Source organism: Chionomys nivalis, chromosome 5 (assembly GCF_950005125.1).
Source record: "Chionomys nivalis chromosome 5, mChiNiv1.1, whole genome shotgun sequence".
In the NCBI taxonomy this organism is placed as follows: Eukaryota; Metazoa; Chordata; class Mammalia; order Rodentia; family Cricetidae; genus Chionomys; species Chionomys nivalis.
The window spans coordinates 10,448,246-10,519,395 of NC_080090.1; the positions used below are offsets into that span (position 1 = coordinate 10,448,246).

The window sequence follows — 71,150 nt, forward strand, 5'->3', positions numbered from 1 at the left end:
AGGACGGAGGGAGATGACTGGAGCGAGAATGCTCATGTGGGAGGGGGGTGTGGCCCAAGAATGAGGATGGCCACATGTAGCGCAGACTCTATTTGCTAAGTTCATCAGGACAGTGGTGGTGGCAGGACGGAGAGCGTGCTTGCTCTAAGTCAAATAATTCTTCTGGAAGACTCATGAGGCGTCTACAAAGATTCCTTTCCAGGACGTGAGTGCATTCTAAAAGAAACAATGTGTCCTCTTGACCCTTCTGTGAACTTTGCCTGCCAGCTGCAACCCTGCTCTCAGCCCAGTTTTGCTCGTGAATTACCGAGGACCTCTGAATTTCCCAACCACTGTTTTACATTCTGTTATCAGTTGCTTTGCTCATCGTGGCAAACACCTGACCAGGGAGGCACTTCCCTCCCCAGTTAAAGCGTGCTGGAAACGCTGTCTTAGACACGGCCAGAGGTGAGTTTACTAGGCAATTTCAAATCCAGTGAGGCTGACGAAGAAGGTTAATCATAGCCCGTTCTTTTCGTTTCCCACCTTACTTTTGTGTGTGTCAGCATCTCGGTATGTAGCTCAGGCTGGTGATCTGCCTGACACCAGTTACTTTTTCTTAAAACAAGAGTCTTGCTGCCTAATGCGTGTTGTATGGAAACCTTTAGAGATTTCTGGAATAGGCAAAGAGTAAATAAATAAGCTTGTCCTTCAAGTTTGTGTTTACTTTTCTGGGTGCTTTCAGAACCAAAAATATGTGTGCTCCCTCCCCCAGAGGAATCCCTGCCCTGCTCATCTCTTTGTACATCTTTTCCCAGCCCCGGCTCTGAGCTGTTTGTAAACCACTGGTCCGCTCCATGGAAACCATGCTGCAATGCCTGATGTTGTTTAAATGCAAATTAAGGAAGTGAGATGGCTTCTTGTGGCCTTTGGACAGATAACTTATTGTTGGCAAACATGAACTCCCCAGGAAAGAATATTAGATAATCACTGATGGGGCAGAACAATAAACACACTCCTGCTAACCCGGTGATGCAAGGTACTCAAGTGTTTGCATGATCAGGGTGGTGGTTGTGCACACCTTTAATCCCAGCACCAGGGAGGCAGAGGCAGGCAGATCTCTGAGTTCGAGGCCAGCCTGGTCTACAGAGTGAGTTCCAGGACAGCCAGGGATACACAAGAGAAACCCTGTCTTGAAAACCGACCAAAGAGTTTACATGACTTCAGCTGACAGTGGTGGAATGAAACAGGTGCTAGATGTGAGTCTTCAGCGTGAAATATAAAAAAATAAACCTTATGATAGGGTTTTGTTGTTTGCACAGGGGCTTATTTAATTTTGGCTGGCCTGAAACATTCTGTGTAGGACGAGCTGGCTTCAAACTCAGATCCACCTGCCTCTGCCTAGGTGCCGTGATTAGGTGTATGCCACCACACCCGGACTAAAGGTAATTTTGAAATTGGTTCCACCCTCTCCCCACCAAGCTGTGAATTTGTTTAATCCTCTTGCCTCAAATCCTGGTGGATAACATGTCAGGGGAGATGGCTCAGTTGGGAAGGTGTCTCCTGAACAAGTCACCTTTTCTTTAAAAAAAAAAAAAGCCAGGTGCACCAGTGCCGCTAACACTCGATAGACAGAGGCAGGATCCCTGAGCCTGCGGTCAGTTAGTCTAGCAGAATAGCTGAGCTCAGAGTTCAGTGAGAGACCTTATCTCAAAAGAATAACAGCCATAAGATAGTGACTGAGAGACACCCAGCATCCACCTCTGGCCTCCACACACACACTAATGAACACACATGCACACAGGTGAAAATACACACACATACACACATGCATTCACAAACACAAGCATGCACATCCCCCAAAGTGGGAAACAAAGGACAAATTCTTAGTTTCTTCCGCTCTGACCCAACAATACTGTGTAGTGCCTCCACTACGGGAAGGTACGCCAGCCAGGAACTAGGCTGGAGACTTAAAAACATGCACACAGACACGGAAACTCTGGTCATCCTTGATACAATTGTGCTCAGGGAAGCTTATATAGGGATCCTTAACTGCTAGCCACGCCCCAGCTCTCGGGATCTTTCAGCTGCAGACTCAGCAGAACCCCCCTCCCCTGCCATCAGGATCTTGTGCTCAGAGCAGCTGCAGGCACAGGTAAGCAAGCTGTTTTGCTCAGTTCACTCCAGCAGGCAAAGGGTCTGAGTCAGGCAAAGAAAGTCAAGGGGCCAGGGGTCTGCTACCCCCAACAACTCTGGTCTTTCCGTCTGCTTTTGGTAAAACCAGACTTTCTATTTCGAGAGGAAAACACAAGGAGAAATGAAGGCAAACCAAGAATTCTCCCAAGACACCCACAGACCTCTTGCCAAACCTCATCTTGATGAGTTCACAGTAAATGAGTCAGAGTGCTCATGGCTTCAGCGCCCCTCTCCAGGTGCCTGGAAGGAAGCAGAAAGACTAAGGACTTGGAAATTGTTGGCTTAGCCATCAAGAGGCCAGGGCTCCTACTGCCTTTCTGCCCTTCCCCGCGGACTCCCCAGGGAGCAGAGTTATCTAGGGACCTTTCTAAAAGGCAGACAGAAGCCAGGTTTCTCCAGACCCCAGTGGATGACCCCTTGACCTCTGCCATTCATCCTGGCTGCTGGCAGGTAGGGTTCTAAGAAAGATGTATGGGGGTGACACTTGCTCTCTGTGGACACTTCCAGGAACTGAGCTTATTTCCTGAGAGATGTCACACTCTGGAATGTTCCCGGCGGCTGTCAGGGGAACTCTGGGATGACTCAAGTGGAGACCTGAACCAGTAAAGGGTGGACTATGGCCTGAAACCACACTCTCCCCTGACTTCATCGAAAGACAGGGCTTCAGTGAAGGCTTGAGCCGCTCACCCGACCACCAGGAAGTGTTACTAGACAAATCAGCCAACGGTACTTTCTATCCTAAGGGGGCCTCACCCCTCCAGCACTGCATTTGCATATGTGGTTAGCTTTTTAATGAGAGTAGCTTCAGTGTGGCCCTCTGACAGAATCCAGAATGATAGACAGCAGCTTCATTTATGAACTGATTGAGAGCTGGGCATGGTGGCGCATGCCTTTGAACCTAGCACTCCGGAGGCAGAAGCAGGAGGACCTCTGGGAGTTTGAGGCCAGCCTGATCTACAAAGAGAGTTCCAGGACAACCAAATAGAAACCCTGTCTCAAAAAAACAGAAAAGCAACCCCCCCTAACAAAACAAGAACTGATTGAGGTTCAACTCAATAAGGCCTGAAAGCCAGTGTGTCAGCTGACCCGCCAACACATACAGCATGATTGTACGCTGCAAGCCATCTGGCTGTCCTGCTGGGCATGGGGCAGTGCAAGCCGCAGGGTTGTTGAGGAAAGACTTGATCTCAAGGTGGAAAAGGCGCTGGTGCTGTGGTGAGATTGTAATTCTAGTTCAGTGGGCGTGGAGGCAGGTGGGGCCCAGAGCTATCTGGCCAGGCAAGTCAGTCAGACCCTGTCTTAAAAATTGAATGGGATCTCAGAAATGACAACTGAGGTTGATCTCTGATCTCCACACACATCCACACCCATGTGCATCTGTGTTCACATAGCACACACAAGCACCTGCTACACACACAAAGAGAAAAAACGGGAGGCAAAAATAAAATCCCGGGGCTGGAGAGATGGCTCAGAGGTTAAGAGCATTACCTGCTCTTCCAAAGGTCCTGAGTTCAATTCCCAGCAACCACATGGTGGCTCACAACCATCTGTAATGGGGGTCTGTTGCCCTCTTCTGGCCTGCAGGCATACACACAGATAGAATATTGTATACATAATAAATAAATAAATATTAAAATAAATAAATAAATAAAATCCCTAGAACATTCCAGATGGCGACCCCTGCATGTTGACTTGTTTCCCTGTGGGGTCCTGCACAGCCACCGCCAGAGTTCCACACTACTAGGTAAGGTGGGTTCCACTCCAACTCTGAGCCAACTGCTTTTACAGGGGCGCAGTCTCTCCTGTGCTGAGTGGAAACCGAACCGGATGCTTTAGTCTCCTCCCCGCTTAGTCCATGTCCTCCTCCCCGGGCACAGGGGCCCAGAGGAACAAAATATTGCAGCATCTATTCAGAACTGCGGTCAGCAGGGAAACAGGGAGGGTGGCACCAAGCCCTTGCTCTCATTGGTTTATGCAAGATGAAACGGAATTGCTGAAGAGGTTTTTGGGCAGCCACTCTGGCCCACTCTAAGGACCAAACTCCAGGAAGGGAAACCACTATTGGAGACAAGACAGCAGGCTCAAAACTTTACTCCTATTTGCTTGTTTGTTTTGGGGGTACAGGAGTGGAAACCCAGGGCTCCTTGCATGCTAGTGCCCTAGCCTCTGCCTGTTCGCTACTAACTTATCCTATCTGAACGTGGACAGCTGAGTTTCCAATAGGAACGGGCAGAGTTTCTTCTTCCGTGTAGTTGTGCAACGTTTAAAGCCCGCAGAGATGCGAGCGAGCTCACACGCGGAGACTGCGGTTGGGAAAGAGGAAGGAGGTCCACCAGGGGCTCAGTCCACCAGGCGTCTGCGAAGCCTGCCAGGGCCGCTGCTTGATTTGTGGCTGAAGTCTGCACCGATCCAGGCCAAGGGAGTGGGGCCGCAGGGAATGGGACAGCGGCCCCCACCGCTCGTCAAGCCCCTGCTCGGTCCACCTGGAGCTGCGGAGTCCTCGAGGTCCGAGGCTCCAAGGCTTAGGTCCCCGAGAGAGGCGTGAACTGCCCCCGGGAGTCTCCGGCATCGCAGCTCCACCTGGTGGCCATCGGCGGGCACACCGGGCCCACCCAGGGGCCCAGAGGCTGTGTGGCTTCGGTGCCGGCCTCCAACCCCAGGCTATGTGGGTTGTCTTTGAGAATTCCGCTTCCCCACGCCCTCCAGCCTCGCACAGGTATTGAGCTGCGAGCCAGAATCCAGACCGGTGTGTGAGTCACGGCCTCTGACCTACCTAGGTCTCAGGGTGCTCATCCATGAAGAGTAAGATCCTGTGGCAGGTTTACTGCAAAGCCCAGTCTAGAAAAAAATGCCTCAGGCCTTAGGAAGGCTATGTCATTTGTGACGTCATCTGCCAGTAATTACCTCAGGTCCCAAGCTGCTGGAACTCGTGCTCCCAGCAGGTGACAGAGACCTCAAGACTTCTGCAAAGAAGCAAAGAGGCCTTCTTAGTTTCTAGTTTAACAGTGAGGCGGTGGCAGAACTAAATATTTGCCATGTCTAAATAGCTGGTTGTTTCTGGGTGTTGTGTAATCTCAACACTCCAGGGACTGAGGCAGGGGGATCATACCAGGTTCCAGGCCTGCCCAGCTACATAGAGAGACCCTATCTCTAAACACAAACCAGGGACTGGTTAAGAGCACTGGTCTCTGGAGGACCTGGGTTCAATTCTCAGCACTCACACTGTGGCTCACAACCATCTCTGGGAATCCAAAGCTGCCTTCTGGCCTCTGCAGGCACCAGGCACACATGGGCACACAGACACACATTTTGGCAAACACTCAGACACATAAAATAATAAATCTCTAAAAATCCATAAAACCCGGTACAGGAGGCACGGGGGGGGGGGGGGATAAAAGGACGAAGAGGCTGGCCTGGTGCACACGTTAACCCCAGCACAGGGCGGTGCAGACAGGTGGATCTCTGAGTTCCAGATCAGCGTGGTCTACGTGGTGGGTCTCAGGCCAGTGAGAGCTACATAACGCTCTCTGCCTCAAAAGGGGAGGGTAATGAAGGAGTAAGTATGGTCAAAATATATTACATACATGTATGAACATGCCAAAGAATAATTTCCAGTTTAGATTTATTTTATGTGCACAAGTGCTCTGCCTACACACATGTCTGTGTACCATGTGCATACCTAGTTCCTGAGAATGTCAGAATGAAGCTTGCATCCTCTGAAAGAAAATTATGGATGGTTGTAGGCTGCCATGTGGGTCCTGGGAATCAAACTTGGGTCCTCTGCAAGAGCAACGAGTGCTCTTAACCACTGAGTCATTTCCCCTGCCCCCAAATAAAATATTTAAAACAATAACAAAGTAATGAAAACGAAACAAACAAAATGCTGGCTTTCATATCCATTGACCCAGGAGAAAACCAGGGCCTCACAGTGACCCTTGCTGACCCATTTCTGCCTATCCAGATGTTCCTCATTTTGGTAGGCATTGCAGGGGTGAGGGGTGAGGGCAGTGAGGGGTGAGGGCAGTGAGGGGTGAGGGCAGTGAGGGGAGGGGTGAGGGCAGTGAGGGTTGAGGGGGCAGTGAGAGGTGAGGGCAGTGAGGGGTGAGGGCAGTGAGGGGAGGGGTGAGGGCAATGAGGGTTGAGGGGGCAGTGAGGGGTGAGGGCAGTGAGGGGTGAGGACAGTGAGGGGAGGGGTGAGGGCAGTGAGGGTTGAGGGGGCAGTGAGGGGTGAGGGCAGTGAGGGGTGAGAGCAATGAGGGGAGGGGTGAGGGCAACGAGGGTTGAGGGGGCAGTGAGGGGTGAGGGCAGTGAGGGGTGAGGGCCGCGGGCCGCAGTGATGGGTTGCACGGACCCCAGGGTTCCTTCCCAGACCAGTCTCTGACTTCTCCACACCACGTGTTTTCATCTGTAATTTGGGACACTATTTCCCACCTGCTTAGGCCTTCATGGAATTTGTGTGACTTCTTCCCCTCTGTTTTTGTTTTAACATTTTATTTATTTTTATTGTGCACACACACGCACACGCTCATCCATGACATGATGGACATATGGACGTCAGAGGACAACTAGCAAGGGTCCATCTCCTCCTCCTACCAAGGAAGCCCTGGTGTCAGACTTTCTTCATTTGGCTTGGTAGCAGGGGCCTTTACCAGCTGAGCCATCTCACCAGTCCAAGCTCATGAGATTTCTTAGGTGAAGTCCTTATCACAGAGGTTTGACTGTGTGTCGCTGATTAAATCCCCTGGGCTCCTCCTCAGTCAGGATGTCTGTAGTGGAGCTGAGGTCATGACTAATCTGTACCTCGGGAGATTTGGAAGCGATCTGCTCAGGGACCAAACTTTGGAAAGAAAGAACCCAGCACATGCTCCATCTTCCAACAGTGTTCATTGTCACCCGCAACCAAATCCAAGTCTCCAAAGGGGACAGGAGGAGAGGGAGGGGGCTGCTCACCCAATCCGGTCAAGTGAAGACAGAACACTTTACCTGAGGCCCCACATGCCCTCATTCTGTTTGTCCAGGTGCTGTGCTGAGCTGCCTTGACCATGGGAGTCAGGGCTGGAAACGCTCCTGAAATATACACACAGGTCCCTAGGCCTTCAGAGAAGTGAGTGGTTCTCTAGGGGCACAGGGCACAGTCTTGGCTGGAGTTAGTTTGAAGTAGCATCAAAAGACAGGGGAGTTACGGGGCCATGGGTAGGATGAGTCCCTGACCCCAGAGCCTGGCTGAAGCCTCTGGTTGGTTGAGAAACCAGATCGCAGGCATGGTCAGCTAAGAGCGTTTGCTCTGATGGTTGCCGCCGACACACAGATAATATCCTTCCACGTGTAGATATTTTATGTTAAAATATTGCTGAGCAAGTTTTAAGACCTGAATGTATATGAACTTAGGTAAGGCTTCATCTTTCTCCTAGACATTTTCTTTCTTTTTAAAAATAATGTATTTGTATTTTATGTACATTGGTGTTTTGTCTGCACATATGTCTTGTGTGAGGGTGTCGGATCCCCTGGAACAGGAGTTATAGACAGCTGTGAGCTGCCATGTGGCTGCCAGGAATTGAACCCAGGTCCTCTGGAAGAGCAGTCAGTGCTCTGAACCCCCGAGCCATCTCTCCAGCCCCAGACATTGAGTCTCCAGTGGTTCATTGACTTTGTTTAGGGGGAAATACGCTACTGTGTGGCTTCCCTCTGATTTAGCCTTTTACTTTATCCACTGCAAACCTGTCTGCTGCCCTCAGGATCCACCCTGTGGTCTCCTGTACACTTTTTAACAACTCTGGAGAGAACAGCTTCAAACCCCGCCAGAAGGGTGTAGGTGGCTGTGAAGACCGTGAGTTGGGACCACTTCATGCTCTTGGTTGTGTCTTACCCTCTTCCCGGCACCTTCTTGCTCTTAACTGTCCTGCTTGACATCTGTGGTAAAGTGTCCCTTAATTGCAGCTGTGCTCCACACTGACTGGCCCTGAAATTCTTCCCTGTGTCCAAGCCAAGAATCCTGAGTTTCCCTTGTGTGGCTGTAGCTGCAGGCGATGTATGGTGTGAGTGAGGGGCCTCGCAGGAAAGGGCTGAAGGCCCACGTCCCACTCCCACTCCCACGCTAGTCCTGCCTGTGTGTCCCCCCTACCCCACCGTCTCCTTGCCAGGCTCCATCTTCAGGGGCATGGGAAGTTGAAGCTCTTGTGTGAGCTTTCTGCCTCCTTGGGTGGTGTGAGAGGCTGGCAAGGGAAGTGCTGGAACCTGGCTGTGCTCAGGAGCTCCTGAGGGGTGTAGATGGAGGAGGTGCCGCCAGCCTGGGATATCAGAGGGGACCAGTCAGAACTCACCTGGAGAGGCAAGACACCACACCCTGCTGGAGTTTCTTTTTATATCTGTGTGTGTCTATGTGTGTGTGTACAAAAATACATTTAAAAAAGTGTAAAGAGGGGCCACATGTGGTACAAGAGAGTTCAAGGCCATCTCCTCTACAAAGAAATCCAATGCCAACTAAAGCTGCCCTGCCTCATTCTTTTTTTACATCTAAGGAGGAGGCTGAGGACTCAGAGTGCTTACCTAGCATGCATGGAGCCCTGGGTTTATGATTTACATAAAGTGATCGTGGCGGCTCATAACTGCAATCTCAGCTCATAGGAGGTGGAGGCAGAAGGATCAGAAGTTCAAGATTACCCCTGGGCTGGGATGGGAGCCAGGTGGCAGGGCATGTGTGTACAAGCACGTACATGGTTAGAACACCAGCGGCTCTGACAGAAGGTACTGGGGACACGCCTTGCCTGTCTTCTGCTCTTGGTAGCTCAGTCATTTCTGGCCACAGCCCTGACCAAGCCTGGCTGAGGCTTCTGTGCCCCCTTTCGTTCTTTGGTCCTCAGTCTGAGAAGCCAGGATCCAGGCTCTACCCATAGTGTCCCTTTTCTGCTGCCCCCACTATGAGGCGAGCCTGGCTGGGAAACACTCAGGAGGCCCAGGGCCTCTCTGCTTCTGCCCCAGTCTCTGAGATCCTCCAGGTCTCTTGCAAAACCCACAAGGTGGGTTAATTTGTGAAAACCCTGCAGTTTGGGGATCAGTTTATCAGGGTGTTTCAACTGCAAATGACAAAATAGTGGGGCATGATGAAGATGTTGAGGGGTGATTTGCACAGGAACCGCAGGTCAGAGGGAGGGGGTCTGGGATGGGTGTGGTGTTCTGAGGGCCCAGGTTTGTCCACTGCTTTTCTGGACTTCCTCTAAAGCTGTGCTGCTTTCCTTTTGGAAACAATATGCCTGCTGTGGCACCAAGCTCCCCCTGAAGCAAGAAGAAAGGGGACAGGGCCCAATCTGTGAAGAAAGCCTTACCAGAAGCTTCGAACAGTCTCCCCACCAATATCTGTAACCACAGCTAGGTCACAACACCAACACTGGAGTAATTATGAGGCGGGGATGGGACTCACCAGTCAGTATGCACAGGGAAAGTGTGTGAATGAATGAAACATTAGGGATCTGTTAGCAAGAGAAGAAAAGGGGGCCACTGGCAGGTGGGTCACCCACAGTCCCACTCGGCCACAAATGCCTTCAGAACAAGAAAGCCAGTGTGCATGGCAATAGCCAGGGAGGGAGTGTCCTGAAAGGAAAGAACAGGGTGAGACTGGAAGAAACGGCAGGAAAGAAACAGGAAGTTCAATAAACACCTTGTAGCCAGGCTTAGCTTCCTCCTCCGGAAGAACGCTCGTGCCTCTGGACACCGCTCAGTACTTCCACAACCAAAGTCTGGCACGAACACCGTCCTTGCTCAGTCTAGGGCTTGGAACTGGGTCAGGCTGAAGGAGGACCTGGCCTTGCTGACCTGCAATGAGCCATCCATTAACATCTCACATAATGGGAGTGGCCTGGTTAACCTGCAATGGGCCTCCCACTAATGTCTCACAGAACGGGAGCTTCCCCTCCAACAGGAAGCAGTGGTGGGTTGCTGTAGACAGATAAGCCAAGCAGCTGGGCTCATCTGCAGGACTTGGGAAGCCTGAGCTGATTCAGGACCTGACGATGTGAGCCTGTCCTCACAGCCTCCAGAGGCTAAGGCAGGAGGATCACAAGTCCAGCACCAAGACGTGTGCAAGATCCGGATAACTCAGTGAAACCGTGGCTCTAAAAGGTCGGAGACCATAGGTCCACCACGGCAGGCAGCGGATCCGGCACAGGCAAAGCACTACATTCAATTCCCGGTACTGCCAACAGTAAAAGGGGCCTGAGAAATGGCCCAGAGATCAAGGTGCTTTAGTCCTGATGATCCATGTGGTGAGAAGAGAGAAACTCCTGAAGTTGATCTCTGACATCCAAAGGCACCCCCTCACCCTGTCCCCTGCTAAATAAATAATAAATCTAGTATTTTTTAGGGCTGGAGAGATGACTCAGAGGTTAAGAGCACTGGCTGCTCTTCCCAGCACCAACATGGCAGCTCACAACTGTATCTACAGCTCCAGGGGATCTGACACTCTCACGTGGACAATCAAGCAGACAAAACATCAATGCACATAAAACAAAAAATCTTAACTTTTAATTTTTTATTTTATTTTTAGAGGAGAGAGCCTGTGGAGTGTGCAGCATTGCTTGGGAAGACAGCAATCAAATTTATCTGTAACCACGATTAATTACCGGGTGACAAAAGCTAAAAGCAATGACTGTGTGCTTCCTGTCGCTTTGCCGTGGAGTCTCAATGAGCATGGCAGAGAATGTGGGAATGCAAGCATCTCATTTGCCACTGTGGTTGGCTGCCTGCAGCTTCCAGAAAATTTGAGTATCTTTTAAAAAAACAAAAGTAAATCAAATGAGAAGACACAGGCGGAAGCATTGCCTGAGGAGGCTGCGCTGAAGGGAGGGGCTTCTAAATCTCACGGGTGTGGGTGCTGCTCCCGGGAGGTGGACTCTGGAGTCCGAGGAGGACTGCGGGAAATGTCTTCCTGTCTCATTCAAGAGCACTTGGGAAACTGCTACTGCTCTCCTGGGTACATGGGTGGCACTGCCCATGCTGGACAAGCCCTCAAAGGGAGCCTGGAAAAGAAAGTTTTCAGTTGGCCTTTCTCATGCCTTTGCGGGGCTGTCAGTGTAGCGTCTGTGCTACTACGTGCGCTACGGTCCTGTAGCGCCTGTACTACGTGCACTACGATACTATGGTTTGGGCAAGGGCCTGGAGATTTAAACACACGAAGAGACAGACACGGGCCATCCTTGAACTCCCCAAGAATGCCCCCTTTATTGTGTTCAGGGCAGCTTATAGAGGGCTCTGGCCACGCCCCCGCTCTCGGGATCTTTCAGCTGCAGACCATCAGAACCCACTCCCCTGCCATCAGGGTCTCGTGCTCGGAGCAGCTGCAGGCTGCTCAGAGCAGAATAAGTTGTTTACAGGAGATTCAGGGTCTGGTGGTCTGCAGTCCCCAAAATGTCAGAACCTCTAAAACCTGTATATGGTGCTGGGGTGACCACAGTAATAGGAGTCAAGGCAAGGAATGATTGTCTTATTGTGCTTGATAGTGCCCACAGGGAGGGACTGGAATTTCAAGCCATAGCCTGGAAGCTGTGGTCCAGAGTGATGCTGAGGAAGCGGGCAGGGCCTTATGTCATGATTAATCTTGGTGGTCAATTTGATTGGATCGAGGGACATCTAGATCAGTAAAGTACACTTCCAGATGTGTCCGCAAGAGCATCTCCAGTGGTTAGGATGGAGTCAAACTTGAGACCATTGGACAGTGGTGAGCTACGGAAGTGCCTGGTTAGAGAAAACAGACCAGTGGGAGAGCATGGGGGGGCGGGGGAGTTGCCCTGGATCTTCTGACACCACGGCTTTTGTGGCCTCTGATGTGAGCTGTTTTGTCATGCCTGCTCCGCTGTGAAGGCTTGAGGCCTGTGGAAGCATGAGAGAACAAATCCTAAGTAGCTGGTTACAGCATTGGGAGTTTATGCTCATGGAACTCCGACGTTGAGTGTGTCGGTACTGTGTGTCATCGTGAATGGGTGTGTCTTTGTCCCTCTTCCTGCTGCTGTGACAGAATGTCCTGCAAAGGGAACTTAAGAGAGAAAGAATCTATTCTGACTCAGATGGAAGTTGCAGTCCATCGTGGTGGGAAGTTACAGCAGTGGGGACTTGAGACAGCTGGCTACATTGCATCTACAGTCAAGAGGAGCTTCAGTGCCAGGCAAGATAGGTGCTGTGCCAGCCACTAGCTGAGAAAATATATCAACGCTATCCCTCAGCCTTGCCTGGCAAGATGTGACACTGACACATAGTAGCATGAAGGTTATAGATGCATGCTGGGAGCGCAGCTGTCCTGATACCCACAGATCTCCTGGGAACCTGGGACTGCTAAGCACACAGAATTGTCTTTTCAATGGCAAAGATGTAAAACCTACTCTTTCTTTTTAAAATTTTTTTCTTGTGCTATGCATTTTCTCCACTGTCCTCCCTTCCTCCCCTCTTCCTTTCTCCCCTCTCCTGTGATCACTACATCCCCAGTTTACTCAGGAGAGCTTATCTTTTTCTCCTTCCTATTTAGATCCATATATGTCTCTCTTAGCATCCTCTTTGTTGTCTAGGTTCTCTGAGGTTGTGGATTGTAGGCTGGTTTTTCTTTGTTTTATGTCTAAAAGCCACTTATGAGTGAGTACAGTCTTTCTGAGTCTGGGTTACCTCACTCAATATGTTTTTTTTTTCCTAGATCCATCCATTTGCCTGCAAATTTCAAGCTGCCATTATTTTTTTCCACTGTGTAGGACTCCATTGTGTAAATGTTCCACATTTTCCTTATCTGTTCTTCGGTCGAGGGGCATTTAGGTTGTTTCCAGGTTCTGGCTTGACAAATAATGCTGCTATGAACATAGTTGAGCACATGTCCTTGTGGTACAATTGAGCATCCTTTGGGTATATACACAAAAATGGTATTGCTGGGTCTTGAGGTAGATTGTTTCCTAATTTTTTGAGAAATCACCAAACTGATTTCCAAAGCAGCTATACCAGTTTGCGCTCCTCCCAGCAATGCAGGAGTGTTCCCTTTCTCCACATCCTCTCCAGCATAAGATGTCATCAGTGTTTTTGATCTTGACCATTCTGACAGGTGTAAGATGGAATCTCAGAGTTGTTCTGATTTGCATTTCTCTGATGACTAAGGGTGCTGAGCATTTCCCTAAGTGTCTTTCAGCCATTTTAGATTCCTCTGTTGAGAGTTCTCTGTTTAGGTCTGTACTCCATTTTTTATTGGATTATGTGATTTTTTGGTGTCCAGTTTCTTGAGTTCTTTGTATATTTTGGAGATCAGACCTCTGTCCGATGTGGGGTTGATGAAGATCTTTTCCCTTCTGTAGGCTGTAGTTTTGTCTTGTTGACCATGTCCTTTGCTTTATAGAAGCTTCTCAGTTTCAGGAGGTTCCATTTATTTATTAATTGTTGCTCTCAGTGTCTGAGCTACTGGAAAACCAGTTCTTTCAACCAGAAAGCTGGGAAGTGGAGGTGATTATTGGCCTGGTGGTCTTCAATATCTGTGGAGTCAGGCCATAGCAAGCTTCCATAACCAGGACTGGAGGTGGCTATTAATCTAAATGACCCTTGCATTATCTGCATAGCCAGGGGCTCCTCCACGCTCCCACAACCAGGACCAGGAATACCTAACAGCTCAAATGACTTCTATGCTATATATCTGTATGACAGAGTCCATGCCAGATCCTTCCTTAGGCTCTGGTCTCTTAAGTTCATGCAGCAGCCTATCTCTAGAACCTGAGCGGAGTAGCTGAATGTTGTCATGGAAACAGGATCTCAATGAAAAGCTCCTGTTTCCACAGAAGTAGTAACTCTGGGTGGGGGATACTCGGCTCTGAGGTGAACGGTTCTTGACAGGACTTGGAGCTGACTCCTAATTCAGAGAAAAGAGAGAAGGCAGGAGGGAGGCGTGGTGACTTGGTATTTTTACTTCCTCTGCTGTTGGGTGGTTTGGAGCCCAACAGGGAAGCTACGCTCTGCACCTTCCTCCAGTAACTTCCGACCACACCCCTCACCCCTAGCTGAAGGCTACTCTATTTTTATATTTCTCTTGGGAAGTAGATTCCAAAATTTCCCTAAGACTTCCTGGCAGAAGAGCCTGATTTCCAGTAAATCCAGGGTCATGCTGATTTGCATCTAGTTTGCATAAATTAGCATACCCAGTTTTGGCCTCTGTGTCTAAGGAAGTCAAGGAAACAGTGTAAATGGGCTCCAGATTTTGTGCCTCTTGGAAGTGGCAGAGGAAGGTAGCCATGGTCTTCCCTTTCATTATCAGTGAACCAATCCTCTTCCTGGACCCTCTGGGAAGGCAGCCAGAGGGGATTTAAAGCTTCAGTCTTGACCTGGAGGAGCCTAGGAGAAGGATCAGGGTCACGTGATGGGCATAGAAGTTGAGTTTTAGTGAGGCAGGAGTTGGACTAAAGGGCGATCTTCAGATTTGAGTAGAGGATTGGAGGGAGCAAGGGAAGAGAAAACTGGAATAGAGTCAGAGGAAGAAAGGGAAAGCTGGGGGCAGGAGTGGAGGCCGATGTGGAAGGAGAGAGAAAGGCAGCTCACGGGGAGAGGAAGGGAGAGAGAAACGCTGGAGAGCTACAGAGAAACAGAGCTGGTGGACAAGCGCAGCGTGGCTGCTTGAGAGTGAGGAGGTGACTTTTTTTTAAGGAGTTCAGGATTAAAGTGAGAGGGTCTGGTCTGCCGATTTCCCAAGAGCCCTTCCTATGTTCTTTTGCTGAGCAGGCATTAGACTCTGTCCTAGTGATGACTGAGGTGGGCCTGCCATTTCAGCTCTGCATGGCTGCCTGTAGCATCCCCGCCCCCTCGCTCTCTGACTCTCTCTACTGGGATGGTTCCACTCCCTTTGTGCAGCGGTTCTAGGCAGGTTTCTCATGACTCTGGCATCCCCACCATCTTGAGGTCTCCATCGCAATCCTACATTCACCATCCGTTCTCAGGACCTCCTGCCTTCTTGGGGTTTCTTGCAGAGACTTCCCTGCTATAGTTCCTGGTCTTGGAATTTCTCTAAAACCATAGTCCATGTCCCCGCCACCCCCTCGTGTGTGTTTGGGTGTGTGTGTGTGTCCAAAATCAGTACCAAGTGAGCAGCACTGACCCTGGTACCAGCTTCTGTGTTAGTTACTTTACTGTTGCCGGGAGAAAACAGCATGACCAATAGTGAGTTGTTACACTGTACTACTTACAATAGTGAGTTCTGGTTACACTGGAACTGTAAGCCCAAGTTGGCTCCAAAGGTCTTATTCCCTCATGCTTTCTTATCGCTTTCTTATCACGGCCACAGAAAAGTAAGGAATCCACCAGTTAACCAATGCCTGTGGCTATTCTGTGCAGCTTCCTCCTCTCTGGCTCTGCTTGTTACTGAGTTGCAAGTTACCAAGGAGGTGAAGAAAACGCTGAGCGACTTCTTAGCAGTTCCTTCTCCCCTGCTTGACTCAGACACCCAGGCAGCGGTCTAACTCCTGCCTCCACTCCACCCTGGCTCTTTCCCTTAAGATCCAACTGCTTGAGCCGGGTGTGCTGACCTATGCCTTTACTCCTAGACTCCAGAGGCACAGGCAAGTGGATCTCAGTGAGTTCCAGGACTGCCGGGTTTTCCCAATGACACTTTTTCAAAAGCAAGTCAGTAACCAGATGTGGTGGTGCACACCGTTAGTCCTAAAGTTTAAGAGGCAGAGGCAGGCAGATCTCTGAGTTCAAGTCTAGCCTGGTCTACAGAGCACGTTCTAGGACAGCCTGGGCTATACAGAAAAACCCTGTCTAAAAAGATCCAGCTGCTCAATGCTCTGAGACATTAGGTGGCCCAGCTTGGGTTCCCGTTGAAAGCTCTACTTTCATCCTGTTTAGAAGTGTTATCACAAGAAATGGGACTTTATTCTAACAGGTGGTGTCCCGGGCTCAGCCATACAATCAGGCCTGGTCAACTCTATCATCCTGGAGTTACCCTCAGCGAGACATCATCAGCCAAATGCAGCATTCTTAGATACCCGAAGGTTTCAAGACTGGCTTATGGGGTGCTACTCGATGTTAAAGATGGAAGTCCTTGGACTTAAGGATCAGGAGTGAGATAGCTGAACCGGGCGTTTGAACTGTTCCTCGCTTACTCCACCCATAATCCTCCATCTGTCTCTGGAGTCTGGGGCTGGGACAGGTTCCAAGAAGCTAAGGATCCTATAATGGTAAGGTAGCAGATGCAAAACAGAAACCAGTGGTTTTGGTTCCAGGCAGTCAAAACAGAAAGGAAGCCGGGGACCTTCTTGGAGATCCAGCATCTCTGTGCTTTTCTGTGCTTACTAAAGGAGGGCCTCGGGGAAAGTCCCCCCTGCAGCTTCCTCCTGTGTGAAGCACATAGGGCTTAGTCAAGACCTTTCCAGGACTGAGGTGCTGTGGTCCTGGTGTGCTATTAATTTCTCAACTTCCTAAGAACCAGAGTTTGAAGATATGGAAGGGGTGGGTGGAGATGGGGTGGGGGAGGGTGAGAAGGTGGGAGAAAAGTAAGAAAAGTGAAAAGATAGACTAGTTAAAGAGAGGGGACGTTCAAGACAACTCCCATAATTACCCCAGGGCCCTTCAGGTTCATCCAGGCCAGAGTTGCTGTGTCATCGAGAGGATTGGTACCCGGCATGAGGCACATGGTATTTTCTGAAGTGACTGTCATATAGCCATCCAGAGTGCTCTCTTCCTGTGTTGTCTGTCCATTTCTGTACAAAGAGTAGTATAGTCGGTCTCTCCCCATAAGTCAGAGTGCGGTCATGTCTGTCGAGAGGTCAGGCTCTCTGCGCAGGGGTTTTCACACACTTACGAATGGCATAGCCCACAAAATGTGCCGATAGTTGTTCCTGGGTACTGAAGCTTGGTCGGTGTTGTGACCTTTTCTGGGAAAATGTGCCTAGACATCCACTCACTCCAGATGGGGCACTGAAGACAGGGAAGTTAGTTCACCGGAGCCCAGCTCAGAGAACAAGTGAGCTTATTGGGGCGGCTTACAGGAGAGCAAGCAACTTAAAGCAGCTACATCTCTAAACAGCCCTCCCCAGGTCGGGCCACAGCACTGAGGGCTCGGCACAGCTGTGTCCCCGGAGCTCCCTGCACGACTTGCAGGCAGCTGGTGTGGTCTGAGAGTCTCCACTTCCCAGCTCAGGTTTCCGCATAACCCTGGTTAGGGGCCTTCTGAAATAGCGAGGTTCTTCAAGTAATTCTTGAGCCTTTGAGTTTTGTTTACTTCCTGAGAATTTCTTTCCTTCCTTCCCTTCTTCCTCCCTCCTTCCCTTCCATCTTTCCTTTCTTTTTTCCCCATTTATTGACTTAGGGGAGGAGGCATGCCCTAGCACGTGTGGCGCTCAGAGGGACATCCTGTGGGAGTCAGTTCTCTCCCTCCACCTCATGGGTCTCTGGGGATTGAGCTCAGGTCGTCAGGCTTGGCTGTAAGTGTCCTCTACTGAGCCATCTCACTGCCCGACTTCCTAAGTCTTAATGAGCCTTTCTCCAGTACAGAGTGTTTCCGAAGAAGTAGTCACACATACGCACACACACGCACACAGCTTCTCGGCAACCTTGAAACAGGTTCTCAGGGAAGTCAAGTTAACCACTGTCTGGGAGGCTGGCCAAACACAAGCCTTCCTATCGATAATCCTATCTGAGCCCCTTTGTAGCTGTTTCCCTCAAGGCCCCGCATGTGAGTGAAGGTCTCCTGGACTCCTCAGACGTGGAATTTCTCGCCTGCTGACTGTAGATCATGGTGGAGTCACAGTGGGAGCTGAGTGTGGGCTCTGGTGTTTAATCCTGCTCTTGGCATTTAATCCTGGCTCCTGCACTGGTGGTCTCTGGGTAAGCTCTAACTTCACAGAACCTCCATCTCCTCATCTGTCAGATGGGAATGCTACTGCCCACTTCTCAGGGCTGTGGGGTAGGACGTAAACAGTGTTCTCCACAGTCCTTAGAGCAGGGCCAGGCAGAGGGAGCACTCAGAACTGTTACTGGAAGCCTCCTTGCTGCTCGCCACATGGTCTAGCTGCGCCCCACCCCAATTCCTGGTGTGGAAAAACCCAGGACACACAGATAATTAATTGCTGTTTTAAGTCACAAAATTTGGGAGTAGTTTTTTGTTTGTTTGTTTGTTTTTGTTTTTTTGGTTTGCAGTTTTGCTTTGTAAAACAAAAGATGCTGGATATGTGGCAGGATAAGTTTGGTTTTTTAAAGCCCTCTTGTCTCAATTAGTAACAAAACCAACTTTAGTTGGCCATGATCCTGCAAGTAGTTCAAGATTAGCATGTTCTACCAAGCAAGATCCAGGTCAGCCACAGCTACACAGAGAAACCCTGCCTCAAAAAAATAAATAAAAGTGCATGATATTTCCAAATTAATTCGGAAGTCACTTTTTTTTTTCTGTTATATTTTTAAGACAGGGTTTCATGTAATCCTGGTGGATCTGGAACTTACTTTACACCCCGCTGACTCTGAACTTACAACGATCTGTCTGCTTCAGCCGCCTGAGTACTAAGGTCATGAACAGGAGCCGCTCCACCCAGATGGAAGTCAACTTTTCTAAAAGAAAAGTGACTGATTTTAATTTTTTATGTATATGGGTGCTCTTTCTGAATGTGACACACATTCTTCAGAGGGTCCTCTGGAACTGGGGTGACCCATGGTCATGAGCTGCCATGCGGGTGCTGGCAATCAAAGCTAGGTCCTCTGAAAGAGCAGCCCGTGCTCTGCAGTCCTGAGCTCCATCTTCGGCCCTGGAAGCCAACTTTTAATTTTGCTTGCTAAGGAATTACGACAAACCACCCTATTCTATAGGTTATAGGAATTACAACAAAACCACCCTCTTCCATAGTTTATAGGAATTACAACAAAACCACCCTCTTCCATAGTTTATAGAAATTACAACAAAAGCACCCTCTTCCATAGGTTAAGGTGTTGTGCACGTAAGCAATGCCTGCCACATGTGACACCAGTTCAGTTCTCAGGACCCAAGCTGGGCAACTCGCGACCACTTCTTAACTCTAGTTCCAGGGCATCTCCTGTGCTGTGACCTCCGCAGTCATCTGCATGCTTGTGGTGCACATAAACCCAGACAGGTGTGCCCTCCATGCCCACACACACACACAAACTCACACATGTATATGTGTGTACATGCGCACATGCATACACAAGCTCACGCTCATGCATGTATGCACACAACACATCCCTTTAGTTTTATGAGGCTGAGTATATGACTTAGTTGACTATCATGTGCAAAACCCTGGGTCCGACACAGCACACATAAATCAACCATGGTGGCACATGCCTGTGACACACACTTGTGGCACACGCCTGTGACCCCAGGGCTCAGGAGGTGTTTGTTTCTTTCCTGAGCCATTGTTAACAACAATTGTTCGTGATCCAGGGCTGTGGTGTCAGTAGGAGAAAGAGTGGGGTGACATGACCATCATCATACATTTCTATGTCTGTATGTCCCCAGAGACATACATCATCATGCATCTGTATGTCTGTCTGCCCCCAGAGGTGGTTCTGCCGAGCATGCTGGGGAATGGCCTTACATACGTCAGACAAGTGGTCTAGTCAGTCATCTTGTTTGTATTAGTGTGTATATCTCTCTGTGTGTATGTATCTGTGTATACATATGTATATCTCTCTGTGTGTATGTATCTGTGTATACATATGTATATCTCTCTGTGTGTATGTATCTGTGTATACATATGCATATCTCTCTGTGTGTGTATTTGTGTGTGTATGTATCTATGTGTCTCTATGTCTGAGTGTGTGTTTGGCCATTTTCATGGTTCCCATCTTGCTTATAATTGATGTTCAGTAACCATTTCTCAAATGACTTCCAGGCTGCAGAGGGAACACGACACTAACCCCCCTCCACCTATGTTTTGTTGAGTTAGATCTCTTAAGGGAAACATCAGGGGGCAGGAGCCCTGCAGCTGCCGGAAAGACATCCTCTTTGCCAGCTTCCCCAGGGTCACCTCGGCCGCCACCTGCTGCAGAGGTGGTGCCCTTGATGGACAGGCTCAGTTATCAGTGAATCAGCGTTAGGCAAACTGTGGTGTGGTGGCTCAGAAGCATCCACCCTGGCTCCCCTAGGATAGATAAGCACCAAGGGACAGTAACAACATGTGGCCACAAGGGGCTCTCTTGAGCAACTCCACACTCCTAGAGGTTGGAGGAGTTTCTCACTGATCTTTCTAGTAGTCTCTTGGAGAGAATATAGATTCCAAAGCCCCCCCCCCACACACACACACACGTGCGCCACACTCCTTATAACACCTGCATGGGTTGTTGTTGTTGTTTACCTCTAAGCTGTTTTACACACAACACACGTCTTCCCTTCTTGCAGCCCTTTCCACAGACAGACAGACAGACAGACCCCCTAAGGGAGGAAACACCCCCTTTTTTTTTTTACTCTGCAGACTTTAGACGATTGCAGTGGAGTTCCAAACCGTGCTTCCTGTCTTCTGAGACAGACAGACGACTGTCCTTCTTCATCTCTTCTCTGTCTCCTGACTCTGTCTCTCTCTTCCCATAGCTGCCTAGGTTGTGGGCTCCTCATTTCCAGCCAGTCTTCCCAGAGGCTCCTGGGCCTCCAGATAGCCCCATTCTCCTCCACTCTCTACCCTGGAGCCAGCGGGAGCTTACTCCCATCAGACACTACCCTTCAAGTGTTTCCCAAAGGCCGGTCCCAGACCCATGCTGACTTCAAGAACCCTCCTACATCAGATGCTATCCCCCAAAACCCATCTGTCAGGTAAGCTGCGACACCTTCCTGGGTTGGAAGGCCGTCACACTGCATTGATCCTCGGCACCTAGAAGGAGTTCTCTAAGATGTTCTCAGTGCCCGCTTGCCCACGTGCCAGTGGAGGGTGGGAGGGTGGAAGAGAGCCTGACCGCTAGGGAGCGTTTTTAACTGAGTGCTGTGTGAATGCTGTAGTGAGTTTGTTGTTGTTGTTGTGTTGTTGGTCTGGAAGACTCACACTCACCCGTGCAGAAACCCTCAAATTAAAGAGAGGTGGTGCGATCTTTGTAAACTCCGCCCCCCCCTTTCCGTCAAAGGGCAGCTGCTGAGGAGTAAACCATTAATTTGGCTCCAGCAGGATGGGGAGGGGAAGCCCTCCCCCAGTCTCCTCGGCACTCCGGGTTAATGATTCTGGGGTTGTTTTTCTCACAGCCAAGGTCCTATCTAATCAGCAAGCTGCTCCCTCCTTTCTTAAGAACAACTTGACTCACGCCAGTAGGGCCTCATGCTGGGGTCAAGAGCCTTGTTTGGCAGCAGGAAATGGTTGGTGTGGGCAGGTCTTGAGCTAGCTTCCTTTCTCTGCAGCAAGTCCTTGGCACCCAGGCCCATTCTCTCTCTCTCTCTCTCTCTCTCTCTCTCTCTCTCTCTCTCTCTCTCTCTCTCTCTCTCTCTCTCTCCACTTACAGCTGAAGTCAGCTGGCCTCAAAGGCAGCTCTAAGGCCTACAGTCTCCCCAACATGGGTTTTGAGAATTTGATTTTTGGAGTTGTAGAAAGTTTTGAAGATTGGATATGGAGAAAATAATTCCGCTTAGCCTTTCAAGAGTTTAATTAGTGACTGGGGAGATGGGAAAGGAGGTCTGGAATTCCAGGAGAGAAGTCTGTGTAGAGCAACAGTGCAGGCATTGACAGCCGAAGGGGTGGTCTTGACCCTCTTTAGATAGGGTTAGCTAGTGGCTAGGAGTCTACTGTAGTTCAAAAATCAACTCAGAGTTCCCAGCTATACGTAGTCTTTCCAGCCCCCAGCCCCCTTCTCCTCCTCTTAATCAACAGTGCCCATGCCTTTAGAGTTTCCTGTCAGGGTCTGGTAGCCAGCCCAGGCTGAACCTACTCTCTTGTTCTTCAAACAGGACTCTGCAGGAGGAAGTGAGCTGGGATAGTGAGCAGGGGTGACCCTGTCCTGCAAAGGTCCTGACCTACTGGATGATGAGGTTACCATCTCTCTCAGACTTCTTTTCCTAATAACCATTCGTGGCTTCTCGAATCTTAAGATTGCTACATAAGGAAAAAGATTCAAGATATGTTTCAGGAAATATTATTACAATGCAGACATTTGAGACGCTAAAATTAGAAGAACAATCACCAGTGTACTCTTTCCTTAAATACAGCCACCAGGTTTGATGGCATGGGTTTGATTCCCCAGGACCCACGTGGTAGAAAGAGAAAACCAATCTCTAAAAGTTGCCTTCTGACCACCACGTGCTGACTCACACACACACACACACACACACACACACACACACACCCCTAACAGAAGCACCCACATATAGGCATGTGTGTTTCTCTCAGGTAGACAGATATGTGCAGAACGGCTAAGTTCAGACAGTCTTAATAACCAGTGCTGATACTCTTCCCTCATCCCTGACTAGATCCAGGACCCTTATCACTAGTCAAGAACACAGCCATAGCCGTGGTGCACCCACTTCAAGGAGACGGGGGAGTCCTCATCCGGGTGCAGCCAGGAGTCTCGCAATGACATCACAGAATTCACTATGAGGTCACTCCTGAAGTTCTGGGTATGGAAGTGCAGAGAGCCCTGCTCAGAGTGAATAATTCTTTATTCAAACTGCAGTAAGGGAGCTGGAATCGATTCTAGGGGTTCACCCTGGGCCCCGGGACCCTTTGCAGCTTGGGGCTTTGAGTTGTACTTTAAGAAGCCTCAAAGATCACTGTCTCCATGACCTCGGATGTCACAGAACCAATGATGTCCAGGGCCTGACCACTCTCTGTCTCCATGATGGCCTCCACGTTGGTGGTCTCCAGGGTCTTGGCCACGATGTTCACATCCTGGTCACGCTGTGACGCCAGGGCTTTTGCAGCCAGGTTGGCTCTGATGTTCCTCAGGAACAAGCTGATTCTGCCAAGCCTCTTGCTTGTAGACACAGAGCTGGTGCTGGAGAGGGTCCTGCCTGATTTGTGGGAGCTCCGGGACTCCTTCGTGATGGGGACATGGCTGACCCCTTTGTGCGACCTGTTTCGCTTGCTTCCCCTGAGGGTGCCTTTTTCCTTCTTCTCATCGCGAGCGGATCTGCGGCTGGCTGATTTCCGAACCCCCTTGTCCCCTGTTGTCTTGCGGCGACCTTCTCCTGTCCTGTGGTGATGGGAGCTCCTGCTACCAGCCCTGTCCTTTGCTCTCCGCTCCCGTCTTTCTCTCCTTTCTTTATTGGCTTCAGTGTTACCCTCAGGGGCTTTCGGCTGTGCAGTCTGTTCAGTTTTCTGGCTTTCTCTTGGCAAGGTAGAGGGAAAAGCTGCTGTGTCTGAATCAGCTGCTGTCTCTCCAACAGACTTGCTAGTAGGTTCTATTCTTGCAATTGCCATAGCCATGCTCTCTTTTCGGGAGATGCTGGTGGAAGCACTGGAAATATACTCCAGGGATCTGCTGGCCGTCCCTGCCAAGGCAACCTTCATGCTTTCTGGGGACATCTTGCCAGCGCTTGTGATGGACAAATGGCTTTTGCTTCCTCTTGCCCCCATGATAGCACCCCCTGCTATGGCTGCGTTTATCTGCCCAGAGTCTACAGACCTGGTTGCTGCCAAGCTCAAAGCGCCTGCTAGGCCACCCGCTGTGGCTGCTGCTGCCCCTGTAGCTGACTCTTTGGCAAGGTCTTTTGATTTTGTTTTGGGGATGGATACACCCTGCACAGTGGTGGGTTTGCGGGAGTTGTGACGGAGTCCCTCGCCACCAGCAAAAGCAGCCGAGCTGACCCCAGTCACATCTGTGACCATGGGGAGGCTTCTGATGCTGACCTGGTCTGGGTCTCCTTTTCCTTGGCACTCTGCCACTGCTGCATTTGGCTTGTCTTCCTCATCCAGCAGAGGTATGCACACCATGTCCTCTGCTGGGATGGCATAAGTGCTGCTGTTACTCTCCACAGGTGGTCTCAGGAGGTAGATCAATTTTTCCCAATAGGTAAAGAGGTCGTCCCGTCCCTCGAGAGGGGGGCACAACTGCAGGTAGCAAGAACGGCCAGTGGCAAACTTGAGGCGTAGCTGTTGTTTCTCTTGGTTGTGAACAGAGAGCCTTACGAACCTCAAAGGAAGGAGCCTGGTTAGCTCCAAGGCCTTCCCAGCCTTGCGATTTTTGCCCTTGATGGTTTGGCCACGTCCAGGAAAGTCTTCACAGCCCGGGGCTGGTCGGGCCAGTAGCATGACGTCAGGGAGTGGAAGGATGGGGCTGGTACACGCGATGCCCACGGTCACCATTCGGACACGGTTGTGAACGTCAATCACTTCTCCCCGTTTGGTGATCTGGATGAAGTCACTCTCGAATATCGGTGCATACTTGAATATATCATACTCTCCTTTGTACAGCTGCCGTTGTAGTTTCCCCATGGCAGTGTTGAACATGCCGACGCCGGAGCCGCTCTGGGCTGTGTAATATGGTAACAGAGACTCAGGTTTCGTGGTCATTTTGTGTCAAGAAAGGTGCGCTGGCAAGGTGGGTTCCTGCGTCTGTCTTGGTCTCCGCAGATGAGGGAGCAATGATACTCCTGGGTCACAGAGCTGGCACCTACAGCAGATGTCTCAACCCCACCCCACAAGCCCCCAGTTTGCCTCAGAGCCTCCCAGAGGCCTGGGCTGGGGGTGGGAGCACAGATGATTGACGAGGGGTGGGCTGTTGGGTGCCTGGACCCCAAGCCCAATCTCTCCAAAGAGGTAGAGATGCAGGGTAGATTCCAGGGAGGCCTTCTTCTGGGTCTAAAAACCCTCCGACCTCCGCCGGTGATTGTTTTGAAAGCCCCCTGAACATCTACCAACTGCAGCCCTAGTGGGAGAAGTGACCACTAGTGCTTGCAGCCCTGCACGCCATACTTAGCCCCACTCCCTTTGTGACCTGTCGCTGCCACATCCCCCTTTGTCCCATCCTCCAGCTGCCCCACAAGAGGACAGGGCTTCAGGTGGAGGCCAAAATGGAAAGGTTTCAACATGGAAGAATTGTATAGGAGGACTTCTTTCAAACTGGAAAGATTCAAAGCCTATGGGAATGCAAGGGACAGGTAGATTGGCAACTTTGGAGCTTCTGGTGTTGTTTCATTGGATAACCTGGAATACTGGTCTTGATCCTTCCACGAAACCTCACTACATGTTGCTGGTGATAATCTCTCATGGCAGCTCTGGCCTTTACTAATTAAGATAAAATTAACGCTTACGCACACTGTCCCTACATATGACATTCCACATGTTACTGGAAGACCCGCTGGCGTGTGACCAACGTGGAACACTATTGTTGCTATTCTCATTCCACAGGTAAGAGACTGAGTGTGACTTGCCTGCTCCCACAAACTATGCTATTGGAATCCAGGTCTCGCTAATTCTAAAACCTTTGCTTTAAACTGCTATAGGGCTTTGCCTCTCTAGGAAAACTTGGGCCCCTCAAATGTCTCCAAACTGATCTGTTTTTACTACAACATGGGAAGTTGTACAATGTGTGTGTGTGTGAGAGAGACGGAGAACCGCTGAAGGCGGTGGGTGGGCTGAAGTGGGGTGTTAAATTACCCAGTGGTTTGTCCAGTTTTGTTTTGGTGGGGGACGATTTACTCCCCTAAGGACCCTAGGTTTTGCTTCCCACTCTCCCACACTGTGCCGGTGAAAAGCAGAGTATAGGGGTGGGAGCTAGGACACATCCGTCATCATCGTGACTCTGCCTATTGCCACACCCCCATAGCCAGCCAGACTCTGGACTTGCAAAGTGTTGTCACCTGGGCCCTTACTCCAGACTCTCCCAGTTGGTTTGATAAACTCTTCCTCCAGACATTCAAGGCTAGCTGTCACCCTGTGGAGGCACACACACCTGTGTATTGACTGATCGCTGAACGAGCAAAATACAGATTCTCCATACAATACACTCAGCCGTGAACGGGAATGGAATGCTGATTTATGCTTTGACATGGATGGACCTTGACACTCTGCCAAGTGAACGGAGCCAGGCATGAAAAGCTGTAGGACAGGCAAGCCTGAAGCATTGAATGGCTGAGTAGTTTGCCAAGAGCTGGAGGTGGGACCTGGGATGACAACTATCCGGGTGCCAGTCAGTGGAGGCTACACAGTGTCATGCATGTGCACAAAGCGTTTGAATGTGAAGTATTAGGGTTGTGTTTTTCCGTTCATACACACGACACTTGCACCCTTAGCACTCTTGTCCCAAACCTGTGGTTTTAAGAGCATAGCCTTCCATCTCAGGTAAAGTGAGGGACTCGGAGCAGCTTTGGAGCTCCCTACTTCCCCACATGTGCAACGGAGCAATGCCTTTGGGGACCGAATGGAGAGTCTCCCCAAGTCCCTGCACTAAAGGCACCAGGAGTCCGTGAACTGTCGGGTGTTAGGGCCCTGCGCGGGGGGGGGGGTCCTCTGTCACTGAGGATGCCTTTAAGGGAGATAAGGGGAACCCCACTCTCATCTTCTCTTCCATTCTTTGCTTTCTGGTGGAGAAGTGATTTTGGTTCACTGCACACTCCCGCATCTGAAGAACAGGAGGTGGCCAGCAGGTGTCAATTCCTATGGCCCCGTCTAAGTCTGTTCTCTCAAACTCCTTGCCTGGCTGCTCCTTCAGAGTGAAGCCAGAGCAGCCCAAAGCCTTGATGGCAAGCATCCAGGCAGCTTTTTAAATATCAAAGCAGAAAACTTTCAGACTAGTTTTCTTGCAGGAAGCCTCCCTTTGCCCCCTCTCTAATCCACTGTCTTCCACAGCCTAGATTTCACGGCAGCACATCTACCCACAACCAAGAGATACGGGCAGTGCTGTTTCTTCTTTCCTCACCTCCATTAAGATACAGGTTCTCTAGAGTGGTAGATGGCTCTTTACTGATTAGAAGCAACCAGAAATACAACCATGCCGGTAACATGAGATAGTCTAAAAGCACTACAGAACAGTTCAAGCAAGCAGGTACACAGGGCCGGCTAGCCAGCTAAGTTGGTAATAGTGTTTGCCGCCGAGCTTGACGACCTGAGTTGCTCTCCAGGTCTCACGCGGTGGAAGAAAGAACCGACTCCCAGACCTCCACACAAGCTGTGGTTCACCCTACCCCACAAACCAATTAATGAAGTTTTCTTAAAAATTACATTCATGGGTCTGAAGAACAGTTCAGGGGAGGTAGAGGAGTAGCCAGCTGTGATTTCCAGCTTGTTTTGCATGTGCCCATGGAAAGTGAACCTCAGTCTATTGAGACTTAGATTCCCGTGCTGACTTGCCAGGCCGGGAGGGCTTTGGGGTAGGTTAGCATGTGCAAGGCCTGGGTTCAATCCCCAGCACTGCAAATTGAAGGAGGAATGAGGAAGAGAGAGGGGGAAAGGAGATAGGGGAAGGGGGAGAGGGGAAGGGGAGAGGGGAAGGGAGAGAAGGGAAGGAGGAGAGGGGAAGTGGGAGAGGGGAAGGGGTAAGGGGTAAGGGGAGAGGGGAAGGGGGAGAGGGGAAGAGGGGAAGGGAGAGAAGGGAAGGAGGAGAGGGGAAGGGGGAGAGGGGTAAAGGGAGAGGGGAAGGGGGAAGAGGGGGAGGGAGAAATCATTGGGTCAGGAAATTCCAGAAAATTAGGATTTACCTTTCTTGAAACAACTTTATCCAGCTTGTCAAAAATTGTCCCATCCTTTCCTGGTATTTGAAATACATAATGTGTGCTGTGTGGCACATGTGGATGCTAACAGGTCTATGGTCCTCGTTTGAGGAGCACTGTGGCAGAAGGCAAGTTCAAGAGCGTCAAGCTGAGCCAGAGAGACGGCTTCAGCTGGTGAATTCAGTTCCCAGGCCCCGCATGGCGGAAGGAGGAAACTGACTCCCACGTGTCCTCTGACCCCCACACATAGTGCACGCATGTGCCAGCCCCTCTGAAACAATGTAATTCGTAAAAGGCTCAAGATGAAAACGTGTATGTTTTAGGTGTATTTGTATGTTCTAGAAACTGAGGACTGAAATGTTTAGCTATTTCAATTTTACATAAAAATATCTATCATAAGCCAGGCAGGGTGAAGCAGGTCTTTAAACCGAGCCTTCTGGAGGCAGAGGTAGCCCTCTGGGAGTTCAAGGCCACCTAAGGCTACATAGTAAGTACCAGGCCACCTAAGGCTATTTACTAAGCTCCAGGTCACCCAGGGCTACAATAGTGAGACTCTCTCAAAAACAATCTCAGTGCCAGGCAGTTGGTGTGCAGGACACATGGAGTGTTGTTTCAGGGTTTGTTGATGAGAAACTGAGCATCAAGCAACAGCCTGAGGCACAGGGTGAGAAGTCACCCCTGGGGAACTGCACACATGAACACAGCCCCTCACAAACATACATGCATACACATACTTAAAAATAAACTGAACTGGAGAGATGGCTCAGCAGTTAACAGCATTCAGTGCGCTTGGAAAGGACCTGGGTTCCATTCCCAGCACCCACATGGTGGCTCACAACTCTCTGCAATGCCCTCTTCTGGCCTTCTCAGGCACTGCATGCATGTGGTGCACAGACGTACATGCAGACAAACCACCCACAGACTTGAATGAAGTTGTCCCCAAGTGTTCAATGCTAAGCACCCCACAGCAGAATCGCTATTTCAACAGTCTTAGTAGAAACCAGCACAACACTTAAGTTTATCATGTCTTATTCTGATATTTATTATATTGACAGGCTAGGAATACTGGGATAAATAAGTAATATTTTCTGTCAAAAAAAAGTTGTAATGATACTATTAAGTAGGATTAAACACTCTGAGGATTTCACAGAAACATCAGAATTTTAACAGAAGCCAGAGTCCTGGTGGCCAGAGGGAGGGGCCTCCCAGCTGAAACGCTCTGGGCCACATCTCAAAAACAAAAACAGTGCCATTGACATCCACCACACAGAAGCCTGGCCCTCCACCTGGCTTCCAACATGCTTCTCCACAGGCTGTGAAAGGAAAATGGAGTATCTCTGGCTCTTCTAGCCCCAAATTCACGCCTGTCCTGTCACTGAATGGGAAGGAGAGTCCTACCCTTTGGAAGCTGGACTTTCTTTGTGCCCTCTTTCTGTGACGTCATAACAGTCGGCAGCCAAGGACCTGCTGTCACGGCCAGGTTCTTCCTCAGCAGTGGGTACAGGGAAAGGGGGCGTCCTCTGTCAGCACAAAGTGGCACTGCTGGCCTTCGGGCCAATCTCACTCCTCTGGGGCAAGCAAGCTCACATGGTCACCTGAATGCTTTTGAGGGATAATGTCCGTGATGGCAGACTCCCAAACTCTCAGAAATCGGTTCTGATGAAACTCCCGGAAAAATCATGACATGGTTGTGCAAGACAAACACCCTAACAGCACAACACCTGGTTCTGAAACAAATGCCCTGTACACAGTCGTTCCGGGACGCAACAGCGTTATTTTCTAGAAGCACACCCTGGCCATTGGACAGCCTCGATAATGAGCCTTCTCGTTCCACATCCCCTAGGAGGGACAGTGTCAGCTACAGTGGACACATGGTCCCACCCCACCTACTGAGGCAGACACTTCTGCATGAATCCCATTAGTGGGCATCCTGCTTGGTATGGGACCCCAGCCAGGGGTCAAGCTAGATCATCTGAGAACGGCCAGGATGGTAAGGCCTAAAGCCTGGAGTTAGTGAGCCAAGGGATGCTCTTGCCCTGTGCCACAGTTCACTCTGGGACAGAGTGGGGCAAGGCAGTGGTCACCACAGGCCCTCCTGCCCCCAACGGCTCTCGGCTGCTGAGATTCTAGAAGTGCATAGGAAGCCAGTTTTCCAATGGCTTCAGGGTTTGGGGGTGGAAAAGGAGGATTCGGTAAGGACTCCCCAGTTGCCCCCATGACGCTGCTGTTTAGCTCTGCAATGTCCCTTCTTTTATCTGCTGGATAAAGAGGTTCCTCTCGTCTTCCGGAGTCCGCCCATTCTGAGCCCGGACAATACACGTGGGCCGATGCAGGTTGAGCATGTATATCAAGTGCTGTTTCTCATTTTTCAGCTCCTCAATCTGGGCCTTCAGCTCGGCGTTGACACTCTCCAGTTTCTCTGACTCCTGAGGGACAATCAACACAGGTGTTATAGAAGGAGCTGAGGGTCGGGGAGGTAAGGGGGACCACCTAGAAACCATGGGGCTCATCAAGATGGGAGAGGTCTGCTGGGGGAATCATCCTAGTCAGAACTAGGCGTGGGGGTGTTGATGTGGACCCTGGAGAGATCTCTGAAATTAGGGGGCATGTCAGAAGAGGCTTGGGGATACCAGTGAGCAAGGCTGCCATGCTTGCTGAAGCTGCCTTAGCACCAAGAGCTTAGAGAGGGCTGTGCTCCAGTCCTCTGCCAAGAGTATCTAGTCCCCAAAGAATCTGGAAAACTGGGGAGAAATCCAAACTGGTGGTGCAGCATTTTCTCTGAATTTCTGGTCTCACCAAGACTCTCATATCCACAGAAACACTTGTGTTCTCAGAAACACAAAGTTTCCCAGGTTTTCACTGACCCTAAAGCAACAAGCAGAGATCCCAGGACTACTGAGGTTGGCTTGTCTCCGCCAGAAGCTAACCTGCACACACTTGGGGGAGCAAACTGGCCACTGCAAAGACTTCCAGGCTCTGAGGCCTGCCTTGCCTGTGAACCCGTGCGGAACCCATGGTGTTTCTAGTGGGGTGACAGTCTACTGAGGTGTTCAAAGTGCTAGACAGGCAGAGAGAAGGGAAGCAGGGTTCAGACCCAGGCCAAAACAGTGTAAGGCCTGCTTCCAGATTACCAGAGCAAGCTGGGGAGTAATAAGTTTTTCTTGAGAGGCAATGACTAGAACAGGGTTTTATTGTTTTATTTGGCAAAACTGGTGAATAAAGCCTTTTTAACCTGAAAGTCTAGAAACTGCTGGGGGTATATAGACCAGTTTATGCCACAGCAGGCCTGTGGAGATCAGAGGACAACTTTCAGAAATAAGTCCTCTCCTTCTGCAGTGGGTTCTGGGTATCAAACCCAGGTTGCCAGACTTGCATGGTGCTAGCCCCCCATGCTGAAGTGTTTAAGCCCACAAATCTTTACTCTATACATCCAAAGTCCCCTCCATCATGCTAACAGCTTTGCTCCTTCCCCTGCCTACAGCTGGCATTTCTGCACCACCCACAAGTCCCCTCTGCCAATGACACAAGGCTGGTGAGGACAGGTTTGGGCACCGAGCAGGGGAAACTTGGCCATACTCACTTTCTGCAGGCACTCCGTCTTCTCTTTTTTCTTGTTTCGACACTTGGCAGCTGCAATCTTATTTCTTTCCCGCCGCCTCCTTTTCCGCTCATCTTCTTCAGGGGCCACCTATGAAACCCAAAAGGCACACATGGAAGCCACTGTGAAGCCAAAATATCAAGGCGGTGTTTTTTTTTTTGGGGGGGGGGACTTTTTGTTTGTTTTTAATCACTTATGTGAATGTATATCTATGTTTGTCTGTGTGTACATCAACCACATGCATGCATTCATGGTGTCTTCAGAGGCCAGAAGAGAGCACAAGTTCTCCGCCACGCATGGGACTTCCCCAGTGAGGCTGTGGGGAATGGGGTGTTGGGAACGTCAGTCCTCTGGAAGAGCAGCAAATGTTCTTAACCACTGAGCCATTTCTGCAGCCTCATGGCCTAGATTTCTGTGTGAACTCCCTACACACACGTGTGCACACACACTTGAGAATAACAAAATCTAAAATCAAAACTCTATCATTAGAAGAGAATTACATTTGAAATTATCAAAATCTAACCTACTTTATGAATGCATTTGGATTTTGAAATAAAAATTTTCATTTTAAATTGATAACTTGATACTAATTATAAGTGTATCCTTTCCCCTGGGGCCAGAAACGACCTCCAGACCATCCCCCGCATACTCTCCTGTAGCGCTTGCTGATAAGGGAATTTGTGGAACTTTTGAGATGGGAGTCATGGCTACAAGGGTGGGAGACATGGCTGGTGGAGGTGGGAGACATGGCTGGTGGAGGTGGGTCACGGCACAAGGGGGGGAGGGTTGGAATCCTACTCCACTTCTATCTGAGCTGTGCTTCTTGAGCCACAGAAATGTTCACACGCTCTCCACTATGCACAGAACTTCCCCAGCCACCATGTGTGATGGACTGTGTCTGTCCCATGAACTGTGAGCCCAACACACTTCTCCAAATGACATCTGTCAGTCACTCAGTCACAATGACAGGAAATAACTGACATTGCTGTCTGTACCAGGAGCATCAAGGCACACCCTTCGCATGAAGCCTCTGAGCTCCTGGAGAAGACAGGAGGACATTACTGGTACTAAAATGGTATGAGTAAGTCCACAGCTGGGCCGGGGGGGGGGGGCAAGTAGAGCACCGAACCACCTGTTGATTCAGCCAGCAAATCATACTATTTCCTGTGCCTCATTCTGAGTCAACACTGGGGCTTTCAGAGAACAGAGCCTTGTCCATTCTTAGGGAGCATGGTCCAGTCCCTCAATGGATGTCTTTCCAGACCCAATTCAGTCTATGGACTGATGAGCAAGGACCACATCCAAGCTCTGAACTCTGCTTGAGGCCAAAGCCCAGCAAGGATGAACTTTCTGGTGGCCTGGTCAATGTCAGGCCCTGTCAGCTTCAGGAGGCCATGACTGACCCCACTCCAGACTTTTTCCTATTCTTTTGGATCAGAAGATACTGACTGTAGACAGAGATGAAGATCTCACAACCTAGAGAAGCAAAGCTCAAGGGAGAACAATGGAAGAGGAATTTCTATCTTTCAAGTCTCAGGGCCACAGCCCAGTAAATATAAAAACCATGTACACACGTACACGCACACACATGCACACACTGGTGGGTGTGCAGAGAGACAGCTCAATGGTTAAGAGTACTTGCTGCTTTCACAGAGAATTTGGGTTTGGTTCTCAGCACTTATATGGTGGCTCACAACAATAATTCTGGTTCCAGGGAACCCCAAACCCTCTTGTGGCCTCCGCGGGAACCAGGCACGTACACAGTGCAATACATTCTTGCAGATAACACACACACATGAAATATGAATAAAAATTTAAAACCAAGAATGAATCGTGGAAATCAAAAAACCCATAGAAAAGAATTTTACTGGAAATATGGTAAATTAAAATTGAGACTACTTTAAAAATTATTTGGATTTTAAAGTAAGATTTTGATATTTAAATTGATCGCTGTAATTCAGAACTGGAAAAAAAGCTATTTTATAAATATGCCCTTTCCCCTAGAGTCCGGAGTGGCCTGGGAGCATCCATCACTTCTTCATCACTCTTCCTCCTCCTCAGTCCGTCCGCCTGTCTGTCTTGCCTCCCTTCTCCATTTTTTCCTATGACTGTATGTTATTATTTCAAACTATATCATTAGAAGAAAAAAAAAAAACTCTCACAGAATGTCCCAGGCTCTAACCTGCACTATCCAAGACTGGACTTGATACCTGCAGCTATTTTGTGGTGCCCTCTCTGACCTCCTGAGTTAGCTGGGAGCATAGTTAATACCCCCATGGCATCCATGGCAACAGCATCATAAATAATGCCTGTTCCCATTCGTTGGATGCTCTGAGCCAGGTTCCCCTCAGACCTTCCACAAATGTCAGTCCTGGTAGGAAAACCAAGTCTTTTGCCCCCAGCGCAAGGGATCAAACCCAAACCCAAGGTCTTACGGTCATGGTTGAGCTATGACCCCTGTCCTTAGCCTCTGTTCGAAACACACAGCTTTTGAGCCAGTTTCTGCCCTTTGACCCAGGGCGGTGGCCACAGATTAAGTAAGCCTGAAATATTCCCAACTGAGAAAGGCTAACGAAGTCACCAGAGTTCATCTCTGACGTTCTTGACGTGACAGAGTCACCAGCAACCACGGTTAAATAGCCACGTCTGTTATCCCAGGTGTCTTATGGGACGGTTTCTCAACACAGAACAGTTCATGTGTGTGAGTGGGTGTGAGTCCAGGGCAAACATCTAGTATGCCGTCTGTGAGTGGTGCTGCCAGGAAGGGCGGGGCTAACCTCCTAGTCCCTTGGTCCTGGAGGAGAAAGCCACCATCATGCCCACTTCTCCAGGAAGTCTCCACACAGAAAGTGGCCTCACTAAAGTCACAGCTTCAAGTGCCATCCATAGCTTGACGATTCCCGGTTCTGTGTCTCTGGCCCTGGGCTCCCAGTTCATATCTGCACTTCCTGGTGGATATCTTCCGAGGATACAGCTTCTACTCTCACCCCACCTGGCCTCCCACAGTCCCAAGTCCTGACCCACGTTAGATCCAGAAGCCGCCCCATTTCAGCACTGGCCTAGCCTGGACCTTCACCTGCATGCAGAGAGGGCCCCTTAGAGAGTGCCCTTCCCACAGGACTCCCTCTCCTCAAGTCCTAGCTCAGAGGCCAAGACTAGTGACGCTTTCCCTGGTCTCCTAATTTAAAATGACAACTTCACCTCTACTTAGTCTCTGAACCCCTTTCTGCATGTGTTTGAGCCTTTGCCTGCATGTGTGCTCACATTTGTGCAGTTGCTTGCTTCTCTGTTCCCCACTTCAGTTGTTTTTTTTAAAAAGGATTCATTTTGTATTTTGCACGAATTAGTGTTTGTGTGCATTTACGTTTGTGTGACACACATAATTGTTGTGCAGTCGCCTGTAGAGGCCAGAAGAGGATATTGGAGCCCCTGAAACTGGAGTTACACACAACAGTGAGCCACCATGTATGTGGTTCCTGGGAATCGAACCCGTGTCCTCTGCAGGAACAGCAAGTGCTCTTAACTGCTGAGTCATCCCTTTGTGCATGCCTCTCCAGCTATTTGCTTACCAATTCCCCCCCCCTCCTCTCTCAATGTGTCTTGATGTGTCTCAGACTCACCTCTCTCTTGATCCTCCTGTTCTGTGTCTGGATCACACACACACACACACACACACACCACACTCTATCTGCTCATTCGTGTATTCTAGTCATTATTCCATTATCTTTAGACATTAGAATTTAGGCTCCCCTGGGGCAGTGCCTTTGTTGATTTTTATCCCTGGCTCTAGCCTCCTGCATGTGCTCACACGTCGGGTGTGTGTGATAAACGCGTGCTGAAAGGAAGGACATGAGTTGGCAGGACGCACCTCAGCTTTGGTGACAGCAAGCTCCAGGGGTCTGTTGTTGATGGTCACAGATTCCAGCGCAGAGGACATCCGGTGGCAGAGGTGCTTATTCTGGATGGCAAACCTCAGCTCTTCCTTGACAAAGGGTGTCAGGTTAGCAAAATCCTCAAATACCAGCGACCCAGGAGGTGAGAGGCAGGGTACAATGGCGGATGCACTGACTTCTGAGGCAGAGACCTGGCCTGGATGTTGAAGCATCATTTTGCTGAAAGAAAAAATTAAGCCCAAACTACTTTAGGGGTCCTGGGGCATGGGATCCAACCACACCGAAGAACAGCCCACCCCAGAACAAAGTCCCATCAGCCTTTGGACTTTTGGCTTATTTTCATTTCATGCCCATATCTTGCCTGTGGCTGGAGAAAAGACAGGAACGTATTTACCACTGTTTGCTACGTGACATGCTGTCAGACTGCCTCTTAAGTGTTTATGCTCATATCCAGGGACCAGTGCTGTCCTCAGCTTCTTTTGGCAGCAGGCAGCAGTTACTGCAGAGAGTCATAACTGGGCAAAAGTGCTGTTCTAAACAGATGCTCTCTCTCTCTCTCTCTCTCTCTCTCTCTCTCTCTCTCTCCTCTCGCTCGCTCGTGCACACACACACCGGTGTTCACGGCTCAGGGGGCTAAAAGGATGTAGAAGCAGGAAGATGGGGAGAGAGCTGTGAACGCTGCTTTCTGGACAGGACATGGCTGCTCCGCTCAGCCTGCAGAGGACCCTGTAAGACGGAGCCTGTCAACATCCCAGCATGGATTAGGGAGGGCAGCTTGAGGTCCCAACGCTAATCTAGGAGCCACAGCAGTGAAAGGGGCCACTTTATTCAGTAGTGTAGCCACAGCTCAGTTGCCCTTGTTCCGTAACTAACCCAACACCCATGCTCATGCAAACAATGCTAACTAAAGTTAACAGAACATCAAAAAGTTGTTTTGTTTGTTTTGTTTTTACATGCTGTCCTCATTGTGAGAAAAATATTCTTAAAGCACGCAGCTCAAAGACGACTAAAGTCTAAGAGGGATGACTTTTCAGGCTCTTCCATTAGTTTGTCTTGTATGCAGATTATGCAAATGTGATATCAGTCCCCCCCCCACCAAAGAGAAAAAACATTAGAAAACAAAAACCAGTGCCATCTGAAATCCTGTTTTCAGTCTCTTTTTCAAAAAGAAACTGGGAAGACTCATGGAATCAAGGCAAATCTGCTAGGGAGCTGAGATAAAAGCGGGAAGTGGGGGCCTTAAATTCCACAACTCTGTGCCGGAAGTTTCTCCCACAGGAAGCTGGGTGTGTTTCTTCACTCCAGTCCTTGGCAGGGGGTGGTAATGGCGGGAACTCAGGTCCTTTGGGAACAAGGAGCCCCTTCTCAATGAGAAGGCTGGCAAAGCAGAGGACTTCAGGGTAAGCCAAGCAAGCAAGAGGGAGAAGACAGTGCTTATGGGGGTGCTGTTAGCTCTAAGGTACGAGGAGAGAGGCTTGGAATAGTGGCAGAGAGGACCTGGGATGGGCCTGGTCACAAAGGAGCAGGCCATTCAGCTCCGTGGGACTCAGTCTTCATCTGGAAACTGGCTGAGGACTCTCCCGAGCCAGCAAACCACTGATGCTCTGCCCCACAGCCAGGCTCCGCAGAGGCCACGCTGCCTGCTGACCAGTTGGACAGCTGCATAAACAAGGTGGGGACGACGTGGCCGTACCAAATGGCCTCATCGTTCTATAGCCAGCAAATCCACAAGGGCAACACAGGAAAATCAAGGGCAGTGCGATCTAGAAAATTACCACTTAGTCTGCTGCTAGGACTCATGCAGCTGTGACTCCCACCAGGAGCAGGGAGAGTGGCTGTGTTCACAACAGTGGCTACCAGCAAGCCCCAGAGGGAAGGAAGCCTTTTGGCAAATCTCTAACATTACAGGAAAAAACCTATATATCTTGTCTCTTTTGAGCCTTGTGAGAACCCAGTGCTGTAAAACCTGGTCCATTTTATACATGAGTTAACCGAGATTTAGACAGATCACATTAACATGGGATAGTATCAGGCACCGGGATTTGGTTTGCTTGACTTCAGAACTCAGGACCTTAATTTATACTCTACATACCCAAATATTATACTTCATTGAACAAAAACAACAACAAAAACAGAGCAAAAGTTTGTGGGGGAATGGAAGCAGACGGGAAGGCAGGAACAGAAACAGTGTGTGTGGGTGGGTGGGGGTGGGGGTTCGACTAAGCAACAATTTCTATAGAACCCCTAGCTCTGCTCAAGGAATTGCTGTTCTTTGCATATCAGGTACAGACTCGGCTACTGCCTACATCCAGTTGTAAGTTTAAATGTGCTGTTTTAGCCATAAAATTCCCAAACTAGGATTTAAAAAAAAAAATCAAGATTTGAAGACCACTTAGTTATGTACTGTGACTGTACCCCCCAGTGGTTTCTTTCTCCAACCTAAAGGTAGGCTGATAACAAGCACCCTGTTTCCCCAAGAGTGGTCTGAGGGGCTTAGGAAATAATACAAGATGGTGCCTTGGAAAATACGTCACCAGGAGCTACGCTGGGTCTCTCAGGATACCGCACAGAGGGCTGGCCGCTCTCCAGTGGAGACTTGGTGGGGTCTGCTCACCTTTGATGCTAAAAGCTCCTCCTGAGCGTCCCTGGCCCTAGAGGTTTAAGGTCCATGAGTGGAGGTAGAAATTCCAGACCAGCAAATACTGCCCTCCACAAGTCAGAAGAACTCAAGAAATGCATATAATTTTCTCCCAAGCAGCAGGCCTGAGAACTGAAGGTCCTCTTCATGGAATCCTGGAATCTTGTGACTAGGGGCTGTTTCTCTGGCTTCTGAAGTCAGAGGCTCAACATCCTCCCAAGCATTCTCATTTTCCAATTTTACTCAAAAACAAAACAAAACAACCAGTTAAGGGATGGGATTCAGAGCTGCCGCTGGCCTGGCCTTCATTTACACTACTAGATGGATCATCACTAGTTTGAGCCCCAGCAGTTGAGTTTCTTAATGAACCCTTGGGGCTTAAGAGTAAAGACAGGAAGAAACCAAGGAATGTCAGTAGTATGGAATGTTTTTGTGAAAAGCTGGGGGTGGGACTTACTTGGGGACACAAACATGTTGTAAAGCTGTAAGACAGTCTTTCTGATAGCCAAGTGGCTTCATCTGTAAAGATCTGGTCATCTTTTATAGTCGGCTCCAGAGATCCAGTCTAGAGTCAGGCTGTGCCCTCCAGAGAAACAAAGTCTAAAACTTCAGCTAGTTTTCAGGAGTGGAAGCCCTCTAACACAGCCCGCATCTGAGAGGGGAGAGCTGAGTTAACTCTCCAGACCGATCATAAATCTTCTTTTTGCTTCAGGACTCGCATCCTGCTTCCTGACTTCCAATCAGAAATCATGTCATACCGCTGGCAATTTCATCATTTTCAAGAAAGTGAAACTTAATTATTTAACTGGAAGTTTAACTCCTAGAATTTTTCTCCAAGGCTTTGAAATTTCACTTTTGATTTCCACTTCCTTCCACTGAGCCATCTGCCAAACCTGCCCGTTGGGAGAAGGTAGCCACCTTCCCCCGACTCTCCACATCCTGTTCTTTCTCCTGTTGGCAGGCTGGAGGTGCAAGGCTGGGCTTCAGGGGCAGCCGACTGTCTCCAGGTCTGTGTCTGCTCTCACTAGCTGAGCACCCACTCAGGAGCCAGAGGCTCTCTGACATTCAGTTCTTATCTGAAAATTGTGGCTGAGGTTGCCAGTTCTCTCCCTGGGCTGCGGGAAAGAACTCATCACACACACACACACTTGAAAACACAAGAGGCTGACACCCACACAACATTCTGACTCCACCTCCCTTCGGGGAAGCTGATTAGTTCTGATCATCAGAAATGAACTGGAATCTGGAGAATTTCAGGTCAGCCTGTCACAACTGCTCCACAGTCCTGAGACTTCCACTCCACTGTTTGCTGACGTCAGCACTTCTCCATAACTGTTGTGTTCTTCAGAGATTGTGAGTTTCCACAGAAGAAACCATTTTTCTCCTGAAGTTTCCGTGGTGTCCTGGCTATGTCCCTCCTTCCCTGGCTGGGTTACCCTGGAGCCAGTTCCTTAAGGAATCACAGACTCTGGCTAAAAGTACCCAGCCTTAGAATGGTCTAGATCAGATCCTTATTTTGTCATTTAGTAAACTGGGGTCCAGGAAGGAAAGCAGCTTGCCTAAACTCACAGAGCCGGAGGATGGTCTGGTCCAGCCAGGCTGCTGAAGCCACCCCTCTGCACAACCACAAGGGCCCATCAGTTCAAGAAAGAAACCACAGGCAGAGCTGCCAGCCAGGTAGCAGCTGAGGACTCAAGAGTCTCATATCGTAAGGAGGCTTTGACAGAAGAAAGATAGGAAGGGGTCACGGAAGAAAGCGGTGTGGAGAGAAGGGATTTGAATAGCTGCAGGTGTAGGACGGTCTGTCAGCAACCTCTGAAACCTCAGAAACAACCGCAACCGCTCCCAAGGCAAGAGCCTGTATGCGGAAACATTATCCCACAACAAATGCTACATGCAAAACATGTGCTCTCCTGGCGACACATGCCTGTAATCCCAGCACTTGGGAACTGAGGCTGGAGAATTGCCATGAGTTTGAAGCAAGCTTGGGTTACACAGGGAGACCCTGTCTCAAAAAAGTCAAACAAGGTGAAGGGCAGAATAAAACTTTTAAGTTGATTGGGCTTGGCAACTCCTTTGATTTATAAGGAAGTCTGCGATCTACATTAATGAAATTAAGGAAAATAAAGTGGCTAGGAGGAAAATTTTAAAATGGGAGTTGAAAATGAGAGTGGGGTCAGAGCAGAGAACTCACCAAGGGGAGAAAAACAGGAGACAGGATGGAGAGTGAAGCCCCTTCCCTTCTGGTCTCGGGGACACGCGGTGGAGAGCCACGCTCTCGCTCAAGACCCCTTCCTGGCGCTTTTTATTTCGTCTGTTTCACTCTAAAAACTGAAAACTTTCCGCCAAAACCTGGCCATGTAAACCACACAGCACAGGGCTCCAGCACAGGTAGAGAGGTGGCCTGTCATCTCAGCACTTGGGAAGTTGGGCAGGAGAATCACCAGGAGTTTAAGGACAGTCTGGATTACAAGGTGAGACTGTCTCAAGAATACAAAACAACAACCCTCAACACACACACACACACACAATTTGTCAAGTCAAGTAGTTCCACTACCTGGTCCCTCCACCCGTTCGATCCGGTCCCCGAGGTTCTCTTCGATTACACAAAGCAAAGAAATCCAAGAACCGGTTAAAAGAAAATCAGAGCCACAGAGAGTCAAAACAGCGAGAGAGGTTGGAGCTGACGTCCCAAACCCTGCCGCTCGCCGCTCGCCGCTCGCCGCTCGACTTAGCGGTGCCGAGACCTCTCCGGAGTCCGCGCTGGGACAGCGCGACTACCGGCGCTCTCCGCCTAAATTAATCCCAACTCACTTTCGCTCTAGCTCTCTACGCTGTCCTGCCGCCTAGAGCTCAGCTCCAGGGAGCGTAAGGCGACCTCCAGCGGCTGTGCCGGGACCTCGGACCGAGCGTCCCTTCCCCATTCATTTCGCTCGGTACTGGGAGCGGCGCTCCCTTCAGCCGCGGCCACCGCGCCTCTCGGCGGACTTAGAGGAGACCCACTCCGGCTCCGGCATCCGGACACCAAGTGAGGGACGGAGTGGACCGCGATCCAGAGAGCGTGGGTCACCCCTGCGCACCAACACCCACCACCCACCCAGACGACCTCTCCTAGCTGAAGGCTGAGAGCGCGCAATCTCCTCCGTCCACGGACATCTTTCACGCCTCACAAGAGAAAGTTTGTTCTTTCACTTTTCTAGAAACTTTGCCCAAGCTCGGAGCGGCAGCGCCAAGGAGCAGTTCAGCCGAGCGAGTGTGGCGCGGTAGACTGACTAGAGTCCCGGGTGGCTCAGGGGTCCCGGGACTGGTCACCAGAGGGGAGATGAGAAGGGGAGGGCGGTTCTCCACCGCGTGGCTCTAATGCTCACCTCCGGTCTCCGTTCGGGGCGGCCAGGGTCCAGAGAGCGACCAGAGGCGGGCGGTCTGTCCCGCCGACGGGCGAGCACCAAGGACTCTGCTGGAGCGCGGGCTGACCGGCAAGCTCCGTGGGGGAAGCACCGTGCCCAGCGAGCCTCGCTGAGTGAGACTGTGGCTGGGAGCGCGTTGCATCACCCCTTTTATAGCCCTGGTCCTGGCAAGGCTAGCTTAACTCCAGGTTACCAATCCCAGGCTGACGTAATGCTATTAATAGCTTCCAGGGAGAGCCGGCCAGAGGAGGGGTAGAGGAGGCTGAGGGCGGGGCTAAGGGTGGGTGGAGACCGCGGAGTTGGTGATGCAAGTGCGAGAAGGGGCGGTCACCGAGCGTCCAGCGCGCCTCGTACGCCCGGGACACACATACACGCCCGCCCTCTCTCTCCATATCAGGCCCGGAGTCGCCCGGGCGCACCGCCAGGTGTGCGTATTCGCCGCTGCGTGTTCCAGGCATGAGCCAATGGTGCCCAAGCCAGCGGCATGACTCCACCGCCCTGGCATCTCTCCCTCCGCTAGGTTGGGGAATGGGGGGAGGGGTGCTCGGGAGGCGGGACCTGGCGGTGGCCCAGACTAGGTGAGGCTGGGAAGCGGGCACGACCTTTCTCAAAAATGCGTGGTCATTTTTTCTAAAACTTCAGGAAAAAGCGCCTTCTCTGGCCAGCGGCTTTGCTCAAGGAGGGGGTAGGGAAGAGGCAGCGGTGACAATCTCCCGCGTGAAAAAGGTGGCCAAAGTTACCCTCCGGTGAATCCAAACCGTTACCCGCCTACCCGCCAGTGTGATCTCCGCCGCCGTGGGCCCCAATAGCGGCCGTGGGTTAACGCAGACGTTCGGCCGGCCTCTTTCTCCCGAGCCCGCGGGGGCCTCCGGACTCGCTAGGAACTGGAGATGCTAGTGATAAGACGCTGTCAGTTTGGTTTTAGGTTTTTAATAACAACCACAAAACATTTGAAATGAACAGGGAATTCTCGGCGAAAGCAAGAGTGTAGGAAGAGGAAAAGTCTGGAGCGATCGGAGGCCACCCAGCGCAAGTCTAAGAAGGGCTGCGGAAAAGACCGCTCAGGGAGTCCAGGCAATAGGACGCTTTGATCTCCACGTGCCTGGTCTTGGCAGAGGTGGGGGGGGGGGTTCGCCTGGATGTGAGGAAATATTTAGAGAAAAACCGTCTCCAGGTTTCCAGTGTCTATCTGCAGGAACAGACAGCTGTGCTGGAGTCTGGCCGCCCGGACTGAGCACGCACCACTTAAAGTCGGTACGTGGGGCCCTCTGTCCTCAAGTCTGGAAAGACTGGACGTAGGGTTCAAGCCGAGGCCTCAGTAGAACTGGGTTTAAACCTTGAAAACAGTTTCCTGGTTCTGATCCAGTAATTCCAACGGTCTCGACTGAGCGCAAGACCCCGGGAGGGTCTCCATAGCTCATCAAGGGCTAAAAGTGCCCACGAATGCGGCCCGGGACTCACACACCTGCCCGGGAAGCCTTCGGGCGCACAAGTGGGGCAGGACGCCGGAATGTAAAGACAGAGGCACCTGCTAACACCTGCCTTAGAGGGGAAGGCGAGCAGAAAGTCATAGAGCGGTAGTTTGGGGTAAGAAGCGGAATTATCCCGGTTCCTCTGCCCCGTAGCACCTGCCACCTAAACTGTTACGGTCTAAGGGAAGCGCTCTCTCTCTCTCTCTCTCTCTCTCTCTCTCTCTCTCTCTCTCTCTCTCTCTCTCTCTCTCTCACACACACACACACACACACACACACCGGCATTACACCTTAAGGAACTGATGTCCCGATGTCCCTTGAGACAGACACTTGGGACACAATCAAGTTCTATGTACACGGGTTCCCCCAGTCCAAGCCAGAGCCTCGCCCTTCACAGGCCCCTGCCCTCTAGGGAGGCCCCTGAAGTCTCTCCGCCCCCGCCAGCCGGGGAAGCCTGAGGCGGTTCCATCCCGGGGATCCTCGTAGATCCTGCCAGGATCTGACGCGATTGCAGTAGCGTCGCGCGGGAAGCGCCGGGCGGGTGTTTTGCTTTGGTTTTTGCCTTGGTAACGGCTCTCGGGGCCACACCCTCCATCTCCCACGTCCACGCCCTGCTCCACACCTCCACGGCCCGCCCTTTTGCCGACCTGCAGGCAGGTAAACCCCGGGCGTGTCTGCACAACACCGAAGAATGCCAGGTGCCTAGAAATGAAAGTCATTTGGGATCTCCACTTATCTGTCCCATCTTCGCACAGACTGCTCTGGAATAAACACCACCATTGTACAGTGAGACAAGGAGTTAGGGGGGAACACATGAAGCTCCCCCCTCAGTCACTGTGAACCCCTACAGAAATCTTTATCTGTTTTACAGATTAAACTGCGGTGCCATTAATTCCTGAGACAGATCTGCAGAGGTCGGTCCTGTCCGAGGGTCTTAAGAACCCAAGCAGCAAGACCAGCGCCCTAGGTACTGTGGCGGTGTCGTGGACAGAAGTGCGCTGAACGTCGAGGGCACCTTGTCATTACCGTGGGGCCCCCACCCCACCGCCGTCTTTCTTCTATTCTAATCATTAGCTTTCCATCTCCAAGTCGCACCTGGGTAGAAACGCTCTCAATTGTTTACCATCCTCCGCCTCCCTCTCCAATTGAAATCTAAAAGTTATCAGAATCTCCAGGGAGAAGTCCGCCCCCCACCCCCAACTTGAATGAAACTCCTATCCTGGGCAAACAAAAGCCACTTTCTGCCTGTCTCGGTCCTGTAGGCTCCCAGGAGAATCATAAGCGTCTGAGAAAAACGGAAAGATCTGGGTCAAAGGAAGTCGTCAATATCTGAGTGCCCCCGCGCCTCAGTTTACCCTGACTTATGGCCACTAGTGTCTAGCGCGCGCACGCTCCCCTAAGCACCGGTAGCACCACTCAGAGGGGCAAGAAAAGCTCTGGCACCCAAATCGCTTTCCGACACAAGGGCAAAGGAATGCTTCTCCAGTCGGAGCAGTAAACCCTGGGTAGCGTGGTTTTAGGGGTTTAATCCTCAGTCAAAGAGGGTTACGCGGAAACTTGAATGTTGTGGGCCAGAAAACCGCCCGGGGAGCCCGTATGCAAATCAACTCCGGTCTGTTTTGCTGAGTGAGATAAGAATTGAAGATTTCATGCTGGAGCATGTACCAAAGGAAGAGGGAAAATTAAAAGGGGAGTGGAAGGAGCCACGCAGCTAAAAACAGTCCCCTCGTGGCAACCAAAACTAAACACAAAAACATTGCAAGGAGCCAAAGGCAGAAAAGGAAAAGTTCAGAGATATTTAAAGGTTTTTTGCAGTTCAGTGGGCGATCCCTTTCCACATTCCTCTGCCTCCATAACTATGTTCTTCAGACTCTGAGGCTGGCTGTGTTTGCTCAGAGAACTCTAGAAAGAAGTTAATGCCTCTGAGACAACTTGAGTTGATGGCTGGCCTGTCTGCGTGCAGGTCTTGACCCCAACTCTTCACCTTGAAAAGGAGAGGGGTAGACTTTTTTTCCCAAGGGGTAGACTTTTTTCCCCAAACCCGTGCTCTTGGCCAAGTTGAATGTGGGAACTACTAATTTAAAAGTAGTTCCCTTTCTCTAAAAGTTCATCCTCCTGGAAAGAGGCAGCTCACAGTGGGTGCTGAACTGTGGGAGGCCCTGGTTGGATTGTGGATGCTGCACTTAGCAGCCATGTCCCCTGGGTCATCCCACTCATTTTGTCTCCAGGTTTGAGTGTGTCGTCCCCCCCCCCCCCGCACTGAATAAAAAAAGACCCACTGAGAATGAAGCACACAATCAGAGTCTTTAACTGTGGCTCAGGAAGGCTTTCTGGGGTACCCTCTGTGCCCTTCATCAGTGAGAAACTGAGGATGATATCTGGCAACACCCAGGATGATAATCATGAAAGGGGGACTTGGATGAGAGCCCCCTTCCCCCAAAAACAGGAGTAAGCGTGTCTCCCCCACCCCGTCCCTTCCCCCCACAACTAATCAGAGACTGATGCTGGATGATGGTGGCAAATGGTGGCAAAGCACCCTGGGCTGGCCGGGGCTGGCCGGGGCTGGCTGGGGCCAGGTCAGCCTGGGCTGGGGACTCCAATGCCCTTTCTAGTTCTGCCTTCTTACTCTTGAGAAAGGTAGGCCCTCTTTTGGGGTTTCCATGTTTTTGTTACGGAGTTCCCTAGGCTGGACTAGGAGGGTCCTGAATGGAGACTCTCTTCTCCAAAGTCACCCAACTGCCATGCAGACTTCTGAGGGCCGAAACAGCTGGCTCTGGGGGAGCTGTCGCGTGGAACAAGGACTGACCCATTTTGTAGTCCCGCTTCTCTGGAAAGATGGCTGAGATGTGCTATTAGATCTGTTTCTCAGACAGCCTGCCCTCTCTTGCCCGCTTCACTTTGAACATTTCTAGAGGGGCACTCACCATAGCACGGAGGCAGGGGTTGCATCTTTTGAGGGCATCTTGTGTATAGACATGAACTTTGAACCACAGGGTCAAATCTAGGAAGCAGCTATTCTCACTTAAAAGAAACCAATCCTAGGACCCTAGAAACCAGAGATGAAGTCACAGAAGCTTCAGTGTTAGCAGGACATAATCGGTCTGAGGACTGCCCACAGGTTGACCCCCAGCAACTGGGCGACTCTGCAGGCCATAAACAGTACCACCTCCGCTTGCCAGTCCACACAGTGATTAACATTAACCCTCCTTAAAGCATTGTTATAAAAATCATGATAGAATAGATGTGGAAGTGGGCTGAAAATAGTTTCAGAAACCATACTGGCAGGTTTCTAGCTGGACTTGGCAGTACATGCTTGTCATCCTAACACGTGTGGGGGCTGAGAGAGAAGGCAGAACATTTGAGGCCACCTTGGGATGCATAGCTGTTGGAGACCAGCCTGGGCTCCACAGCAAGATTCTGCCCCTAAAAACAAAAGCAGGCTTTTCTTACAATAATATTTTTGCCATTGTGAGAACTAGGGGAAAGGTAAATATCACTACTTTGATGTATCTTTTTGGCTTTTCCCCACATACATATGATTTTAAGATATAGTTGTGGTTTTATATTTGCAGCCTTAAGTCCTGTTCCTTTGCTTATTACTGGATAGTACACAGCATTTATTACCATTATTTTTTTCTTCTTAAAAATGTGTTCCTTTTATCGTAAGACAGAGCACACATACGAATGTTTCATAGAACAAATATATGTAGACTTAATTAATAGAATAAACAGGATTGCCATCCTGTCTAAGAAGTAGACTGTCACCTACAGTGTTTAGGAATCTAGGAATCATGGCCCTACGGATGTCAGCTGCCCCTTCCCCCATAGGAACCACTGTCCTGATTTGTTCCTGTAGTCTGTAGGAGCTCATGGCTGTCCTGTGACTTACTCGGTTGTTACTCTACGTTTAGTATTTAGGGGCTACCGACATTTGCTAGCATCCTTGACAAGCTTTAGTCTTTTTCACGGGAAAAGACACCAACTACCACTTCCTTCAGGTTACTTAAACGGAATTAGGAAAGGGTCTTGATCTATCCTCAAGTGCTACATAGACCAGAAGGGAGAAGAACCCCAGGAACCCCAGACATCCTTCCTCGTTTGGTAACATCCAAAGAAGAAACCAGCAAGTGCGTTTCCCGTGGAGCGTGCCCTTTAACCCAACTTTCCAGACTGCCTTGACACTCTGTCTGCCCATTATGGAAAGGGGAACCTAGGCTGCAGCATGAGAGAATGATGATGGGCAGAACCACCTGGCGCTGCTGCCTGCACCTTCTTGCAAAATTCTCAGTGTGACTCAAGCTGTGCTGTGGCGCTGGCACCACTAAGCTAGCATCGTGACGTGGACGGCTACCCGGCTGGCTACCCCCACCTCCGGTCTGTACCTGGAGCCAGTGCTGGAGTCAGGTGGCACTGCTTTCCTGAACTACACGACACCAGGTCTAAAAGGACCCTGGAAGCCATCTACTTCCATCTTTCCCAAACATGGCCACGGGACTCCACCCCAGAGCTTCAGGTCAAAGGGAGGACCTTGAGAGACTATCTGCGGCAGGAGCTTAAGGTACTGTTTTATCTTACAGAAGTATGGATGCGGTGAATTCGAATGTAGGTCATATGAGAATGTTTAAGGGCAAAGAGACGATAGCAAACACATTCTGGATACTGGATCACCGAAGGTTGGCTGCTAGGACCCTGAGGGTATTTGCTCTTTTTGTGTGTGTGGTATTTATTATTATTATTTTTTTTATTATTATTCTTTTTGGATAATATTAGCAAGATACTTTGGTAATTTAATATGTTGTCCAAGCTGGTCTCAAACTCACAGTGATGCCCCTGCCCCAGCCTCTCAGTTACTGGAATTATAGGCCCAGCCTGTAATTTGGTAATAGTAGCTGTAATGGCTAAGGCAGGAGGACCACTGCAAGCTTGGGTGCAGCCTGGGTTACATCGTGAATCTCAGCCCAGTGCCAGTCTCAGAAACCAAGCAAACGAAAAATTCAGCAGCTACTATTACCGAGTGTGTGCTGTGACCCAGGCTGCGTGCTGAGCTCCCTCTGTGTCGGCATGCCTTTAACTGTACAGTAGAGGGATGTTCTGAGGCAGTTTGGTACCTGCATCTAATGCATGAAGGCACAGCTCAGCAGGAAAAGGCAGCTCTCTGTGGTCTCGGAGCTAAAGGGTCTTGAACCTTCGGGACTGTTGAGCCTCTTTTTGCCCTCTGCTGGGGGAGGCTTGATTTGCCAAGACGGCAGCCAAGGTGAAGGAAAGCTGACTATAAGACAAAGAACTTGGCTGGGCCTGTAATTCCAGTAACTGAGAGTCTGGGGCAGGGGCATCACTGTGAGTTTGAGACCAGCTTGGACAACATATTAAATTTTAAGCCAGTGGGTTACAGAATGAGACCGTGTCTCGCAAAGCAAAGCAAGGAGCAGGTTTGAGAACATTTCCAGGGCATGCTCCTAGCACGGCATGGCACGGGGCTGGCAGAGGGCAGGCGCCTGGGATGGTAGAGAGTGTCTGCACTCCATAGATGGATGAACAGAGAAACTCACAAGCAGTCAGAGTGCAGAGGATAAGAATGCAGTGTTCAGCCATGAATGGGACATCTTACACACACACACACACACACACACACACACGCACGCACGCACGCACGCACGCACGCACCCACCAAGGCTCAGGGACTGTTATGGAAGAAGGAGCAGAAAATGAGAACAGCCAGCGGTCAGGGAGGACCGGGATGAAACTGTCTTCTGAACACGACTGGACAGCTGCCCCCGTGAACTCACGGTGTATGCATAAGATCTGTCCAAGATCCAGCTAGACAGCCTTCCAGCATGAAGGCAGGGAAGGGCTTACTAGCTCTCACCCCTCACGGAGGAGCCGCTATAGTTGATGGCTGTTGCAGGAGAGAGAGACAGTTTTATTTAAGGGCGTAGCCCCTTATAGATCAACCACGCTCCAGGGGATGGCCCCATACTCGTGTATATATGGACTTCATGAGCGATATTATATATATTATATGAAGATGGGGGGTATGGAGAGTTATCTGGGAGAAGCTAGGGAGAACAGTGGGAATGAGTATGATAAAAATACATTATATGCAAGTATAAAATTATCAAAGAATTAAAGTCAGGTGATTGTGGCACATGCCTTTAATCCCAGTATTCTGGAGGCAGAGGCAGGTGGATCTCTGGGAATTTGAGGCTAGCCTGGTCTACAGAGGTAGTTCCAGGATAGACAGGGCTACACAAAGAAACCTTGTCTTGAAATCCCCCTCCTTAGAGAGAGAGAGAGAGTTAATAAAAATATTCTATTAAAAGAAGGAAGTCCCTATAGTCAGAGCTGAGTTTGGAATCACACTGGGCAGCTCCTAGGGCTCTGAGTGGGTCCTAAATCCTTAGTCTCTCTTGTAAAGTGAGGATGACATTTATTATAAAGTGGTTATGGCAATCAAAGAGCAGAGCAGCTGGTCTCGGTGTGCACACACATGGGAGGCGGAGGCAGGAGGATCACACAGAGTTTGAGGCTAGCCTGGGCTACATAGCATATTCTGGATCAGCTCAGGCTACACAGAACAAACCAAACCAAAGAACAATGCATTCTCTACACTCCTACCCAGGAGACAGTCAATGGGCACTCTTCTCTCCCTCCCTTCTTCCCTTTCTTTCTCACCCTTCCTCCCTCCCCCTCCCCATCTCTTTCTCCAAGGTCTCACTTTGTATTTCCAGCTGTCCTGGAACTCACCACGTAGACCAGCCTGGCCTCGAACTCACAGAGTTCCACTGCCTCTGCTCTAGAGTGCTGGGATTAAAGGTGTGTGCTACCACCCCCAGTTCGTTTTCCCTTTTGTGAATTAGTCACATGGACCCCAAGGTTATCAGAAACGTCTACAGACCCCAGTGGAAAGGTTCATCTCAGGGTAACTCACTGATATGAAAAGAAATGTATTTTAAAAGATCATTATGTGGCCAGGTCATAATTACAATTTACTGAGAACACATTAATCTTCATACTAATTCTATCGGGCTGATACTATTTTCTCCATTTTAGAGATGAGGAAAGCAAGCTTAGAAAGGTTAAGAACCCTGCTCTTTGATGGTTGAGTCCAACAAATATTTGAGCAGCACTGTCTTCTGGATCCTAGAGAGCTTCTCCTGGTCTTTTTCCCCTGAGCCGTGTGGCCTGCGCTGAGAAACAGAACCTTCTCACACAGCATCTTTGGATGCTAGATGTTTCTGGGCTTGACCTTACCAGGAAACTCTTACTCCTGAAATTCCAGAAGATTCACACTTGAAAAATGCCAGCCTTCTGTGACACTGTCTTCTCTGCCAAATTGGCCATTATTCCCTAATTTGCTTTGACCACAAACATAAGCCTTGCTATTGACTAAGTAAGCCGAGCAGGGCTTTTTAGACTTTTATTCTGTTTCCCAAAATATGACGAACTGAAGTCATCAGCTGATGAGCTCGTACTTGAAACTGAGAGCCGCGTGAGTCACTCCCGTGAGTTAGGCCCATCAGTCAATTCATCCAGCCGAGTCCCACTGCCAGACACCGAGCTCAGCAGTGTGCCCAGATACTGTGTACTCACAGGGGCAGGGTAGACACTCCGTGACCTTGAGGAGATTAAAATCTTCAGGTGGCAAATTAGCATTAAAACAACATCTGGCAGGGGGCTGGAGAGATGGCTCAGCGGTTAAGAGCACTGTGTGCTCTTCCAAAGGACCTGAGTTCGATTCCCAGCAACCACATGGTGGCTCACAACCATCTGTAATGAGGTCTGGTGTCCTCTTCTAGCCTGCAGGCATATATGTAAACAGAATATTGTATCCATAATAAATAAATATTTAAAAAAAAATAAAAAAAAATAAAAAAAAAACATCTGGCAATAAACATTTTAACAAGAGACGGACTGCTAGTTCTGGCACTATGCCAGGAGCATAGTGTCCCAGTGAGGTAAACCAGTTCTCCAGGATGCATAGCTCATGGGGACACAGGCAGTGGCAACCCTATGTAATAAGGGTGACATAGGGCAGAGAGACTGTGTCCAGGGAAGCCAGCAAGCGTTGATGAGCAAGTGACAAAGGAGGAGAGGGGACGTCCCAGACAGAGGTGTACATGGAGCTTGTCTCTGCCCTGTCCCAGCTTCTTGTCCACTTCCACACTGCAGATCCACACAGTCGATGAAGGGAAACAAAGATTTGGGAAGTCGTGGGGCAAGCACGGAGCCAGGAGCCAGGGACTGAGCTGGTGAGAGGCTGTTACAGAGCAACAAAGCCTCTGCTGATTATTCTGAACTGAGTCCCCAGGGATAAAGTGATGCTGGGAGGTAGAGGACGCCACAGGGTCTTTCAGTAGCAAACATGCAGGGACAGGAAACATGCTAGCCCAGGGTGTAGGTGGACTGGTTAACTGCGGCACAGCAGGCAGGTGAGGATGGAGAAAAGGGAGAAGCCGAAGGTGGCCTCACCTCAATGCATGTTTTTATGAAATAAAAATTATCCACAAAGCAATGCTCTGTTATGTCCTCAAATCAATAATCTATCTATCTATCTATCTATCTATCTATCTATCTATCTATCTACCTATCCATCCATCCATCCATCCATCCATCTATCCATCACCCATCCATCCATCCATTCATCTATCCATCCATCCATCCATTGTTTTTTTAAGACAGGGTTTCTCTCCGTTACAGCTTTAGCTGTCCTGGAACTCACTCTTTTAGACCAGGCTGGCCTCAAACTCACAGGGATTCGCCTGCCTCTGCCTCTCAAGTGCTGGGATTAAAGGTATACACTACCACTGCCCTGCTATATCCTGAAGTATAAAGTGGATTTTTTCTTTTTTAATTGATTTTATTGAGCTATACATTTTTCTCTGCTCCCCTCCTTTCCTCCCCCTCCCCTTCAACCTTCTCCCGTGGTCCCCATGCTCCCAGTTTACTCAGGAGATCTTGTCTTTTTCTTCTATTTCCCATGTAGATTAGATCCATGAATGTCTCTCTTAGGGTCCTCATCATTGTCTAGGTTCTCTAGATTTTTTTTCTTTATATCTTGTCTCGCATACACATTTCTGGATTCCTTCATTCAAACAGAACTTTGGGGGAGGTTTTGCTTTACCAGTGCCTGGTGAACAGAAGGGATTCAGGGATTTGGGTGTGGGCAGCCGCTTGCTGTGAGATCAGTTGCTCCATCCCGGGTGATACAGGGTGTGAGGAGAAACCTGAGTGGAGATTGTGCAGGCCAGGGGTGAGACTCCAGTCACTTGGGAAAAGACGGGCATAACAGGTGAACATCACAAGGGGATGGGCTCTGAGAGCCAGCATGTTGGGGACACAGAGTAACAGAAAAAGGGGGGGGGGCGGTCAGGGAGAGCAGGTCGCCAGAATAGGGTTTTTGGGAATTTACTCTTAGTTACCAAGCACCAAGTAAGTCTGTGCTACCAGCTCACAGCTGGACACAGTTTCCCGAGTCTTGGCTGTATCATTGCCTGGGCTGTGGCATATGAACAATGGAACAGCCACCGAGGAGCTGGAGAAGTCAAACAGAGCTCAGCCTGGCATAATTGGGAACTTAGAAAGGTGGAAATTTATTTAAGTAATAGTCTACAAGACCCATTGGTATGTGTAATTGGTACGTGCCAACAAAAATATTATAAAAAGATTATATTTTGAGCAGGACATGGTGTCGTGCACCTTTAATTCCAGCACTTGGGAGGTAGAGAGGTAGAGGCAGGCGGGTCAGTTGATCTACAAAGTGAATTCCAGGATAGCCAGGGCTATCCAGAGAAACCCTGCCTCAAACAAACAAACAAGAAACAAACCCAATTAAACAAAAAAGACTGTTTGCTGGTATGGTGGTACATATAAGTACTTGGGAGGCTGAACAGGAGGATGAGAATTCATTCCCAGCTTTGGCTACAAATTGAGTTTGAAGACAGTATGGGCTACATAAGACCCTATTTTTTGGAAAAAATTAATTAAAATTCTATTCTTTGAATGCTCTGCCACTATTTAAAAAGATGTTTACTACTGGTCATGGTGGCATATGCCTATAATCTCAGCACTCTGGAGGCTAAAGCAGGAGGATTGCTGAGAGTTTGAGGCCAACATGCGTTATATGATAAAAAAAAAATCCTGTCTCAAACCAGATCAAAAACCAAAACCAAACCCCCCCCAAAAAAACTACCCCAAAACAAAACAAAAACCCAAAACCAACAACAACCAAAGAAACAAAAACAAAAGAAGCAGACCAGCAACCCCCGCCCCCCAAACCCATAAAACCTGTTTCCATTCCAGCACTCTTAAAGGCCCCAGCAAGAGATGCCAATTTCAGATCACCCGGAGCCACAGAGCAAGTTCCAGGTCAGTACTTATCTCAAAACAGCAAAAAGAAAGATAAGCAATCGTCTCTAAAGAAAATGTAGCTTAGAGAATGCCGTGGGAATCATGTAAGGCTTAAAGACAGTATATTGTCAACAGAGCACTTGGGATTCAGGAAAAGTATCAGTGACTAACAAATAACAAGAATAAAAAGATACCTGCACTTATTACAAGGCTCTAATTCCAGTTGGTGAAAACACAGATGGGGTTTCCCCTCCTCTAACCTACAGATTTCTCAGACACATGTTCTATAGCAGGGATAAGGTACTCGTGAGTAGATGAACGGAACTTTATGTTAGGATGAGTGTGAAACCCATGCCTTCCGAAGAGAACACCGTCACAGACTGCGCAGCCTGGTACTGAAGGATCAGGATTCTCCAGGCAGAATCTTAGCTCAATGGGTGTACAGGCATTTATGGAACCCCTGCCAGGTCTCGGGAATGAGAAGGGACATAGGGAGGAAGAGCCATCTCTCAGGCAGGAGGGGGAATTTGTCCTGCTATCCCTGCGGCCCAGAAGGAAACCCTAGGTGAGCTTGTCCCCAATAACCCCAGCTAAGGCTCAGGTCCTGCTTCCAAACCGACAGAACAACCTTGGGAATCTCTCCAAAGCTCAGCTCACCCCTGTGTTAAGAGGGTACAACCACAAAAGGCAATGGGAGTCCCAGTCTACCATTGTTGACCTGGAGCACTGAAATGGAACGCAAAATGTCTGTCTGTATAGCGCCGACTTGGGAAGGAAGCATCGAGATGCACACGTAGAAAAAGCAAAAACACTAGGGATAATAAGAGTTTAGTAACTAGGATACAGCCAGTCCCCTGACCTTCCTCCACCCAGCCACTCACCCTCCCTTTAACTGTTATTCTCTACTATCCCCGAAGTCTCTCATTCTCTTCCTCTCTCACTGTGGTCTAGTCTCTCTCTCTTGCTAGCTTGCTTCTCCACTATTCTCTCCCAGTATCCCGCTTCCCCAGGCCTGGCCATGTCCAGTCTAGTTTTGTCTCTTTCTGCTATGGACTCTTCCGGGTATTGATGTACATTTTCTCTTTCTTACACACAATAAAAACTTCCCCTAACAACGGGGCAGTTGGGTCAGCAGTTTTTTCTGCACCCTTTTGCATGCAGGGTCATTAGCAAGTTCCAGGCCAACCATGGCTACGTAGAGTGAGAACATAAGATACATATCAGATCATGGTGGCAGGGTTTGAAATCTGGATACTTGGAGTGCTGAGGCAGGAGGATTACTGTGTATTCAAGGCCAGCCTGAGCTATAATGAGTTCCAGACCTGTTAGGTCTATACTGTGAAAGAAGGAGGAGGAGAAAGAGAGGGGAAGAATGTGTGTGTGTGTGTGTGTGTGTATTATAAACACAATAATTAAACAGCAGAAAATATAGCTTCAAAAACTGTACGAAGAGAAATACAGTAAGGAGATAAGAGATATTTGAAATATAGAAAATTACCAGAAAGCAGAAGCAACTGTGATTATAAATTTAAAACGTTTTCTCTTGTCATTCCCTGTTGATCAAGGGTTCCACGGAAGAGACACACGGGTAATCATATTAAAGTCACAGAGGAGGCTTGTATTGTCTCAGTCTTCGATGGACCCGCCTGGCTGGATGCGGTATCTCTTTCTCTAATCCTCCCTTGCTGTGAGAAGTGACCACATCCACCTAGCCCTCCTGTGCAGGGCCCTGTGAGGATGTGGGAGTCACAGCAGGAGCAGCTCAGCAGGCAGTATTTGCCCTAAGCTGAAATGAGACCACGTGGAAATCCAGAGATAAGCCCGGGTCACAAACCTAGAATCATCTCATCAGCATTTTAAGTAAGGAAACAGGATCAGAACGTTGAGTGCTCCGAGCTCAGGTTAGAGCTTCGCCGCTCCACACCATTAGGGTGGAGCGTGCACTCTCTCTGACACTACAGAGTCTTAGCTGTAACTTTCACACTCCCCACAGTGTACTTCTGCCTTGGCTCCTTACATGCCCTGACACGCAGAGCCCCAGGAAACCCAAACTGAAAACGAAACCAGTGTTCCACCTGAGTCACATCTGTTTCCCTTTTATCACCACAGCGATGAACTCCCACACAATTGAGGCGCGCTCTATTTAGGTCTTAGAAACGTCATCCCGGTAATTAAAGCAGGCTATTATTGTACAGTAAACAATCAGAAAACATGTTCTTAGAAACATCTCTCTGATTCACAGATGTTTGTGTGGTGACGTAAGGGAGGTGGAACGCTTTGTTACCAGCAGGATAAGGATGGGGGACCCTAACCGCACACGGGGTTAAGTTAGTGGCCTCGAAGTGGAAAAAACGACAGGGACATGGGACGTTTAGCTTGTAATGGTTGTTTGGAGTAATCTAGTTTAAAATATATTCTTCTCCTAACATTGTAATCCACTTGATATTTCTTTATTCGTTCTTTCAAGAGGTGTTTATTGACTGTACCCTGTCCTTCCTGCTGGGTGGGGACCACGCTCCGCTGCGTTTCAGAGTCCAGCCACTTGGGGCGCTGTCTGTGTTTCTACGATCCTCTTCCCTCCGCCTGGAACTTCCTCCTTTCAGCCACCCCAACTTCTCCCGCAGAAAACTGCTATTTTAGTTTACTGTTTAGTCTTTCAATTCCAGGCTGGTCGTGGTGGGGAACCCCAGTAATCCCAGCACTTGAAAAACAAAGGCAGGACACTCAGGAGTTAAGGATCACAGAGAATGAAGGAGGCCAGCCTGTCTCAAAAAAAAAAAAAAAAAAATCAAAGCTACTTCCTCCTATAGTGGTGTAAGTCACATTCAGCAGGATTAGCTATGCCATTTCAGGGACCCACGACCAGATGTAAACGTGGAGTTCCCTTTTCAGAGTTAGCCGACTATGGCTTTATTTTTTGTAAGTGGGTATAATGGTTTCTCGGGGAGTCAGCATCTTCACTCCACCGGAGCCCATGCTTCCCATTTGGCCTCGGAGAGAGCAGCACACCTCACATTTTTGGTTCACAAGTAGTGGGCGAGCAGGCTGAGCAAACCATTCTAGGAACAGGTGTCTTTGGACCCAGTCAGAGATGACATGCTGTAGCAACCACAGGGCTAGGGCTGTGTCCAGCTTTCCTGCTGGACTTAGAGCCAAGGAGCTAAGAGCCTGGGACTGCAGAGGCAGCCTTGTGTAGCTGGAGAAAAAGCGGGGACGGTCACCATCAGGCTGGTAAGATCACCATCAAGCCGGTCTGTCCACCATACCTACCACCGTGGGGGTCTCAGGGGTGAGGTCCGATAAGTCTGCTCTCTTTAGTCTTTAAGTCATTTGAACTGACATGTTCCCATACTTGCCCATATTAGTCAGAGGGAAGAACATTAAACATCATATATGTGCGGCTCTTGTTAGTGGCTTGTGTTTTATTGTTTCTGCATGCAGATCTAGAGCCCGGCTTTATGGCTCCCGTTCTGCTTCTGTCTGTAGCCTCCTTTCGCTCCGGCCATCTTATCTCGGGTTTTTCTGTCATGTCCTCTCTTTTCTGTCATGATCCCTCTCTGCTACCTCTGTACCCTATTCTCTAAAAAGACAAAATGTGAGAAGCCAGGCACAGTGGGTTGTGTGCGTAACCCCAATGCCAGGAAGGCAGTGACAAGAGGCTCTCTGGAGCTGGTTGGCCAACTGGTCTACCCACCCACCCAGTCTCACTGAGTAACCCTGTGTCTACAGGCAAGGAGAGTGGATACAAAGGAATGACACCCAGATTTGTCCCCTTGACTCTACACGTACATACAGACACACAGAGCCTCCCCAGTATTTAACCTTCTTGTTTCTGAGACAGTCTCCTGAAGGTCAGGATGGCTTTAAACACACCGTGTAGTAGAACTCGGCTCTGCACCTTTGATGTTTGTGCCTCTGTCTCCCAGGGTTACAGGCAATTTTCACACCTTCCTGTGTGTGAAATTTCTTTTAAAATGACTTTTAATGATGTATATTTATCTGTGTGGGGTCGTGTGTGTATGTGTGTGTGTGTGTGTGTAAGGGTGCCCCTGGAGGTCAGAGGAATCAGATGCCCCTGGATCTAGAGTTACTAGTAGTGTGAGCTGTCCACCATGGGTGCTGGGAATTGGCCCTGGGTCCCCTGCAAGAGCAGTGCATGCTTTAGCCACTGAATCATCTCGCCAGCTCCTATGTTTGAATTTTGTTGTTGTTTTTTTTTTTTTTTTTTTTTTTTTTTAAGACAGGGTTTCTCTGTGTAGCTCTTGGCTGTCTTAGAACTTGCCCTGTAGATCAGGTTGGCCTTGAACTCACAGAGATCCACTTGCATCTGCCTCCCAAGTTCTGGGATTAAAGGCATGGGCCCCCACCATCCAACTTGAAATTTCTTATAACAAAAACATTTTAGAATAACTATAAAGTGCCCTAGTATTGAAAATAAATGAATGTATTGAAGATCTACAGCAAACAAACTGGAACAGAAGAGACTGATCACAGGCCCTTTCTGGCTGACTTGAGCACCCACTTCTCCAAACTCCATCCTCACCTCTGTGTTAGCTGGAGCTCTCCAGGCTCTTCTTACCCAGCGGGATGGGCTTTGAATCGTATTTTTTGAGCGGCATGAGCTAAGGCTCCCTGTTGATTATAGGTCGTGATAGGGTCTTATAGCAATGTTGTCGAGGGACCTGTATTAAGGATTCTTTCTGCCTCAGGAGCGTGGGGTGACTGCAGGGCAGAGTACTTCCTTAAAGATGGGTCTTAAAAGCCGGGCGGTGGTGGCGCACGCCTTTAATCCCAGCACTCGGGAGGCAGAGGCAGGCGGATCTCTGTGAGTTCGAGACCAGCCTGGTCTACAAGAGCTAGTTCCAGGACTGGCTCCAAAACCACAGAGAAACCCTGTCTCGAAAAAACCAAAAAAAAAAGATGGGTCTTAAAGGGGTGGATGGGATGTGGGTGTCGCTCATTCCAGAGAACTTGCATGGTGGGTATGAAGCCCTGTGCTGGATCCCCAGCACCACTTAGGCCAAGTGAGGTGATGTACATCTGTACTTGGAAGGAAGAGGAAGGATGATACAAAGTTCAAGTTTAGATGTTCAAGGCCATCCTCAGCTAAGTAGTGAGTTTGTAACCAGCCTGGGATACATAAGACATGTATCCCAGATGGCTGGGAATAAGGTAGGGAGCATTCTAGGTACAAGAAGCAGACTCCTACAAAGGCGTGGAGCACGAAGGAAGATGGCTTTCTTCAGAGACAGAGAGGAGACATGTAACCCTGGCTAAGAACACATCAGCAAGACGAACCAGGGAAAGTCACTTGAGGTTAGATTATTAATGGTCTTGAATGCCTAGCTGTGTAATTTAAAACTTTTGACAAGCTGGGAGTCTCCCAGAGGTCACATTCTTTGTCAAGATGGACACTTGAATGTGAGCACAATATAGATAGCCTTAATGTTTGTCACCCCCATTAATTGCCAGAGTTTATTCTGCTGATCTGACTGGCCAACCAGGTATGCCTTCCCTCCTTCACTTCTCCATGTTTGTCCATCCTGGAGACATGTGTTTCCAGCTAAGAGGAGGACTTTCCCCAACAGAGGCAGGCCCTTCTAGGTTGTGTGTAGAGAAGTAGCCTCAATCCCCTGCCAGGAATCCAAACAAGCTCTCAGGCTGGACACTGCCCTTTCCTCTCATTTTGACTGAGAGCTGGGACAATTAAGGGAAATGCGTGAGTCTCTGGACAACCTGGGGGACCTGGCTCTGGAGTTCAAAACTGTGAGTTACACCCCAAGCTTTGAATCTACAGTTAAACACAATTGTTCAGACATGGATGAGAACAAGGAGATAATCTGCTCAGGTGATACAGGATCTCATCACAAAGAGGGCCCTTGACCCGGCAGTCTGGTCTTCACTGACTAAGTGGCTGGCACACTTGCCTCAAAGCCAACAGAGAGAGCAGTGAGATGCATTATCCCCCCGAATGCTGACCTTGTCCAGTGCTAACTTCCTAAGTCTTTCACCAAGAGGCCCAGTGAGCTGATAGAATCTCTCGCAAGAATGCCTTGGAAAATGTGGTTTCTGAAGGAACAGCACAAACTGCCATTGGAAAGCCTACACGAGCAACCATGGCTCCTGAATTTAAACCGAATTCTGGTTTTAAGCCTATGTTGTAAGTTGGGTGTGGTGGACTAGGCCTGTAATCCCCAAACTTGGGAGGTAGAGACAGGAGGATCGGAAATGCAGGACCACTCTGGGTTACATAAAGCCCTGACTCTCTCTTTTTTTTTTTTCTTAAGTCCATGAGGAGAAATGAAAGTTCTGTCCTTTGCAAGAAATGGAAATAACGGAGAGAATGATTAGGCAAATGAAGTCTCAGAAAGAAGAATGGTACATGTTTTTCTCATTTGTGGTTTCTAGATTTTGCAAAAGTTACATAAAATTATACATGTGTATAGGATAGGAAAAGGAAGTGAAACTGGCCAGGGCCATAAAGAGGACTGGAAAGAGAGGGAAGGGGAGAAAAGGGAGGGACACAGCATGGGGTGCGCTCAACTACAATACACGGGTGAAAATTTTAAAATGAATAATTTGAAAAAATGCAAATAAAAACCCTCCCTGGTCTTCCTGCTCCCCCGTGTGGCTCTCCCGCTGCCATGACGACAGGAAGGTGTCTTGGACGGTGCGGTGGAAACACAAGGAGGAGCACTAAGTGTGCAAAGGAAGGGCTCTTTAGTAGTGATGGTGACAGCCCACGTCCAGGAGTGACTCACCTTAGCCATACAATGGTTTCCAGATGTAGCCTGACATGAAGGGAAAGGTGTTGGCATTCACCCACTTGTCCTGGACGCACATGCAGGACAGCTCGTGTCCCCTCCCGACTGATGTTTTTTGACACGTCACACTCTGACAGTAAGAAAGGAAGGTTTTGTGGTTCTGGGCTCTGTCGGTGAGAAATGGACTAGAAACCCAAGTTAGCCACGAAGGAGAGACTGACAGGGCCAGTTTCACTCCTTCAAGGCCTTGCTCCTTGCAGACTCTGCCAGTGATGGTCTTGTTTTGGACCACAGGAAACAAGATTTTTATTTTTTGGGAGGTGGGTGGGTGATCTGCATACCATGCTGTGTGAGTGTGTGTGTGTCAGAGAACAACCCAAAGGAGTTGGTTCTCTTCTTTTCCTTTGTGGGTCCCTGGGATCTAACACACTTAGACTGGAGGCGGGCACCTCTCCTTGTTCCTCCATCCCCCCAACCTCTTTTTCAGATATTTTTTTGGTAACAAACGCTGGGCTAAAGTAGCTGTGGAAAGGGACATATTATGTCTAATTATTTTCTTCTTAAGGTTTATCTCAACACTTTCAGGATGGAAAATGAAGACTTGAATGACTGAGGAATAGAGACAGCGAGGTCTGAACCCTGAAGTGTAAATACTGCAAGACGTCATTATGTTCAACCAGGGAAGTTTCAAATCATACAGATTCCTACTCTGATGTTTCCAGCCAGGCTTTGGGATCCTTCCTTCTTTCCTTCCTCTCTCTCTCTCTCTCTCTCTCTCTCTCTCTCTCTCTCTCTCTTTAAGAGAGGGTCTCATCCCAGTAATCTTACTTTTGGGTATATATCCAAAGGATGCTCAATCGTGCCACAAGGACATGTGCTCAACTATGTTCATAGCAGCTTTGTTTGTCATAACCAGAACCCCTCGACCAAAGAATGGATACGGAAAATGTGGTACATTTACACAATGGAGTACTACACAGCAGGAAAAAATAATGACATCTTGAATTTTGCAGGCAAATGGATGGAGCTAGAAAACATCATTTTAAGTGAGGTAACCCAGATACAGAAAGACAATTATCATATGTACTCACTCATAAGTGGTTTTTAAACATAAAGCAAAGAAAACCAGCTCACAAATCACAATCCCAGAGAATCTAGACAACAATGCGGACCCTAAGAGAGACTTACATAGATCTAATCTACATGGGAAGTAGAAAAAGACAAGATCTCCTGAGTAAATTGGGAGCATGGGGACCTTGGGGGAGGGTTGAAGGGGGAGGGTAGAGGCACGGAGGGGAGCAGAGAAAAATGTAGAACTCAATTTAAAAAATAGATAATAAATGTTTCCAGAGAGAGAGAGAGAGAGAGAGAGAGAGAGAGAGACACTCATGTACTTCAGGATAGCCTTGAACTTGCCAAATGTCTGAAGTTGATCTTGAACTCCTGACCCTTTTCCTGCCTCCTCCAGGCCTGGGTGTAGGTGGTCGTGGAGATGGAAGCCAGGGTTTTTTCATGCTAGGCAAGTACTCTATCAACTGAGCTACACGGCCAGTCCCAGAGGGCAGATTTTCCCAGCTCAGACCCTCTCCTCTGAATTTTTTCCTGTTGTCAAGACTACACGTCCTTTGTTCCTCCTTCCCCAAGACAGCAATGAGGAAGAACCAAGCTTCTCCAGGTCACCCTGTCCAGAGAGGTATCACGTGACTACAGCCTGCAAAGGAAGCCACTGAGGCAGGAACCTTTTCTGGCTTGGACTGAATAGACTCCCTGGTCTCAGCACCCCTCACTCAGCCCACATCTGAGCCTCACTAGGGCAACAGAGGGACTGTGTGTGTTCTGGCAGCCACTTTGCTTGCAATCCTACTTTGCCAAATTAAAGATTATTGTTACTGTTGTTGCTGTTATTAAAATTATGTGTGGGCGTGTGTCTGCCTGTGGGTCCGTCATGTGAGTGCACAGAGGCTGGAGCCCTGGTGCTGGAGTTACAGGTGGTTGGGAGCCACTTGACATGGGTGCTGGGATCTGAATTCAGGTTCTCTCAAAGAACAGCAAGTGTCCTTACCTGCTGAGCCATCTCTCTAGCCCCATGAAATAATCTGTCCACTACGCTAAATTAACAACACAGCTTTCAGTCCACATCTTCCACTTTCTACAATTCTGTTGAAACTTGTCTGCTGTCGTTCCCCTTCCGTCCTTTCTGTTGTCATGAGTTATTTTCTATTCTGTTTTGTTTGTCTTGAGATGGAGTCTGGTTCTGCAGTGAGGCTGGTCTCAAACTCACTATGTAGCCCAGGACCCACTGCAATCCTCTTGCTTCAGCCTCCTATTGTACAGTAACTACAAATGAGAGCCACCATACCCAGCTCAGACTAGAATTTAAAACTGTTTAAATTCTGTTTAGTGTTACTTTTGTTGCTGTTGTTTTTGAGACAGGGTCTCACTATGTGGCCCTGGCTTGCCTGGGATGGCTGGTTTTGAACTCGTTGTTGCTGTTGTTTTTGAGACAGGGTCTCACTATGTGGTAGCAATCCTTTTGTCACGGACTCCCCAGGTCTGGGATTACATGTATGCCTTGTCAAGCCTAGTATGAGATTAATCTTGATTGTCCGCTTGACTAGAGTTAGATTCACGATCCCAGCAGACCTTTTGGCACACCTGTGAGGGAGTTTGGGGTAACTGAAGAGGGAAGACCCACCACAAATGTGGGCGGCACCATTCCACGTGCTGGGGTCCCAGATTAAATAAGAAAGCGAGCTGAGCACCAGCGTTTGTCTGTCTGCTTCCTGACTGAGTACCAGCAGCGTGAGGCAGAGCAACCAGCCGCCTCACACTCCTGCTGCCTGCCTCCCTTCCTTAACGGACTAGATCCTTCAAACTGTGAGCCAAAACGGACCCCTCCTTCCCCAAGTCGCTTCCGTCAGGTGTTCTGTCATAGTCACAGAAAGTAACCGGTATGCTGGTGTCAATGCCTCGTTTTAACCCAAGGCTACAAGAGAAAGCCAGATTTCATTGGCCATCGCCTGTCTTCTCATGTTGTAATCTACTTGTATGACAACCACGTGTCTGAACCTCATCAGCGAGTGTCTAAGCACGTGATTGGTCACAAGAAACCCTGTGGATTGCATCATGAACACAACCTCAACTTCTGCAAAAGTGTACTTGCAACTCAGTAGTTCAGAAGGCAAAACACTCTAGTATTTGAGTTCATTTGTCAAGCTGTCCAAAGCCTGATTGCCCCAGGTAAATATTATGGATACAAATATTCCTTATTTATTTTTGTGTTCATCCACAAACATAATTGAACACCAATTATGTTTGCTTTGACTTACGTTAGTACCATAAGACCCTATCAGATATGACCTTGTAAACACACCACTTCTCTTAGTTTTTAACTTCCATTGTTTTCTACTTTCAAAATCTCAATTCATTTTGTATTTATATTTCTTTCTTGCAGAGACAGATCTCATAGAGCCTGGGACAAAGTCTTGTGCAGTGAAGCGTGGCTTGAGTCATCCTCCTGCCTCCTCTTCTAGTGCAGGGTTTGCAGCTTTCCGCCACCAGACCCAGGCTCCCCCACCTCTCTCCACAGCATCTTTCTCCTAATTCATTCATTTTACTGTAAGAGGGGGGAAAGTGAGGTTTGTGTCAGGATCAGTGAGAGCATTCATCTGTCACAGACAGAAAGCCCCAGCATGCTTTGCTGTACCCAGAAGGCTCCTGCCCCTTGGTTCAACCCCAGGGTCACCACAAGAAGCCACTTATTGTGTTTACCTAAGGGTGCTGCGATAAGGGTAGCAGAATTGGGAACGCAGATCTTCCTCCGCAAGCTTCTCACCACTGTCGGGATAAAAAGCCACCTCTGAAGGTATGGCCTGGTTTTTTTTTTTTTCCTTGCTGTGAATTCACAGGGAGCACGCCGTACACTTATTTCCATGTGTCTCAGTTCATATCTGCTTTGGCATGTTCTTCAAGCTGGTTCTGGGCAGGTGAGTCATCCAGGATGATAAACTCATACTGATCTAGTCATTCATATTTTTACTTTAGTTAAAATATTGACTTGTGTGTATGTGTGCTTTGTGTGCACATTGTCTGTCCTTGCTATGTGTCCCCCCACCGCCCCACTGAAATTACAGGCCTGGACCACCACAGTCAGCTTTTTATGTGATTCCTGAGGATCCAAACTCAGGTTCTCACGTTTGCCCAGCAAGTACTCTACCCACTGAGCAATCTGACCAGCAAGTACTCTGCACACCGAGGCATCTGGCTAGTCTCATATTCATTCATTCATTCATTCATTCATTCATTCACTCCTCAGGGTCAGTTTTCATAGCAATGTCTAGTATCTGCCCGAAATCATAGTCTGGTGTTGAACATGGCTGTTCAGCCTGTGTGCGGGGACAGCTGATGGTTTAATTGCTTGAAAGTTGCTTTGTTTGTTTATTTGTTTGTTTTGTTTTTGGCTTCCTGAGACAAGGTTTCTGTGTATAACAGCAGCCCTGGCTACCCGGAACTCATTCTTTAGACCAGATTGGCCTTGAACTCACAGAGATCCACCTGCTTCTGCCTCCCGAGTGCTGGGATTAAAGGCATGCGCCACCACTGTCTGGCTGCTTAAAAGGTTTTTAAAAAATAGTGTGGGCATGTTTCTTGAGTCCTCTCCTCAGGGACGAGGTCTCCTACCCTCAACCCCAAGTTTTTCAAGACTTCAGATGTCTCCTGTAGATCTCGTGGATCTCTTGTCATGGGACAGATGTGACTCTCCGGATCCCTGAGTTTTTTTTCTGTAGAGTCAGAGCTAATTACTACCAACTCTATAGGGGAAGTAACAACCTCCTCCTGCAGAGTGGGCTTGCCAATGCATCTCCTCTCTCCTCCCCTTCTCCCCCCCCCCCGCCCCACCATGTCTTAGGGTTTCTATTGCTGCAATGAAACACCAAGACCAAAAAGGCAAGCTGGGGAGGAAAGTGTTTATTTGTCTTATACTTCAGCATTGCTGTTCATCACTGAAGGAAATCGGGACAGGAATTCAAACCAGGAGCTGATGCAGAGGCTGTGGAGGGGAGCTGCTCACTGGCTTACTTCCCTTGGCTTGCTCAGTCCGTCTTCTTATAGAACCCAGGATCAGCAGCCCAGGGATGGCACCACCATGGACTGGTTCTGTAGGCCCATATTTCTATATGGTGTGGCAGCCAGGTTCTAAAGCCATAGGCCCCACCTGAGGTGGTCACATAGCCCTGCAGACAGGCGGTCACTGCCCTAACAAAGGGTCAGGATGTTGTTGCTCCTTTCTTTGTAATTTGGAGGATGTCTGGATAGAGATGCTAATTCAAACCTCTGTGATAGCAACAGCTAGCATACACAGCAGACAGGTAGCTGTGGATGGGACAGAAAGCCATTCACCTGGTTACCTAGGAGACAGAATGCTAATGTATTTCCCCTAAGTTAAGTTTTGGCATAAAGACTGTTTGGAGAATAAAGCAGGAGGAATTCTTCAGGATGTGAACTCAGGACTTCATGAGTGACCACTGAGAGTCTCCCTCCCGATGAAGCCATGTGAGTTGTGTCTTTATTCCCGCACCTCCACGCCGGTCCAGAGAGAGATAGTTTATGTTGGGGTGTGGTAGAGAGAAATAATTTAGAGTCCAGGCTAGCACTGGACCCCGACAGGGCTCTTCCCCACTGATCACTAATTGAGAAAATACCTTGTAGCTGGGTCTCATTGAGGCATTTTCCCAACTGAGGCTCATTCCTCTGATGACTCTAACTTGGTTCAAGTTGACACATAACAGCCAGTACATTCCCTCTCCTGGGGATAGAACCAGGGCAGTGCATGTTCTAGCAAATCCCACTACGCTGCACTCTGACCAAAGCATTTGCTCATCCAGAGGACCCAGTTCCCAACACCCGTATCTGTGGTTTGCCTGAACTGCCAGCTCCTAGGGCTCCGACTTTTCCGGCCTCCTTGAGCATCTACGCTCATGTAGAAACATACTTGTGCACTAAGTAAAAGAAAGTTAACAAGAGGCTATGAAAACTTCTGGAGGTTTGGACACAGACTGGCCAAATTTTCTCTTAAAGGTAATGCAGAATAAAAGCTTCTGTAGTACAGCCAGGAGTCGTGAGGCACTCTTGAAATCTCAGCTGAAGCAGGAGGATTACCGTGTAGCCAGGACTACAGAGCAGGATTTAAAAAAAAATCTTATTTTATTATTTTTGTTTGTTTGCATGGCAGGATTCTAAGAACTGTCAGCCAGTGTACAGAATGCCCTGGTACGTGTAAATCTCAGACCCACAACAAATGATTTTTAGCATAATTATGTCCACATAGTATTGGGGATATACTGAAAGTGAGAATACTTCGGGATTTTGTTTTTCCTTTTCCTTTTTTTTTTTCCCCAGATGGTTTCTCTGAGTAGCCTTGGCTGCCTTGGAACTCACTCTGTAAACCAGGCTGACCTCGAACTCAGAAATTCGCCTGCCTCTGCCTCCTGAGTGCTGGGATTAAAGTTGTGTGCCACCACTACCCGGTGAGTGTCACCGACTTAAGACAACACTGTTTGCACGTCCCCTCACTCACTTTGGAAGTCGCAGTGGACTTGTAACGACTGTGGGGCTGGGAGATGGGGGTGATAGAGTTCAGACTCCTAGAAATGCCTGGGGGCCGGCGGCCTGCCTGTAACTCCAACCTCAGAGGGTGCCGACAGGCATCCACAGAGCAAGCTGGCGGGAGAGGAGTCTGGCTGTTCTGCAGGGAAGCCGTACAGGCTTGATTCAGAGATTCCTAGTAAGGGGAAGAACAACTGAGGCTGAGTCCCTGCATCAGCCTGGAGTCTGCAAGTGTGCATGCACACACACACACATACACACACCACTCACACACACACCATATACCATACACACACTCACACACACTACACATACATACCACCCCACACTCACACAATACACACTCTCACATACAATCACATATACACACATATCACACACACATATACACCACACACTACATAAGCACACACACCACATACATATACCACTCACACACACACATGCCCCCACACATGCAAACACTCACACACATACACACCACACACATACCACATATGCACACATACCACTCACACATACACATGCCCCCCTACATACAAACACTCACACACATACACACCACACACATACCACATATGCACACATATGCAGACCACTCATACACACTAACATACACACCACACACACAAAACACAAAATACACACATACATACCACACACACACACATTCTCCTGCACACGCAATCACACACACGCATGCCAGACACACCAAATTATAAAAAGAAAAAATAGAAACTAACATGCTTTTTAAAAACTATTCTCCTGAATTTTCTGAAAGAGATCTCTAAATCTCTGCTGGGGAGGTGGCTCTTGCCTGTAATTCCAGCACTTGGGAAGCTGAGGCAGGAGGACTGATACAAGTTCAGACCAGTTTGGATTATATGAGTTCCAGGTTAGCTGGGCTTCAGAATGAGAGACTGTCTCATCACAGTTAAAAAAACAAAAACCAAAACCAAAACCATCACCACCAAAACGCATTGTCTTAGCTGAATTCCTGTGAATGTTATAGGAAATAGCAACACTGTATCTCCTTGGGAATTTACTGCTGTCTCTCCCATAAAAACCATATAATACATCCAGCAACTTCAAATACCAAAGCACTACCCCATGGTTATTGTTGGTGTTTGTAAGATATTTCACATGAGTAATGAAGCCTCAAAGTCAGGCGAGGAGATTCACCCCTTTCATCCTCCACTAGGGAGGCTGAGGCAGGAGCATTGCTATTTTGAGGATTGTTTGAGCTACACAGAGTTCAAGACCGTCCTGAGCAACTTAGACCCAGTCTCAAAATAAAGTGACATAACAGGAGCTGCCTGGGTGGCTCAGTGGGGACCTCGCCCCGAGTTCAAATCCCAGGACCTCTGTGCTGCAGAGCTGGAGTCTAGACCGAACTGTTCATGCTGCTTGTGTCTTTCCCAAACATTAGTATCATACGGTGTTCCGAAGCCTAAGTGTTCACAATGGTCTCTGTACTTTTAAACTGAAAAGATTACGCTGCCATTGGCAAAAACAGTAACTATGATGACAACCTGCAAAACTCCTTTCACGGCCCTGGAGAGGCCAGGGGAGGGGGCGTGTGGTGACACCTGCAATCCCTTCACTCCGGAGGCAGAGGCAGGAGGATTGCTGCAGGTTCAAGGTAAGCATGGCTTACGTAGTGAGCTCAGGTCAGTCAGGGCAACACGGTGAGACACTGTATCCAAAAAAATTGGAAGGTAGGGGAATGGGGAGATAGATGGCTCAGTCAATAAAATACCTGTCCCAAAGCCATAAGTACTCAAGTTGGGATCCCTGGCAGCCCACGTAAACGTCATATGTGATTGTACGTACATATAAGCCTGTCCATCCAGTGGGGGTGGGGGAAATGGAAGGGGCAGGAGGATCCCTCAGCAAGCCCAGTTAATGGTGAGCTCTCAGTTCAGTGAGCGATGCTTTCTCAAAAGGTAAGGTGGGCTGGAGAGATGGCTCAGAGGTTAAGAGCACTGACTGCTCTTCCAAAGGTCCTGAGTTCAATTCCCAGCAACCACATGGGGATTCCCAACCATTTGTAGTGAGATCTGGGGCCCTCTTCTGGTGCTGCAAGCAGAATACTGTACACATAATAAATAAATAAAATTTAAAAAAAAAGTAAGGTGGGTGGGCCGGCAAGGCAAGATGATTCAGCAGGTGAAGGCACTTGTCACTAAAGCCACTGAGCTAAGTTCAATCTCTGGGATCCACAGGTTGGAGAGAGAATAAATGCCTGCAGGGTCCTCTGACCATCGGTGCGCAGTGCATGCCCACCTGCACATTTGTGTTTGTGTGCTTGCACACACGAAGGCATGCTGTGCACACACACACATACACAGGGGGTGGAGAATATACAAAAATGTAAGAAAAAATAAAAAAAATGAGATGTGCTTGGTATTGGAACATGCCCAATGCCAACCTCAGACCTCCTTGATCTCTATGTGCACACACGTGCATTTGCACATACCGTTACACACACGCTCAGGGCACCGAGAAGCTTTTCTTACATGTCTATTCTAGCCTGTCCCCTAAAGGCCTGTGTAATAAAGGTTTGCTTCCAAGTATGGCACTAGATAAACGGTGGAAGATTGAAATTGGGGGGTCACGGGCAATGTGTCTTTGAAGAGAATGTGGTCTCTCTTTAATCTTCTAGTTATGAGGTGAGATGATTAACCCTCATTGTTAATGTGAGTAGCTTGGAATCACCTGGGAGAGACACACTGTTGGGCATGCCTGCAAGCTTTAACTGAAGACAGAAGACCCTTGTCCCATGAATGGTATCCCCCTATAGGGTGGAGTCTTCAAGTGAATCAGGAGGAAATGAAGTCAGAAGGCAGGGCAGCACACGTCTCTTCTTGCTTCCCTCTGGTGAATACTCGCTTGACACGCTTTCCACTCCATGACAGTCAGTAGTGTGTGAGCGTGTGAGCATGTGAGCATGGAGATCCAGGGCCAACCCTTCCGTCATTAAGTTGCTTTAGTCTTGCATCTTGTCGCAGCAATGAGAAAAGTGGCTGACGCATGAGGCAAGTGGCAGAGCTCAACTTCATCCCTTGTACCACGCCGCACCTTGTCCCAGACCCAAAGCAAGGATGGCACAACTGTGAGCTGGAACCTCTAAAGCTCTAGCCACGCTAGACCTTTTCTCCTTGTAAGTAGACTGCCCTGGACATTTGCTAGCATGGCAGAGAGGTGGCTAACCCGCCGATAACAATCAAATCAAATCAAAGCCTCTGAACTTGAAACAACGGTATTTCCTCCTGGTCCACACTGCTGCGGATCTGCCGTGGATCTGCTCTGGATCTGCCCTGCTCTTCCCACCCCGGAACAACTGACATGATGAGCCGGTGATCCTCCCTCAGCGTGTTTATTCTGGAGCCGAGGAATGTTGAACTAGGTGAGCTAGCTGGGCAAGAGACTGTGAGGCCACAGCAAGACCAGCTCTCCCACCCTTTGGGCCAGCTGTGTGTCAGGTGACCTAAGCTTACCAGGGGGCTTGGGCTTAGAGAGAGCGCTAGGACAAGGACTAACCATAGCAAGAGAGGGCGCTAGGACAAGGACTAACCATAGCAAGAATCAGTTGTTGACTTCAGCAGCCTTCACTTGCTCAGCCCACTGTGAGCTCACGGTGTCTTACAAATGGAAGACCAGACCTCACCAAGTCCCTCTCCAAGGAGAGGATGGTTCTGTGATGGGGTGGCAGATGTGTTTGAGATTCCCAACTTGGGAAGAGAGTGTGGAAAAGCTGCCCGGGACCTACACCCTAGAAGTGCTGTCGGTTTACAAACTGCAGGCCTCTGGGGTAGGAGGCCACAGGTGCACTCACTATCGGTGGCTGAGAATAAGTCACCGCTCTGGTGACCCACACTATGTGTGCAGCAATGACCTGAAAATGCCATCAGTCACCGTGATTCCAGGCTGGGAGGTAGAGGGCTTGGAGCTGGTCCTGGAGGATGTGAGGATAGGAAGGAACAGCTTGGAGAGAGGAGGGAAGAAAAAGGACAACAAACATGGTTTCCCTCTGAAATGTGCCTGGGAACTCAAATGTCAAAATTCAGAAATAAACACAACACTCAGAAGAAAGGGCCACAGCAAGTAGTTAGATCAGAGTTTTACTCCAGACTGAAACCAGTTTATAGATCAGCATAAAAGAGAATTTAGAGTAAGTGCATTCAAGAGGTCAAGAGACAGCTAAAAGAAGATAAGGTGTACGTGAAACAGATGTAAGTAGGGTTTGGCATGTTGCTTCCATGACAGCATGTTCCCAGCACGCTGTAGACCCCAAGTAAATTAGGAGTGGTATTGCATGTCTGCAACGCCACTGACTCAGGGAGAAGCAAGAGGATTATCCTAGGCTACAAAGTGATTTAGCGGTCAGCCTGAGCTACAAAACAAACAAGGAAGAAAGAATCCCAGACGGTTTAGAAAGGGCCGACTACTTGCCTCCTATACCACCTGCCTCCTAAACGAATAACAGAAACACTGAGGACGCTGAAGTTAATAGTGTGTTATCGGGGGTGTAGCTTGGTCATAGGGTCTGATGAGAAAACTCCTGGTCCTGGTGGGAAGGATGCCGCGTGGCACATCAGAATACAGGCAAGAGGGGGAAGCCTGAAAAGACAGAGTAAGTTGTCCTTGCTCCATAAATCCACCCACCTGTGATCATGCAAGCAA

The 71,150-nt window shown here is 49.1% G+C and overlaps 2 protein-coding genes across 2 annotated transcripts; both read right to left on the reverse strand.

The window, feature by feature from the left end:
• Positions 1-22,841: 22,841 nt before the first annotated feature.
• On the reverse strand, positions 22,842-24,602 carry Garin4 (golgi associated RAB2 interactor family member 4). Its single transcript, XM_057769881.1, has one exon. It carries the CDS (start codon positions 24,600-24,602, stop codon positions 22,842-22,844), a length of 1,761 nt encoding a protein of 586 aa, XP_057625864.1.
• Positions 24,603-28,770: 4,168 nt separating this feature from the next.
• Atf3 (activating transcription factor 3) lies at positions 28,771-41,448 on the reverse strand. The gene is made up of 4 exons (XM_057770158.1): positions 41,237-41,448; positions 35,206-35,449; positions 31,320-31,427; positions 28,771-30,165 (listed from the first exon to the last, which is right to left on the reverse strand). Exons 2-4 carry the CDS (start codon positions 35,443-35,445, stop codon positions 29,968-29,970), a joined length of 546 nt encoding a protein of 181 aa, XP_057626141.1. The 5' UTR covers positions 35,446-35,449; positions 41,237-41,448; the 3' UTR covers positions 28,771-29,967.
• Positions 41,449-71,150: the final 29,702 nt, after the last annotated feature.

Excerpts from the sequence above, each read along its gene's own strand:
- Garin4 (XM_057769881.1), bottom strand. The coding sequence starts at position 24,602 with ATGACCACGAAACCTGAGTCTCTGTTACCATATTACACAGCCCAGAGC.
- Atf3 (XM_057770158.1), bottom strand. The coding sequence starts at position 35,445 with ATGATGCTTCAACATCCAGGCCAGGTCTCTGCCTCAGAAGTCAGTGCA. Across the intron at positions 31,428-35,205 it reads TTGCTGTCACCAAAGCTGAG|GTGGCCCCTGAAGAAGATGA; the intron begins GTGCGTCCTGCC and ends TGGGTTTCATAG. Across the intron at positions 30,166-31,319 it reads AGACGGAGTGCCTGCAGAAA|GAGTCAGAGAAACTGGAGAG; the intron begins GTGAGTATGGCC and ends ATTGTCCCTCAG.